At 41.4% G+C, this 72,089-nt stretch overlaps 1 non-coding gene across 1 annotated transcript; it reads right to left on the reverse strand.

The window, feature by feature from the left end:
- Nucleotides 1-50,526: 50,526 nt before the first annotated feature.
- Nucleotides 50,527-50,610, reverse strand: LOC147727622 (small nucleolar RNA snR60/Z15/Z230/Z193/J17). The gene has a single exon (XR_015309625.1). It is a non-coding gene; the product is annotated as a small nucleolar RNA snR60/Z15/Z230/Z193/J17 (small nucleolar RNA).
- Between the last annotated feature and the right edge of the window lie 21,479 nt (nucleotides 50,611-72,089).

A 72,089-nucleotide genomic window follows, 5' to 3' on the forward strand; every position in this document is an offset into this window, starting at 1 on the left:
AAAGGCCCAACAGCAAACGGGCACAGGCAGAATAGAACCCAATGGTCCTAGGATTCCGTTCAGGGGGCAAGCTTGTGATCAAGCCCTTGGAGATAGTTTCAGGCACAAGTCTTCAAAGTCCTTTCTGGTCTTTTCCTCTCCGTCCTCAGTAAGGCACCACTGCAGGTTTCCTTTCCTCAGCTTCTCTCGGTCCTTCTAGTCAGGCAGAGGTTCGTTGTGGTCAAAACTGGATCTAATTTCTTAGGAGCACGGCTCTTACCTTTATACTCGGTTTCCTTTGTCTTGGCAGGCACATGACACACACACATTCACTCATTCACCCATACAATCACTCGTACATACAGTCACTCATTATTACAACACTATCATATGCACTCATACACCTATGCAGACACTCACACATTACCACTCATCCACGGAGATACTCACACACCTAGTCAGTCCTGTAAAGAATCACTCACACTTTGATTTCTTCATCTATACAGTTAAACACATAACAGCTTACATTTTCACACATATACTAACACATACTTACTCACTTATACAATCAAATCCTTCATCCATACTCTTATACATCCACTAATTTCTTCAATATGTAAAACAAATTTAAACTTTAAAAAAGCACACAGACACTGGATGATGTCATCAGTGATGTCATTTGAGATGTTATCAGTGATGTCATCAGCATTGGTTTGCGGATGCGCGAAATATATAGTTAGTGCAACTAACTATATATGGAATTTCATTGGTTTTATATCAATAAAATATCCAGCTAACTATATATGGTCTCTAACCTATGGTTTTTTCAGTGAATATATATATATATATATATATATATATATATATATATATATATATATATATATATATATATATATATATATATATATATATTCAAACAAACTCCTGGTGGTTACAGAGCTAATAAATCAGCATGACACCAGAGCCGGGGCCCAAATGTTCGTTCTAAGTGCAAATATTTATTGGCACACGGAAAACCCAACGCGTTTCAAAGCTTTTGCCTCTTGCTCACGGGTAATGTGAAGTAGTGGCCATTCATTTTTTAAAGTGAAACATACATGATTAACGTGCACGTGATCAAACATAAACATAGAAAAGATACTTTGTATCAAACAATGTGTCAGTATCCTGTTATCGGGTTCCAAAGCAAAATACATATTTTGGTTTTATAGAGCTATTGGTGAAAATACACCAAGCTCTATATGTTTCACTTTAAAAAATGAATGGCCACTACTTCACATTACCCGTGAGCAAGAGGCGAAAGCTTTGAAACGCGTTGGGTTTTCCGTGTGCCAATAAATATTTGCACTTAGAACGAACATTTGGGCCCCGGCTCTGGTGTCATGCTGATTTATTAGCTCTGTAACCACCAGGAGTTTGTTTGAACTATTTCGGGAAGTGGCGATCCCGCCGGGAGCCTGCTGTGGAGAGAGGCGGGAGTCAAACGCTAAAACGAGTGTGTTGGATTTTCATTGAAAATGCTCCTGCCCGCCGAAGGAACTGAAGCTTTGTAAGTTTGTGCAACTGCGAGGATTCTATCTTGCTGGTGTTGACGAGTGCAGCGGACGGCTGTCTGCCAGCTCGGTTAGCGCTTGGAAGTTAGTTCTTCAAACGTGTGTTAAAGACGTTTTACAGCGCGGTTCCGGGCACACAGCTTCAAGTTCAGTGCTAGCAGCTACACGCCGAGTGCGCGCTGTGATATATTTTACAATGGCTGATACACGGAACAGTAAGAGGAAAGAGGCGGCTTTAAAGTTGTTTACAGCTAAAGGCACTGATGCTGGCGATGAAACGCTACCACCCAGCTCAAAGGTGGATGATGTTAAAAAGCTGTGGGAGGCATTATGGAAAGTGCTCAAACGTGAGCAATCTAAGTGGTGGGAGGCGGCTGCCCTCACGAAATATGTGGAATGCGGACGCATTCCACGAGGTCTTCGGATTTTTATAATCCCTACTTTCCAAAAGCCAAATCCCGAATTAATCAACGAGTGGATGACTAATAACCATTCCTGTTCCATGAATATGCTCCACATTCTAGTGAAATATGCTGAGAAAGAATGTGGTGAGCTCAACGTTGAAAGTGAAATGCTGATATCAAAACTGAAAGAAAAACTTACCGAAAGTGAGTTCACTGCTGAAATGAGCAAGATGGAAAAGAGACTGGAAAAAGTGGAGGAGGAAATAAAAACTAAAAAGCAAAGCAAATTTATAAGAGATGAGATCGACTACAAAAAGGGACAAATCCTCACCTTTGCCAAAAAATATGAAGCACTTCAGGTGTCGACAAAAACACCTAAAAAGACTAAACTACCTGTAGATGACCAGGCAGCTCAAAATGAGACATCAATTGAAGGCATTACCACACTTGTTGAATCAGATGGAGAAAGTGTGGAAAGTGATGTCTCTTTAAACATGGAACCACAAAATGTAAAAGACCGTATTTTAAACGAGGTGGTACTTCTCTCCAGGGAACGCCAAACTCCGCCAAGAGGTCGTGGCAGAGGCGCAAGAGGAGGCAAAGGAGCAAGAGGAGGATTATCCAATGCAATGCAATCAGCAAGCCCCATGGGAGTACAAACAAGGGGCAAGAAAGCGAAAAAATGAAGAGCCAGGACAACAAGACAGTGGTAAACCTTTCATCTCATGTTTTAACGTCTGAACAGTTGTATGTCTTGTCACGAGGATTGTCTTTTTGCCCGACAGCAAAATTTAATTTTACCGAAACTCGCATTGACCTGTTTAAGTTTACCAGAAAGGTAAAGCTTAAAAAATGGTTTGCTTCCAGACCACGTCTTAGACAAGAAAAGAAAGACAGCGCAAGTACCCTTTGCATTGATGATGCAGAAACATTACAAGTGGTACAAGAATTGGCAGGCTGTGAGGACATACTAGACAATCCAGTCCTTAATTTGTTGGACAGTGACATTGACATTGGGGCGAGTAGTGGGAGTAATTTCAAACCAAAATCCTTGTTCGTTCCACAAATTAATAACAACTGCATTGAATGTTTTGAAACAGGAATGATTAATGAGATGAGAAAGATTGAGAAACAAGGTTCCCATTCTAATTTTAACTTGAAGAAAAAGCAGTACTTGGCATTGAAAGAAATGCAGAATTGGTCGGATGTGGTAATCAAAAACTCCGACAAAGGAGGCAATGTAGTCATCTGGCCCCTTGACTTATATTTGAAGGAGGGTTTAATGCAGTTAAACAACACTGATAATTACAGAATGTCTACCATGAATGAGTTTAACGCTTCAAAAGAAATGTACTTCTCTAAACTGAGTGACTGGAGAGATAGAAGTCTGTTGGAGGATGATGAATATAATTTTTTATTGTGTAAATATCCTCGTATTCCTGCACTATATCTACTCCCAAAGTTACATAAGAACTTAGAAATGCCCCCAGGAAGGCCCATTGTCTCTTCTAATGGTAGTCTGCTGGAAAATACTTCGAGGTATATCGATTATTTCCTACAGCCTCTTGTACAGTCCCTTCCGTCTTTTATCAGGGATACCTCTGATTTTTTGAAAGTCATCAGTGGCCTGGTTTGGCAAAAAGAATACTGGCTTATCAGCTTTGACGTTGCAAGTTTATATACTTGTATACCCCATGATCAGGGAGTTGATGCTTGTAAACATTTTTTGGGAAAAAGATCTGTTTCCCATCTCTTCCACACGCACATGTTACTTGACATGATCGAGATTTGTTTAAAGAACAATTTTTTCATTTTTGACAAACAGATGTACCAGCAAACCCGGGGGACTTCGATGGGCAGTTGCTTCGCCCCCAGCTTTGCGGGGTTATATCTGGGCTGGTGGGAGGAGCAAGTGGTGAATAACATCTCCAACTTCACTGACCACGTAGTTCTCTGGGCACGCTACATCGATGACATTTTTTGCGTGTGGAAGGGAACCCTAGAGCAAGCGAATGAGTTTGAAAACATCCTCAATGACAACTCATTGAACCTTCAATTCACTAGCCACATGAGTACCAACAAATTGGAATTTCTAGATGTTAGTCTAGAAATTGTCAATGGGTCATTAATCAGTTCCCTTTTTCGGAAACCAACAGCTGGGAACAGTTTGCTCCACGCCAAGAGTTGCCATCCACCATCATTAATACGCAGCATTCCATTAGGAGAGCTTATCAGAGCCAAACGGAACTGTAGTACTGTAGCAAATTTTGAGGCAGAAAAAAGCACCATGTGCAATAGATTCAGGGAAAGGGGGTACAGCAGCAAAGTCATCACACAGGCTGTTTCCAAGGTTGACACTATGCAAAGGTCCGAACTATTAGTTCCCAAAGAAAGAAAGGAATCTGAACAGATCAGGTTTATAACCCGCTATGATAGCCAAACGTGGCAGCTTAGGAAGAGCCTGGACAAACACTGGAGTATCCTAAAACTAGATCATGACCTGAATGAGGTACTTAGTGAAAATCCAGCACTCACCTTTAGGAAGGCAAGGTCCTTAAAAGACTCTTTAAGCAAGGCCACACTACAGCACCCCGTCAAATCCCCCCAAGTGAGTGGATTTTTCCCATGCACCAAATGCAAGGCATGTAAGAACAGCCATAAATGTAAGAGCCTTAAAATTTGCAAAGATTTGACTGAGCATAAAATCACAAAAATGCTAGGCTGTAACACCGAGTATGCAGTATATGCACTCAAATGCCCATGCGAAAAGTTTTATATTGGTATGACTACCAAGAAAGCAAAACTGCGGGCATTAGAGCATCTTCGTGCCATTAAAAATGCAAATCCACAGTACCCAGTGGCTAGGCACTTTGCGACCGAGCACCAGCAAAATCCCAATCTTGTACAATTCTATGTGATTGACTGTGTCAACAGAAACGAGAGAGGTGGCAACAGGTTACTTGAACTACGCAAACTGGAATCCAAATACATCATCCGGTACAACACCACGCAACCCTTTGGGCACAACATAGGGGAAGAATTATCAGAGCACTTACAATCTTAAACTAAAAAAATCCAATGTCTACTTTCCTGTATATGTATTCCATTCTGACTGTTTTTAATATGCACATTTTTTCACGTGACCTGAGACTCATAGCAAAACACTGATACTTTGTTTCTCTAAATTTGATTCTGTAGGTATGATGCACATATACAAGAGATTTGGAAACACCTAGCCCACTGGGGCATGATACCGTCTAACTTGATTTTGGACTTTATGACATGACCATAAGGATTGGTGAATTATATACACTGTGCCCACTGGGGCGAGACATCTTTGTTTATTTTCATTCATGAACTGAACTATAATATATTAGTTTCACGCAAAACCGGCATGAATTTAATTGTTACAAGAAATCTATTATTTTGTTTAAAACGGCACACGTTATAGACATTGTTTCTTTAGCAACTGTGAATAGTATTCGTGTATTTTCACCAATAGCTCTATAAAACCAAAATATGTATTTTGCTTTGGAACCCGATAACAGGATACTGACACATTGTTTGATACAAAGTATCTTTTCTATGTTTATGTTTGATCACGTGCACGTTAATCATGTATGTTTCACTTTAAAAAATGAATGGCCACTACTTCACATTACCCGTGAGCAAGAGGCGAAAGCTTTGAAACGCGTTGGGTTTTCCGTGTGCCAATAAATATTTGCACTTAGAACGAACATTTGGGCCCCGGCTCTGGTGTCATGCTGATTTATTAGCTCTGTAACCACCAGGAGTTTGTTTGAACTATTTCGGGAAGTGGCGATCCCGCCGGGAGCCTGCTGTGGAGAGAGGCGGGAGTCAAACGCTAAAACGAGTGTGTTGGATATATATATATATATATATATATATATATATATATATATATATATATATATATATATATATATATATACACACATATAGGTAGTTATAGTTAGGACCTAGTTTCCATAGGAAATCCACAACTCCCTATTTGGAATAACTCTGGCGGCAGTCGATGAATCTTTGTGAAATTCTCCAAGAAGAAGGGGCGCTTCCCTCCGTTCCTATCCTGAAAGTTTCGGGGTGATTCATCAAACGGGGGCCGAGAAAAAAGGCGAGTCCCAAAACGTGTCGTCATGAGTGATGTCACTGACCATGTCATGAGTGATGTAATATATGACGTCATCAGCAGTGCATTGCGGGCGCGCAAGTTAAAGTTAGCTGAACTAATTATAACTGGGAAATTTCAATTGTTTTGTATGAGTGAAATGTCCAGCTAACTATAACGTGTGAAACCTATGGTTTTTTCAGTGAATTTCTAAGGTTTTTTAAATGCTAATTTCTAACTATAATGTGGCTGAAACCTATGGTTTTTTCAGTGAATTTCTAAGGTTTTTTAAATGCTAATTCCTAACTATAATGTGGCTGAATTCTATGGCTTTTTCAGTGAATTTCAAAGGCTTTGTAAATGATAATTTTTAAATGTATTAATTGTTTTATTTTTTTTATACTGATTTACTACATTGTTTTAAACTATTTATTTTTAGACATTTTATTTTTTGAATTACATTATAATCACATTATACATTACATTGCAAAATATACTTTCTCAGAATTAATTACTTTAGTTTAAATGATGTGCAATTAGGCAATAGATTTTCAAGTACAGCAGTTACAGTTGTTGCAATGGGCAACAGAATGCAACATTGAGATCAATGGGAATTAAAATGGGGATTACCTATTTTTAATATAATATAAATTGAAAAAAAATGTTTTAAAAAAAATTGGAATTGTAATATATATATATATATTTTAGATTTTTTTTATTTTTATATATTTTATATAGCAGGCAATGATAATCTATGGAAGGAAATTCAAGTTACTGGTAAGTACGGGTAAGATTACTTTTCAGGATCAGTATTGGGCTGAAAGATGCAGCACTGAGATCTCTCCTGATAACAGGTGAGTAAATCAGAATTCGTAGTTCGGCTGATTTTAGAGGAATATTTTAAAGTTCCAAAACTCCATCCAAGGGAAACCAGTCAATGTTAGCCTATGGAATAATAATAATAATAATAATAATAATAATAATAATAATAATAATCCACATTTTGTAAAGCGCACAATCACCCGTAACGGTCTCTAGGCGCTGGGGGTCGTCGGGAAGATTAAGCAAGCTATTGCCCAGAGTCACATGGTGCTGGGCTAATCTGCCGCCGGTGCCAGGGATCGAACCGTGATTCCCAGATTCCAGAATCAGTCACCCTAGCCTTCTGTGGGGATATCATGAATCATGTTTGAGAGAAAACTATTTTCCTATGCTTTTCCTACAGAGGTTTGGAAGGTGATCTATAAGCTAAACTGAGAGCATATTTTCTGTAAATTCACATTGTCTTTCTCAGTCATGTGAGAATGAAGTCTGACATTCTCAGTAAAACATGTACATCCAACAAGGGCAGAGACTGTCATTTAATTTCTTTGTGTTTTACTGCAGCTTCCCAGAGTGTTCTAAAGAACAACTAAAGTGCTAACAGCCTTACTTATGACAAAGTATAGAACGCCAGAAGCCATCTTGATTGGAAAAAAGTGGTAACTTTTAAAACATTTAATTTAAAAAGGAACAAAATGAGGGGGTTCATTTGGCCATAGAAAGTATGATTAGTGCTGCAGAAAGAAAAATTAGGGCACATTTTGACTGACTTCTCAAATCCTCTTCTATTTCATTAACAAAAATCTTGACATGCAGACTGAAACAAGCACTTTCAATACCAGCAACAGACTTCCCTTATGAGCAGTAGCTTTACTAAAGTGATCTAATGAGCAACTAGAGTGCTAACATTCTGAATTTATGGCAAATGTGTGACACATCTGAATGCCTTCTTAATGAAATCAAAGTAAAAAACTGAAAGTATTTCCTACTGAGGAGACTGTAGTAAATGAGGAAATCAGGAAACTTCATAACAAATAAGTCTCCCAAGATGGCCACCAGAGACAAAAGAGCCCAAATGTAGCAAAATAACACCCAGATGTAGCCCAAGTATAGCCCAATGACAGAATGTCCCAGAATGTTCTAAAGAACAACTAGAGTGCTTACTGTCTTACTTATGACAAAAGTATGGCACACCTCGAGCCATCTTGATTGGAATAAAGTGGTAACACTTAAACAACAGTTGATGGACAGAATGCGGAACGACACCATACATTCACCCCAGTACAGAGATCTGGGCCTAAATCCATAGTTTTTTTGCTCACCATGCCATTCCAGTTTGAACCCATCCATATGCATTGTGTGCATATTAACACTTGTTTTCTTTTCTTTATTGTATCAATTCCTGAATTTTCACATTGTGACCAGGACAATATGGCCGCCAGCTTTTTGGATTAAAGTAATATGTAGACCTTTGTTAATGTTGGCAACCGGAGGCATTTGTACATTTAAATAAGGATGCTACAATGACGTCTTGTATCGTTATCAAGGTTCGGATGAGCCGATACTCGTGGATCACGTCCTTTGCAGATTAAATACTTCCAAAATACAACCTGAGTGCTGATTCCTTCCTTGTAAGAGTGAGAGGAGATTAAATACATATATATAAAATTCACTGAGAAAAACACAAGTTTCAGGGACATTATAGTTAGAAATTAGCATTTTAAAACCTTCAGATATTCACTGAAAAAACCTGAGGTTTCATGGACGTCATAGTTAGTTGGACATTTCACTCGTACAAATCAAGAGAAATTCGGCCGTTATAGTTAGTTGTGCTAACTATAACTCACGCCCCCGCATTACAGTGCTGGCGACTTCACATATTACATCACTAATGACTTGGTCAGTGACATCACTGATAAGATATCAAATGACATCGCTGATGACATTGTCCACGTGATCATCTGATGCACCTCCTCACACCCTAAAATACATACTACCATTCTCGAAACCATGGAGGCACCAATACTAGTACAGCTACAATATTCTGTGCACTATGCATGCAGACCTCTAATCAGCTATATAGCAATAATACAGTCTTTTAAATACTCAGTTAGTACCTATGCAGTCTAGGAATCCTTCTGTCTGTACCATGCACTTGTCCATTCATCCATCCAGCACTATGTACATATCCTATCAATCTGCCAATACCTAAGCACTTATAAATTTAGCATGTACTCTCTTTGCAGCACTGAAATTACTCCAGTTATTAGTCATATATTTAAGGAATCGCCTAGCCACTAACCCCAGTACAGGTACAATGTTTTGTACACTATGCATGCAGATGTCTAATAAGCTACATACTATTATTACGCTCTTCTAAATACCCAGTTAATACCCATGCAGTGTTGGAATCCTTCTGTCTGTGCCATTTATTTCTCCAATCACCCATTCAGCACTATCTACGTATCCTATCACTCCGCCAATACTTAAGCACTTATAAATTCAACATGTACTCTTTTTGCAGCACTGAAATTATTCTAGTTACTAGTCATGTACTTAAGGAATGGCCTAGCCTGAAAGACTAGTACAGCTACAATATTCTGTGCACTATGCTTGCAGACCTCTAATCAGCTATATAGCATTGATGCAGTCTGTAAAAAATACACAGTTAGTCCCTATACAGTCTAGGAATCCTTCTGTCTGTCCCATGCAGTTGTCCATTCATCCATCCAGCACTATCTACATATCCTATCACTTCACCAATACCTACGTACTTGAAAATTCAGCATGCACTTTCTTTGCAACACTGAAATTACTCCAGTTATTAGTCGTATACTTAAGGAATGGCATAGTCACTAACACAAGTGCAGGTACAATATTTTGTACACTATGCATGCACACCTCTAACCAGCTACAAACTATTGATACGCTCTTCTAAATACCCAGTTAGTAGCTATGCAGTGTAGAAAACCTCCTGTCTGTCCCAGGCATTTCTCCAATCACCCACCCAGCACTATCTACTTATCCTATTACTCCACCAATTCCTGAGCACTTATAAATTCACTATACACTCTGTTTGTAATACTGTAATTCTAGTTACTAGTCATGAACTTATGGAATGGCCTAGCTACTAACACAAGTACAGCTATAATATTTTGTGCACTATCCAAGCAGACCTCTAATTAGCTACATACTATTGATACACTCTTCTAAATACCCAGTTAGTACTCATGCAGTGTAGGAATCGTCCAGTGTGTCCCATGCACTTCTTTAATCACTTATATAACACTATCTACTTATCCCATCACTCCACCAATACATAAGCACTTTTAAATTAAGTGTTCACTCTGTTTGCAGCACTGTCATCATTCCAGTTACTAGTGGTATTCTTATAAAATGACCTAGGCACCAACACAAGTACACATAAAATATTATGTGCATAATCCCTACAAATCTCTAAGCAGATACATACTATGTGTGCACTTCATTAAATACTGAAGTAGTAGCCATACAGCGTAGGATACCTCCTGTCAGTCTCATGCAATTCTTCAATCACCCATCCAGCACTATGTTCTTATTGTATCAGTTTGCCAATACCTAAGCACTTATGGGGCAGATTTACAAGCACCCTGCGCCACCAGTATGTCACTTTTTGTAATGTAGTGATGGTGCCAGGTACTCCTTCATATTTACAAGGAGAGGAAAAGCCACCCTGCTTGGTTTTTCCTCTCCTTGTAAATACAACCCCTTCATACACAGAACTTTGCGTTGAAGGGGTGTTCTATAGGTGTTGCTGTGAGTGTTCTTTCCCAACACCCATAGAACAAGACACATCTCCAGATTTATGAGGAATCGTAAATCTGGAGATGTGTGTGAATGCTGCATAATCCTAGAGTTTGTGTAGCAAGGCGCAAAGTGGAGAATTGTTTTAATTTTTCTTAATTTTTTCCTCTTTCAATGCCTGCTGCATTCCACAGCATACATTGGAAGAGCAAAATGCCTTTACTGATGATTTTTGTGCAGGAAGGTGTCACTTCCTGCACAAAAACAATCTCCGCACAACACAGAAATCCTTGCACCATGGTGCAAGGGTGCCTGTGTCACCGCATGGCTGCAATTTGTGCAGCAGTGCAGAGGGAAGCATAGAGTTGAAACATTTTCATGTACATATGTCACATCCCTGTGCTTTGGAAGTGCCACAGTGGAGTGCAGCTAAAGAGCTTGCAGTGTCACTTCAGTACTTCCACATAAATCTACACCTATAAATCCGCCTTACACTACTAATGCATTCTTTCAGTCAATCATGCTGTATACATATATTCAACAAAACGTTCACACATTACCTTGCAATTATAGTTCTTTCTTTAACCAGATAAGGTAGTTCTGATAAGAAGTTTTTTTTCTTTTTTTTTGTATTTTTTTTCTTTTTTTGAACAATTTTGTATTTTTTTGTTTTTTCAAAAAATGAACAAAAAATAACGAATAAAACAGGAAACTTTTGGAATGACTTATCATTCAAAATACAAAAAAACTAAAATCAACAACGATTGTTGCGTTGCGCAGTACAAACTGCATCCACCGACTGCTCACCGAAGCATATAAGTTTCTTACACTTCCATCAGTGTTGCTCAAGAAAGGCAAACTCTGGCCTAATGTCCATTGCGGGTGTTCCTGAGGATGCTCCAGAAGTACTTGCCACAGCAGGAGAGGGGTTCAAAGCAGCTCGCCTCATTTCCTCCCGAGCTAGATTGAGGGGATGTGTTGTCCGGAGATGCTTGCTCATAGAAGCAGTGCCACAAGAGTATTTTTTTCACTTCCTGTTGCTAGGACTCGGTCATAAATTTCAGAATGTTAGCAGTACATCATTCTCAAATGCGGAAGTTAGTCTGAAGATTGAATTATGCAAAAAGTACAGCACTAATGTTAAATGAGTTGAACAGTGCTATTTTGCTTGGGTCAGTATTAGTTGTCAAAAAGGTTTGTGATGAAATTGAGTTTCATTACTTTGGTCCTGAACAAGAGAGTGCAGAAACTGACACATTAATAGAAGAAGATGTTGAAGAGAATGTGGAACATACTACTAAAAAAAAGTTAAAGAACAATTTACAAAGTTTATTTATTCATTTATTTATTTATTTTTCACATTTTTAAAGCGCACTGTTACCCGGAGGTGTCCTGGCGCTGGGTGATCACTAGTGAGTGTGTGGAGCTGAGTTAGTGAGTGAAGAGCCATGTCTTGAGGGCTCTCCTAAATGCCAACAGGTCATGAAACTGTCTGAGGCTCTGTGGCAGTGCGTTCCAGGCTTTAGCTGCACCCACCGAAAAGCTCCTGCCCCCCCAACGCGCGTTCCTGACTCTTGGGACTGTCACCAGCCCCTGGTCGGCTGACCTTAGGGATCTAGCATGCTTGTACCAATGGAAGAACTGCTTCATACATTGGGAGCCTAGGCCATGCAGTGCCTTAAAGATCACGCAGAGTGCTTTGAAAACTATTCTTTTACAAACTGGTAGACAGTGTAGCTTCACTAGATCCTGTGCTACCGAGGCAGACTTAGGGGTGCCTGTGATCAGGTGAGCTGCTGCATTCTGCAGGATCTGGAGTTTGTTTAGAAGTCCCTGTTGCGCATTCAGCAGAAGGCTGTTGCAGTAATCTAATCGGGATAACACCAATCCTGTTACCACTGTTTTCCTGTGTTCATCCGCCAGAAACAGCAGGACTTTACGAATGGTTTTTAACACATAGTGAGTTGATGAGGATAGAGCATTAATTTGTGGTTTGAAGGACAACGACTCTTCCATAAGTATGCCCAGGTTTTTAACCTTCGCCACCAGTGAAGGGGGGACCCCATTACCTCTGGCCACCAATGTGGGGATCAGAAGTTGTCCTTAGACCCAAAAAGGAGCACTTCCGTCTTTGCTGAATTGAGCTTGAGACAGTTTTGTGCCATCCAGTTGCTGACCTCTCGCATACAGCCTCTGAACCTATCTACTGTGCTATCAGTTTCACCCGGGAGCAGCAACACCACAATCTGCATGTCGTCTGCGTATGATGTAAGATTAAAACCAAAGGATCGAATCACTGGCGCTAGGGTGGAGACATATACATTAAAAAGAGTCAGACTCAGGGAAGACCCTGGGGAACTCCACATGGATGCACAAATGGGCGTGATTCAAAGTCCCCCAAGGCCACCGTCTGAGACCTATTGGAAAGGAAAGCCTGCAAGATCTTAAGTGCCTTTCCTTGAATTCCGCAGGCCACCAACCAGTCCACCAATAACTTATGGTGGACCGTGTCGAAGGCCGCGGACAAGTCCAGCAGGATCAGAGCGGATCTGCCTCCTGCAGCCATCACTCTTCTTATGTCTTCCGCAGACTTGATCAATGCCGATTCCGTGCTGTGCCCCGCCCGGAATCCATGCTGAGATGGATCTAGATGCTCTCCTGTCCTCAGGAAGGTGCTCAGCTGTGTGTTTAGTATACCCTCCATGATTTTGGCTGGGAGGGGTAATCTGGCAATGGGCCGATAGTTGCTCAACTCGGTTATCTCCAGGTTAGATTTTTTTAAGCAGGGGCAGGATGGATGCTTGCTTCTATCGTGAAGGGAATTCCCCGCTATCCAGCATGATATTGAACAGGGCGGTAAGTCCCGCTGCAATGGTAGAAGGTGTTAGTTTTGCAATTGTGGCTGGGAAGGGTCATGAGGGGAGCCTGACTTTATCCTTTGTAGTCGGTTCGCTACCTCCTCCTCGCTAATTTGGGTGAATTTAAGGAGTTTTTCCATTTTGCTATCTGTCTCTGAATCTGCTTTAGAGGCAAGAATCCTGACTTGGTTGTCTAGTGAGAAGAGGATCTTTTCTACTTTTCCCAAGAAAAAATTGGCAAGATTTTCACATAGTTGAAGACTGGGGGGTATCTCCATAGTCTTGCGGGCTGTTAGAGATGACACCGTCAGAAATAGTTCCTTCGGGGACTTGCTGGCCTCGTTGATCCGTTTCGTGAAGAATGCCCGTTTGGCCAGTCGAATCATCTCTTTATAAACTCTCAGCTCGGCATTGAGTAGTCTTTTGTCCGCCTCTCTGTAATTTATCCGCCAGGATCTTTCCAGTTTTTTACATAGAATTTTGTGGTCCCTGATCTGATCTGAAAACCAGGGAGCGTAAGGCTTTGAGCGCGTTGAATGAAAAATTTTAGGGGGAGCCAGTTGCAGACATGCTGACTCGAGCCAATTGGTATAGGCTGTGGCCGCCTCCTGCACATTTCCTGAGTGGGGCGCCATAGATGTTCTCAAAATACCCTCAAGCGCCTCACCATGTATGTTATTCCATTTCCTAACCTTTCTTGGTGGGATTTTAGCTTTGCAGGGTCTCACAGGGGGAGCTAGAGTAATATTAAAGTGAATTGCAGAATGGTCAGACCAGGAGGCCGGCTGCACTGTTGTGACTTCTAGGTTGGGATGGTTGGAAAAATACCATCTAGGGTGTGTCCTGCCTTATGTGTCGGGCCACAGACCTATTGCTTCAAATCCACCCCCTGTAGCAGTTCAATCAGATCGTGAGTATCTGGGTCTGAGCCGCACTCGGGATGAAAATTGAAATCCCCATGTAATGTGAAGGACTGGGCACATACTGCTTCTTCGAGCAGGCTACTCAGGGCCGTAACAAATGGGGCTTTGGTCCCCGGGGACCTGTAGACTAGACAACCTCTAAGGGTTTGATGATCAGATAAGGTAAAATTAAAAAGAAGTGACTTGTCTAGATCAGTGGCTCCAGGCTGGAAGGACCCTCTGACTGATTTATGGTAATTAATGGCCAGGCCTCTATCTTTCCTCTTTTCTCTGTTTTGAGTGTAACAAACATACTCCGCTCGGGTGGCTTTGACAATGTCTGGGCCCGAGGCTGCGTCTGTTCAGGACTCTGTAATGAATGCTAACATCACTCCAGAAACCTGAATTAGATCAGCCAGTTCTAAACTGTGTTTGACCAGAGATCTGGCGTTGAGCAGCAGACACTTCACTGAGGCGTTTTCTTTCCTCACCAATGTTTTATTTAAAACCCTGGGGGATGCAATAGATGGCCAACGCAGACTGGGCAGAGCCTATAGACAGTTTGCGCACTGATGAGAATTGATCGACGCGTCTTCCCCCATTTCCATGGTGACGCAACCTGTCGTTCTGATATTGCCCCTTAGTGCCCACAAGGTATTACGGTTATAGGCATGCCGCGTGGTTGGATTAGAATGCATCCGGCCAGGGGCCCTGGCGCTGGGCGCGGGTCCGGCGCGGACGGGCGCAGACAGGCACAGACGGGCTTGCCTTTGGCGCGCCGCCGGCGAGCCCGCTGAGCTCGTCCGCTGCGCTACCTGGGCCAGGGAGTCATTTTATGCAGGGAGGGGTGGGAGGGGCGGAGCACTAAACTGCTCGCCCCGCTCCAGCTCCTCACACAAGATGGCGGGACCAAATGGGGCAATTTCGCTCGGCTTCAAACTGTGCAAAGTACGCAATTTTAAATCCAGCAATAAAAAAATTCATGCTATTAAAACAAAGTATCAGCAGAATTCGTAGGTTTCTAGGTCCCGGCTTCCGCCTCAGGACCGAACAGAGCACCACACACACTCGCAATCAGTGGTGCAGTGTATTCGTGGGGTTTTTTATGCAAGGAGGGGCGGGAGGGGCAGAGCACTAGACTGCTCGCCCCGCTCCTGCTCCTCACACAAGATGACAGGACCAAATGGGGCAATTACGCTCGGCTTCAAACTGTGCAAAGTACGCAGTTTAAAATCCTTCAATACATAAATTCATGCTATTAAAACAAGGTATCAGCAGAATTTGTAGTTTTCTAGGTCCCGGCTTCCGCCTCAGGAACGGACAGAGCACCACACACACTCGCAATCAGCGGTGCGGTGTATTCGTGGGTTTTTTTATATAGGGAGTGGTGGGAGGGGTGGAGCACTAGACTGCTCGCCCCGCTCCAGCTCCTCACACAAGATGGCGGGACCAAATGGGGCAATTTCGCTCGGCTTCAAAATGTGCAAAGTACGCAATTTAAAATCCAGCAATAAATAAATTCATGCTATTAAAACAAAGTATCAGCAGAATTCGTAGGTTTCTAGGTCCCTGCTTCCGCCTCAGGACCGAACAGAGCACCACACACACTCGCAATGGTTTAAGGTGAATTCAGGTAAAAGGCCAAATCATTCTTGTAATTGTTGCTGACGATCTTGCTATAAAGATCAGACTAGGACTGTTGATCTATATTTGAAAAGTGAAAGAGAAAATAATGAAAAGTGGAAGGAATTTGCAGCCTATTTGTTGATAGAGAATTGCTGTGATTTGGGTTCTGATCAGCGTATTTGTAAATATTGTTATCACGAAGTAGACTAGAATAAAATGCCTGCTAGAGCTGTCCATAATAATCTAGAGTTGGTAACTTTTCCTCCAGAACTGATAGATATAAATACATATGAGTCAATTCTAATTTAATGTGTGCGCCCATTTCAAGCTATTTTTTGGTATGGAGCCTAAAACAGGTAAATTGCCTCCCTGAAGATTTACAGAGAGGCTTAAAAGGAAGAGTTGTAAATTTACCTCTAGATTTAAAAAACAAATATTGAAACTATTGGTGTTGAAAATGTAGAAAGTGAACTACTAGTTATTCTAGTTAATGGTGTTCCTACTAAGAGTAAGAAAGTCTGGCATGAATTAGTGGATTTTTGGATAGTGAAAAATGTAACATTATACCTTATAAAAACAATGATTACTACAAAAAAATGTGTATGTGGAAGAAGAAGAAATACGTTTAGGAGATGATAGTGAAATGTCAAGTGGTCAAATTGAAAAAGTGGACATGTCCAAAAGTGAACATTATAGCGTACATCCACTTCTTTCGAAAGAAATGATGGGGAATACTATTGAATTATTAAAAAGGAAGGAAGCAAAGGAGACTCCCATGAGTGTATGGGAAAAAAGTTTGGAAGCTCGTTGTTTTACGCAGCTGTTCCCAACTGGAAAAGGTGGACAATATGACAAACGATCACTGCAGATTCCTGCATCTGAATGTCAAACAACAAGATTGAATGCAGAAGATCCTAGATTTTGACAGTGTATCCCATATATATTTAATCTTTTGTTTGAGACTGACTTGTCTCGACTTTCATATGCAGACAACCATACATTAAAAACAGGAGTACATTTTCAAAATGTTTCTGCAAAGGAATTTATGGATAAAGTACATTAGAGAGAGGAACATTTATAATCTCAGCTGATTAATTTGATGGCATGTCAGCGTGGTACTAATGAGTATTGGTACCGTTGTCATGGAGAACTTAAATGTATGCTAACGAACTTAAGAACTCCTACATGGTTTGTTACCGTAAGCTGTGCTGAATACGCTTGGGATGATTTACTTGAATATCTTCGAGAAGCAAATTCGAATATAAAAAATATTGAATACAGGACACCTGGAGAATTGTGCTCTTTGGATCCTGTTAATGTAGGCAGATATTTCAATCATAGGTTTGTAGCTATGATGTCTTTTATCTGCAATAAAAAAAATCCTCCTCTTGGAGAAGTTATGGATTTCTTTTGGAAAAAGGAGTATCAAGCTAGAGGTGCTCCTCATATACATATGCTGATAGGGATCAAGGATGCACCCAAATTCGGAACTGATTTCAGTGACACTGTTTTGTCTTTTATTGAAGAATATTTCAAATGTGCTATACCAAAAAAAACAGAAGAAAACACCTCTTACGATTCCAAAGTCATCAATGTGGCAAATACTGTCGACGTAAGTACAAGCCTAAGGAAACGTTTTATACCAAATGTCGTTTTGGATTTCCACTTCCTGTAATATCCAAAGAAAGAGTAAACAGTTTCATGTCATCTGTGAGGCATACCACTGGAAAATCTCCTAAAAAGACATACAATTTGAGAAGTGAAGAATCAAAGCATATTAATGAGTATAATCATGTTATTCTCTCAATGTGGAATGCTAACATGGATATCCAGTATGTTGCGGATAATTCCATTGCTGTTGCCCGGTATGTGACATCTTATATTACTAAATCAGAGAAGACGGAGTTGAAAGAAATGTGGGAAGAAATTTCTCACGAGAAGAGTCTTAGTAAGAAATTGTACAGTTTCAGTTTGAAGATTTTATCCCATCCAGAAATTCGAGCATATGAATGCTCAGATTAGTTATCATCTGCATGTTTATACTCAAAATGTAGAAGAATCATTTGGGTGTGTCTAGGTCCTGCTGCAACGCGAAATTGAGTACTTAAATCTGTACAAGAACTTGAATGTTTAGCAGAAAAAACCCAAGAAAGTACAGATACTGTCAAAACAAACATGTTGGACACATATTATCCAAATAGAAGTCATCATCATGAGAACATATGTCTCTATGAAGTGCTTCAATATTACACTTTTAAAAGGAATACTAAAGAAAACATGAATGAAGGGAAATATGCAGCGATTGGTTCCGAAGGATGTTTGGTGGCACAAAGGAAAGGAAATTTGATTTATCACAGAAAACTGAGTTGTGACACTCGAGATAAAAGGGAATTTTACTATTTAGCACTTTTGCAACTCTTCAAACCATGGCGTACAGAATTGGAATTACTTGGAGATTTTCAGAGCTATGAAGATTTCTTCAATGCTTGTAAACATACCATAGAATGTACAGTTTTTCAAATTATCTGAAAATGTTGAATGATGAAATTGATCAAGAAGCTACTATTGCAGCTTAGATTGCTGGAGACAGTTCTCAAGAGAGTCAAAGTTCTGCTCCACTGAGTCAAGATCCACTAGGACAACCAGTTCTTCAAAATGAAGCGGCAATCGCAATGAATGAATTGGAAACAGCAATGCATCAAGCTCAAGAAGAAATGATGGACTTAGGAAACTTCGAAGAACAACTAAATGTTGAAGAGACACAAATATATCAGCAAGTGAGACAACAGACTGATCATGGATTTCTTCATGAAAAGAACGAATGTGGTCAAACTGGAACGGGAAAACATTTCTTAATTAAAGTATTGACCAGTTATCTACAAAAAACAACTTACTCACATTTGTCTTGTGTTGTAACTGCTCCAACTGGGTTGGTAGCCCACAACATTAAAGATATTACAATACATTGTTTACTTAAGCTACCTGTAGAGCATGAAAATAAATTGGAATATAATAAACTATCTGGCGAAGCTTGCTATGAAGTTTCAAGAGTGCTAAGGACAATTAAACTTCTGATTATTGATGAGGCAAGTATGATTTCAAACTTAATGCTTGCTTTTGTGCAGTTAAGAATGCAGCAACGTCTTGAAACATAGTACGATGTCTCATTAGGAGGAAAACAACTCATAGTTTTTGGGGTTCTACTGCAACTTACTCCTGTAAAAGGACAACCAGTATTTAAAAAACTTGTACATGAAACACCATAAAGTCTTTGGGAAGTGTTGGAAACGTTAACATTTAGTCATATTTTGAATACAAAGAACTCATTAAAAATATGCGACAGGCAAATGATGTTGATAATGGAATTATTCTTCAAAGATATAAGAATTGGAGTACTGACAGAACATGGCAAAAAAGCTTTGCAAAATTGATTACTTACAAACTTGTTTCCAAATGAAAATACAGTTCCTGAAAAAATATATTAAACAATTACAAAAATAAATCTATAATCTGCTTAATGCCAACACAGCGCGAGTGTTCTATATTCAATGAAGAACTTTCGAAGCTAGAAAATGAACAGATAATCAAAATTGAAGCCATTGATAAAATAGAGCATGAAGGAATCACTATTATTTTGACTGAAGAATTGAAAATAAAATTGGATTCTTTAGAAAAATCTATATCTAAAACTGCAGGTTTAGAAAAGAATTTATATGTATGTGTAAACTGTCAGGGTAATTTAACAGCATAATTTGGATGTGGAAAAATGTTTAGTAAATGGAGCAAAGGGTAAAGTTGTTGATTTTGTTACTAATCAAAATAGAGATGGAATTGAATTTTTGAAAATCAAATGTGATCAGATTGAAGAAGTAAAACAAAATTGGTCATTGGTCCGTTCGTTTGTTGCTCGTTAAAGATTTATATGTTCATAGAAAACAGTTTCCTCTTTCTCTGGTGTATGCAGTGACTATTCATAAATCTCAAGGTTTAAGTGTAGATAATGCTTTGGTCAACATTGGAAATACCGTTTTTAAAGAGGGTATGGCATATGTTGCTTTGTCCCGAGTCAGAACTTTATCTTGCTTGTACTTGATTCATTTTGATGAGGGAAAGATTAGTGCAGATGAAAACTGTGTAAAAGAGTATAATCGGCTAAGAAGAATGTATGTTTCAAATTTAGGTGAATATCCTGTACATGAAAAGCGTGTACTAGGTCGAAAAAGAAGATATGAGAATATCTGTAGTGAAGCTATAGAGAAGGAAAAAAATCTAAATAATGTTGAGATTGCAAAGAAAAAGGAAACTATTGAAGAGATTGTCGGGTATCACTTAAATCAGGTATCAACTGCTATGCTAATGTAGTGGTCAATGCTGTTTTTTTTAGAAGGTGAAAAAAGGTTTTTTTCCTTGTTGCATTGTATTTATGAAAAATTGAGAAGTGATAAAAGGAAAATACAAAGTGTTTCTGACATTCGTAATGTTTTGGATATGAATTCTGGTTCTACACAATTTAAACAGAATATTCAACAAGATGCTCAGGAATGTTTAATGTATATGCTTGCAGTATTGGAAAATGAAGAAATAGAAATTGAAAATCTTTTTGGCCTTCAATATAAATGGGAACATGAATGTAAAAATTGTATGTTTACATCTAGCACTAACATAGACACTGACAGATTTATATATTTGACATTACCAGACTGTAAAACAGTGTCTTTCAACAAACTAGATAAAGCAGCAAATCAAACCATGGAGTGTAGCCAATGCAAATCAGAAATGTTATCAACCTTATTTATAGAATGATTTGGACAATATATAATGTTAATGATACAACATTGTACAGCAGATGGAAGAAAATTGGAAACTTTAATTAAACATTTTGTAGCAAGTCAACTATCAATATAATGAAGAACCTTTGTAGCAGTAGCAATTATTTCCCACAATGGTCCTTCTACAACATCTGGACATTACACTGTCTATTTAAAATGAAATATTGTAATGATGCACATTTGGTTTTTAAACATCATTTGCCTTACGAATTCCCATATTCCTACCTAATGTTTTTAAAGCCAAAGTTTTAAGACAATAATTCGGTCTATTCGGAAAATGTTAAAATGTAATAATACGATTACTATTGGACAATTGCAGTATAAAGGATTTCAGGAATACCATTTAGCCATGAGGAACAGTATTAATTTCAATTTAGGACGTTTTCTCGGACATTCTCACAGCATATATTTTTAAAAAACATCATTCAGAGTAAATGAAAATTATAAAAAATTGTTAATTGAATGATTATTTCAGTTCTTTCATATTGAAGTAAGAAAATTCTCTTAGAAAGAAGCATTTTATATATGTGTGATTTGTATTATATGGTATCTTATTGATGATGTTGTTTTTATGGACTGTTGGAAGATTGTTGACTATATTGAAAATATTTTTGACACAGATATGAGTTTTTTGAAACAATCTTTTTGATGTTTTTTTTTGCCCCTGTTATGTGATGAGTAACATTGAATTTACTGTCTGTAATGAAATTCAATACATTCTCAGAACAGCAAAAAAGGCAAATGAAGTAATTCATATAATGTTAAAATGATGTTGTGTTGTAAAAAATATAATATTGTGTATTATAGCTGTATTTATTTCTTCTCTTTCACAGATCCTAATTAGAAAGTACGATATTTTAAGAAATATCATTTGTAAAAAGAATTAAAAAATTGTTAAGCATTTTTTGTTATGTCCTACTGTCAAGGTAAGATTAAGTAATGCAAATACTATCAATGCTCTACTACATTCAGCTCTGCACTATGTATATAAACCTCTAACCAACTACTAAGTAAAATAGTTTGTATGTAATCTAGGAATCCTCCTGTCTATCCAATGCATTTCGTCAATTACCCATCCAGCTCTATCTATGTAACCTATCAGTCTGCCAAAACCTAAGCACTTATAAATTCAGCATGTATTCTCTTTACAACAGTGAAATTATTCTATTAACTAGCCAAGTACCTAAGAAATGACCTAATCAGAAAAAGTAGTACAGCTGCAATATTCTCTGCTTTAAGTATACAACTTCTAATCAGCTACATAGTATTGACACAGTCTTTTAAATACTCAGTTAGTACCTATGCAGTCTAGGGAACCTCCTGTCTGTCCCATGCACTTGTCCATTCACCAATCCAGCACTATGTGTGCATCCTATCACTTTGCCAAAAACCTAAGCATTTATATATTTAGCTTGCACTCTCTTTGCAGTACTGAAGTTATTCTTGTTACTAGTCATATACTTAAGGATTGGCCTACTCACTAACCCAAGTAGAGATGCATTTCTTTATATACTACGCATGCAGACCTGCAACAAGCTACATACTATTAAAACACTCTTCCAAATATCCAGTTAATACCTATGCAATGTTGAAATACCTCTGTGCCATGTTTTTTCGCAATCCCCCATCCAGCACTATCTATGTATCATATCACTTTACCAATACCTAAGCACTTATAAATTCGACATATACTGTCTTTGCAGCCCTGAAATTATTCTAGTTACTAGTCAAGTATCTATGGAATAGCCTAATCATAATAACTAGTACAGCTTTAATATTCTGTGCACTATGTATGCAGACCTGTAATCAGCTACATAGCATTGATATAGTCTTTTAAATATTCAGTTAGTACCTATACAGTCTAGAAATCCTTCTCTTTATTCCACTGTGACTAACCTGGCCTTGCTCCAGTGTTATGCTAAAAGTCCATTAGAATACATAGAAAACACCTAAATTCACTAGGGAACACTATGCATTGGGGTACACCTGTGATTAGCATGACCTCTTCTGTAAGTCCTTAGTACATAATGGAGCAGGGGGATTAAAACTATCTCTTAAAATGTGCCATGGGATGCGTTTGCACACTGGTGAAAGGAGGGGGGGGGCCTGAGGTGACATCTGTGCAAACACGCTCTGTGGACGTTTTAAGATGGGGGATAAAGTCCCTTAAATCCTGAAGGTCCCTGGGGGCCAACTAACCCACCAGGTATGTAAGTAAGTGCCACAGAGTTGCACTGCAGAGAGGTGTAAAATGGGGCCTGGCCTCAGACCACCTCTCTGCAACGCAGCTCTATGGTGTTTACTAGAGGTACATGGTGGGCTTGTTGGACCCAGGGACTTTCAGGATTATAGGGGACTTAATTCCCCAACTTAAAACACGCCACACGACGTGTTTGCACATGTCACATCAGGCCCCTTCCCCTCCTTTCACCAGTGTGTAAACAAGCCCTATGGCCTGAGGGTCCCTAGAGTCCAACTAGCCCAATAGGTATGTCCAGTAAGTGCCATAGAGCTGCGTTGTAGAGAGATGTAAAAAGGGGCACGGCCTAGACCACCTCTCTGCATCGCAGCACAGTGGCTCTTACTGGAAGCATGTATTCTCTTTACAACAGTGAAATTATTCTATTAACTAGTCAACTACCAAAGGAATGGCCTAATCAGAAAAACTAGTACAGCTACAATATTCTGTGCAGTATGTATGCAGACTTCTAATCAGCTACATAGTATTGATACACTCTTTTAAATACTCAGTTGGTAAAAATTCAGTCTAAGAAACCTTCTGTCTGTCCTATGCATTTGTCCATTCACCCATCCAGTACTATGTATGTATCCTATCACTTTCTCAATACCTAAGCATTTATAAAATTATCTTGCACTCTCTTTGCAGTACTGAAATTATTATAGTTATCAGTCATATACTTATGGATTGACCTAGTCACAAACCCAAGTGCAGGTGCATTTCTTTATATACTACACATGCAGATCTGCCACAAGCTACATACTATTAAAACACTCTTCTAAATATCCAGTTAATACCTATGCAATGTTCGAATCCCTCTGTGCCATGTTTTTTCGCAATCCCCCATCCAGCACTATCTATGTATCATATCATTTTACCAATACCATTGCTGGAGTTGCGTGATGCTTTCAACACAACTCCAGCAATGCGTCAGTTTTGCGACAATAGATGTGTCAGTAATACTGTAATATCTGTCATTTCTTGCAACATGATGCGTCATAAAGTAAATATGATGCATCCATCGTGTTGAAAGGAGGGCACACTGAGAAGTGGCGCACCACTATTTTCACGGAGCAGTGCGTCACTTGTCATAAATAAGACCTTAAGTTTTCCATGTCGGATATGCTTCAATCTTCTGTTAAAAAGTGGCGGAAATATGCATATCGAGATATGTTTATTTTGGAAGTGAACAGTGTTTAACGACAATCCCACTGCATAATTTCAAAGACTTTGTACAAACAATTAAGGGACACATTTACAAGGAAAGTGACTCAGTGCGTGCCGCAAGCCATTTGGCTGCACGGCACTGAGTCACTTTCAAAACACAGGGAGGCAACATATTTACAGCAATATGTTGCATCTCAGTGCTTCCCCCTGCACTGGCGCACAAACTGCTGCCATGCACTGCCACTGGCACCCTTGCAGCATGGTGGTAGGATGCCTGCGTCATGGGGAGATTGTTTATGTGTACAAAGGGTTCTGTTCCTGCACATAAACAATCAGAAATTGGGTTTTGATCGTCTATGTGTGCTGCAAAGTCATTGTTTTACTGATTGTTTACGTGCAGGAAGGGACAACTTTCTGTACATAAACAATCACCATAGGTGATTTCCTCTTTCTATGTGTGCTGCAGAATGCAGCATGCATAGAGCTGCAGTATGCAGCATGCATAGAGCTGCAGAATGCAGCATGCATAGAAAGAGGAAAAAAACTAGGAGAAAGGAATACATTTCTCCCTGTTACGCCTCTCTATGCCTCCCCTGGGGAGGCATAGCATTCAGACGCATTTCTAGATTTTCTTTCTCTCATACATCTGGAAATGTGCCTGGTTCCAAGGGAGTTGCATGGGAACACCCACAGCAACACCCATGGAATGCCCTTTACACACAATGTGATGCGTGCAAAGGGGCCATATATACAAGAACAGGAAAAGTCACACAGGGTGGCTTTTCCTGTCCTTGTAAATATGGGGCACTAAAATGAGCTGCCGGTGCGTCACAAATCGCGACGCACTGGAGGCACAAGGGGCTTTTAAATCTGCCCCATCCTGTTTTGAAAAAGGCCAATTACCGGTTGTGCTTTTGAAACTCGAGGATGTGCCTTCAGCCTGGCTGGTAGCACATGCTGTTTAAATACTTTGTTTTAAAAAGTTAAAATAAAATCTTGTTTTCTCAAGATTAACTCTTCTGCAACTATATACTAATCACTGTATATTTCCAAGAGACTCAAGTAGTGTGGATTTTGTCATATCCACTGGTGAATCCTGTTACCTGATTTTTCAATGGCCAACTTCGGTACAAAATATTCCTTCAAGTTATAAAGGCTTGCTTGTTCAGAATCTGCAGGGAGGTGGATTCATTATTTTTCTTTTGCAATCATTGTGAGTACTTCAATTTCATTTGTCATTTACGAACTCATATTGAAAATTTATCATTGACTTTACTTAACGAAGGTTCAGGAAAGCGGTATCCAGGTGAATCAGTTAATGAACCTTTAAGTGCTATGAAAAATTTGCTGTTGTTTGGATTTTCAATTACACAGGAAAAATTCATGCACTGAGGTAAGTGCCTTCGTCTAAAGAGATCACTTTCCTAATCAAGAATGCTCTCCCTAGAGTGAATACTTGTTTAATGATAGAAGTTTTGAGAAATATGAACAATTGTGTTATGGATTTCATCTCTCCGCTTTTCCTGAAAGATATATAAGAATCTGAATTGTTGGAAGCCCTCTTCATTTATTGGAATGGAAATCTATTGAAGGTATCAATAATATTACACATATACATATATATATTTTTAGATGATTATAAAATAACACATATATTTAATACACTAACATCTCATACATTTGTCATGTATGCCTCCTTCCGTGCTGTCCCTCCCCTACTCCTTCCCCTCACCTGGCAACTCATGGGTCCTGTGAATTATTCATTTAGGAACCCAGTGGTGCCTGGAGGTGGTTCCATTCTTAGCTTTGTGTCATTTCTGAAAAGTGTTGGATTCTTTCAAGACAAACCTGTTGAACCTGACACCTGATTTGCAAAAGGGGTAGCTGTGTTAACATGGGTTTGGCCCAGCCACCATCTAGATAATCCTTCCAAACACACATATTTCTGAAAAGTAAACATCCCAGGGAGTCAAGAGTGGTGTGCTTTGCACTGATCCTGTGAGGTTTTCTTAGCCACAATGCCCTACAAACCTCAAACATTGCCTACATTCACACCTTTTTCTTGCTTTCTGTAATGGTAACTTCTGGAATCAGGAGGAATTCCCAAAATTCCTACCACCCAGCATTACCTCACTTGTGCTGATAAAAATCCTGTGCCACTTGTGTGGCTGGGACTAGTGCCCATGACAAAAATTGATCAAACCAAGGTCAATGGAAGTCTTCTTACAATGTCTCCCATTGGGCTTGATTTTATCTGTTCCTATTGAGGTCAACAGGCCAAGACACATAAGTGGTGCACCGTTTTCCCCACACAAGTGGGGTAAAGCTGGAGGGAAACATCAATTCCAGCGCATCTATTACAATGCATGCCATAAGATAGCATGCAAATACGACGCAAGTGCTATTACACCACACTGCTATCACAAAGTATGCCATTACAACTCATATGTCTTTACCATGCATGCCTTTACAGCGAATTTCTTTGTAAAGGCATGAATGGTAAAGGTATATGTGTTTTATATGGAAGTATAAGGTAAGTATATATTGGGTAATTTTAGGGTTCAGGGTGGCTATGTGTTTTGGTATGGCAAGGGTAATTTTAGGGTTCAAGGTGGGTATGTGGTTTGGGGTGGCAAGGGACATTTTATGGTTTAGTGTGGGTCTGGGTTTTTTGGTTGCGAAGAATACTTTTAGGGTTCAGGGTGTGTATGGGTTTTGGGTTGTCAAGGCTAATTTTAGGGTTCAGGATGGGCATGGGTTTTGGGTTGTCAAGGGTAATTTTAGGGTTCAAGGTGTGTATGGGTTTTGGGGTGACAAGTGTAATTTTAGGGTTCTGGGTGGGTATGGGTTTAGGGGTGCCAAGGGTAATATTAGGTTTCAGGGTGTGTATGAGTTTTGGGGTGCCAAGGTTAAATTTGGGGTTCATGGTGGCTTTGGGTGTTGGGGTAACAAGGATAAGTTTAGGGTTTTTGGTGGGTATGTATTTTGGGGAGCCAATGGTAGTTTTAGGGTGGGTATTGGTTTAGGGGTGTCCAGGGTAATATTAAGGTTCAGGGTGGGTATGAGTTTTGGGGGGCCGAGGGTAATTTTAAGGTTCAGAGTGGGTTTGGATTTTGGGGTGGTAAGGGTAATTTTAGGGTTTAGGGGTATGGGAATTGGTGTGGTAAGAGTAATTTTAGGGTTTAGGGGGTATGGGTATTGGAGTAGTAAGGGTTATTTTAGGGTTTCAGGGGGTATTAAAAAAATAATCATATATATTTATTATTTACCTACCTTAACCACTTTTACCAAGTGTATGCCTTTACCATGCATTCCTTAACGTAGTAATGCAAAAACAGCAGTCGATGGACAGAATGCAGAACAATGTCATACATTCACCCCATTACAGAGATCTGGCCTAACTCCATCGTTTTTGTGCTCACCATGCCATTCCAGTTTGAACCCAGCCATATGCCCAGACGTGGGTCCCTTGCTCACTTTGCCACTGGATTCAATCTAGCCTGGCTGATGATGGCTGATTAGCCAGAAACCGGTCCCAGGATGGTTGTTTCCGGTCCAGGAAAGACATGGTTTGGCAGTTCAGGCTGGACTGTTCCCATGAGGCTCAGGGTCAGTCTGATTTGCATACGACCATGTCTGAACTGGGGTGGTGGAGTGAGCTGAAGAATGATGATGGATTAAACCCAGATCAGTTTACTGGGGGTGAGTGTTTGACTTTCTCCAATGCTTCGTCCCTCATCCCATTTGGTATCGCTTTGTTCGCCCTAAGTTGACAGGGTATGCCCAGCAATGGGTCCCTTGCACACTTTGCCACTGGATTCAAACTAGCCTGGCTGATGGCGGATGATTAGCCAGAAACCGTTCCCAGGATTCTTGTTTCCCAGTCCAGGAAAGACATGGCTTGGCAGTTCGGGCTGGACTGTTCACATGAGGCATAGGACCAGACTGAATTGCATATGGCCCCTTTGTTATCGCTTTTGCTAAAATTTTGGCGACCTGTCTCGCTCCAATGAAACCTAGTGTGGTCTCTCCCATGAACATGGGTTTATTTTAAGGAGAGATAGTATGGATCATGTAAATATGGCTGTGACAGCATTTAATGTTGCAAAGACAAAGTCAACCCCACTCGGTATGATTTTATTAGATGCTGAAAAAGCTTTCGACCGAGTGGGGTGGGACTTTCTCTGGGCTATATTATCAGCATTTGGTATTAAAGGCCAGTTTCCGCAATGGGTACAAGCTCTATATGACCATCCTAGTGCTAAAATAACATGCTGGATGGATTACAATCTCCCATCTTCTCAATCTCTTGTGGGACTCGTCAAGGGTGCCCTCTGTCACCCTTATTGTTCGCTCTGTCCATAGAGCTATTTATTTCGGCCTTGCAAAAAAAGCCTAGAATAAAGCCTGGTACAAATTCTCTTAAAGTCACTGCATATGCAGACGACATAGCTGTATACTCAACAGATGTCGAAGAGGCACTGAAGGGGACAGTAGAGTAGGCAGAGAGGTTTGGGGCAGTCTCTGAATACAGATTAAATACTAATAAAACACAAGTTTTGTTGAATTATAAATCTTCAGCACCAATACATGGAGTCTGTAGCGTTGCAACTTATCTAGGGGTCAGAGTGTCTGCCAAAATAGACAAGATAGTCACTTTAAACTGTAAGGCACTATTGAAAGAGACAGTTAAATCCTTTAAAAAGTGGCACAAAGTGCCTTTGGGTATCAGCGGGTGAATAAATATAATAAAAATGAAGATCTTGCCCAAATTCCTTTACCTGTTTCGGTCCATCCCCTTACGAGTGAATAATTCTTTTTTTTAAAGTCTAGATGGGATTTTTAGCAGTTTTATTTGGGGATATAAGAAAGGGCGCCGAGCAATCGACTTACTAAAGCTCCCATTTAATCAGGGGGGGCTTGACTTTCCTGACCTCAAACTAGTTTTTTGGGTAGCTTTCCTGGGCCGTCTTCGTAGTTTGATAAATCCCATGGGTAGGTTTTTCATTCATAAATTTATGTTAGGGGAAGATCATCATGTTTCTTTTCAGAACTAATGACCCACATTACTACAAAAGGGTCACATTTAAGACTGCACGGGATACTGTAATTATCTGGCGTGCTATTCTGTCTAAATGCAATACACAGTTCTACAATGCTAAACTTCCCCTATGGGGTAACCAAGGCCTTCCAGAAATTTTCCACGATATCGTGGGAAAGCGATGGTCTAGTTTTGGTATCAAATATCTTGGGAATTTGTATGATCATAGCGGCTTTATTGCATTTGAAAGCTTGAAAATATTGTATAAACTTCTGGCAAGCATGCAGTGCAAATATTATCAGATTATAGATTACCTAATACGTAGCTTGAATCTCACAATCATGTTAGATTCTGATATCTGGAACTGCTTATATGCTGCAGGTGATCAATCATCGATTAGTATGGGTTACAAAATCCTTAGCACATATAAGGTAGATGATTGTGTCAGACTAGCTGATCGCTGGAGCCAAAGAATGGGGATATCAATCTCAGCTAATACTATCTTGCTTGCTTTCAGCAGTATCAGTGGGTCTGTACACTCATCCAATCTGAGGTTGCAGCAGCACAGAACAATATGTTCACTATATTATACACCTGAAAGAATAACAAAATGGTCATCTAATAATCTTGCTAGTGACCAGACAAAATGCCCAAAATGTCATCTATTGGCAGCTGATTTAAAACATATGTGTTTCTTATGCCCAGAGTTAGCAGAATTTTCGAAGGTCTCTCAAATATCGTCTCAGAAACTTGGGAGATCAATATTTTCAATACTAGACGGAATGATGAGTGGGCAGAACATGAATATCGGCCAGAAAGACCTAATTACTATTTTATTAGTATGTGCTAGGCTGACAATAGTTTGGGTCTGGATTTCAAGCTCTGTCTGCTATGGAATGGTGGGGACTGGTTCAAGATACGTACGATATGGAATACGCACTGGCTAAAATTAGGGGGACTCGCTCATTATGTAAACTCAAGAAAGTCTGGGGTCTGCTGTTCTAACATGTAAGGAGTATCTATGTATTAGTAAGATGATCTTCCGCTTCAATTTTATCTCTTTATGTAACCAAAACTTTTTTTGTTTCTTTTATTCTTTGTTAACAAATTGACTGCTCTGAAAAGTGTTATACTTTGCTATTTACATTGTTATCCATCTCTTTTCTTGTGGTATCTTTTTTTTCCTCATGTTGATAAATAATTTTAAAAAAAATGAATGATGATGGATTAAACCCAGATCAGTTGACTAGGGGTGAGTGTTTGATTTGCTCCAACGCGCCGTCCATCATCCCCTTTGGTATCGCTTTGCGTTGTAATGGCATGCGTGGTAAAGGCATATCCATGGTAAAGGTTGTATTAGTAGGCATTGTAATTCACATATTGAATGCTTGGTGGTAGCGTTTTTGTGGATTCCTGCAGATTCCGAAAGTTTCTTTCACAGAAATATGAGAAAAAATGCATGATTTGAAGCAAAGTTTGAGCTTTGCAGTGCATTGTGGGTAAGAAAACCTAACGGGAGCCATGCACAGCACACCACCCTGGAATATCCTGGTTGTCTTGTTTTCAAAATGTCTGTGGTTTGTAGGTTTGTGTGGGTGGCACCACAGCACAGCCCTAACTACAGTGGCTAGCCGTATTGCTCATCTATCAATGTAGCACTTTAACCCCATTTCTGTCATGGTCTCGTGACCCACCCATACAAGTAGGGTACAGTTATTTTCTGGGGACATGTTGCAACTCAGGATGATAGGAAATGTACGGCTCCCCACAGAATCTAGAATATTCGATAACAGAAATGTGAGAACATTTTTATTTTTTAATCAAAGTTTGAGTTTTGCAAGGGATTCTGTATTTTTAAAAAAACTGGATTTCCGCAGGAGTCTAGTCTGCAAAATATGCAAGTTTGCTAGTCTTTCCTAGGTGACCCTTGAGCAAGGGCCCAAAATTTGCAGCTACCCACTGAGCCAAAAATAAGTCAGTGGAAAAAATTGATATATCCAAGTACGTTTTGGGATGTTTCCTGTTGCAGGCACTAAGCCTACCCCCACAAGTGAGGCACCTTTTTAATTGAGAGACTTGGGGATAGTCTGGGTGAAAAGAATGTTGTGGATCCATGTAGAAACCAGAAACATTGCAAACGTGTGAGGAAATGTGTTTTTTTAGTCAAAGTTTAAGGTTTGCAAGGGATTCTGGGTAAGCAAACATCGTGGGAGCCATGCAAGTCACCTCACCCTGGATTTCCACAGGTGTCTAGTTTTTAAAAATGATGATCAATCAAAAGGGATTGAATCACATGTCTTGGAATACCAAGGTCTGTAAAAATTGTACAAAGGCCCTCATAAACTCTAACCCATTGATAGCAGTATATCTTGATTCTCTGATTGAAGAAGTTAGGTGATTGGTTTTACCATTGGGTCTTTTTCTGTCTGACTTTTCTAATAAACAATGAGACATCATTTCAAGATCAAATTATCATTGACATTTGATAAGCCAAAGATACACCCTTCGCGGGAACTTACAACCACTCCATGTATATATGAATCACCGGTATACTGCGAAATGTATGTAATAATGTGAAACAAACAATGATTTGTTCAATGATCGTAGAACCTAATAGGGTAATACAATATCTAATCTATGTTTACCAAACATTTGCCTATTTCCTTTTCCCCCTTTCTTAACTTTAAGCTATAGTAAGAACCATAACCTATAACCACATCAAAAAATGAGTCAACTTACCTACTGTAGAGCGGTCTAACTTTACATTGCTCCCCTCTAGTTCCTGGTAAAAGTCTGCTGATCCATAGAGACACTCAAGGACCGAAACATGTCAACCACTGGTATCATGACTATCTAGGTGCAGTGGACCCCTTACATATCCACTGGAGCACCTGACACTGTTTTTAATCTTACCCCTCCTTGATTAGGAAAATAAATCTCTAAAGAAAGCAGGTATTTTTAACCTCACAATTTTTTCATTAATGCTTATGAAATCACGACCTTCATAGAATCAAATGATCTCTCTCCAGGTGGAGGAAGGTTGACTGCCTAGAGAACGGGAAACTCAGGCGGAAAAAAACCCAATGCTAAAACCAATCACCTAACTTCTTCAATCAGAGAATCAAAATATACCGCTGTCTACTGGTTAGAGTGTATGAGGGCCATTGTACAACACTTACAGACACTGGTATTCCAAGACATGTGATTAATTCCCTTTTGTTTGATAACTATTAAGCATCGAAGCTGAATGAATCACTGCTTCTTCCTCCCCACTTTGATTTTTGCAGTAGTTTTTAAAAATGTGCCCATTTGCTAGGTTTCTGCAGATGTTGACTGAGCTAGGGCCCTAAATCCACAGCTAATCACTTTTCAAACAAGCATTGGCATAGCTAATTGGTCTTGCTTTTTGGACCTTGTAAGTGTTTAGCCATAAAATATTTTGCTTCTCAGATGAGCGAAAGTACGAATGGCATATTTATCAACATAAAAAGGTAAGAAAGTGCTAGATAAAGTTGATGGTGGACAGATTTTTTGATTAAATACCCATGCCATGGAATTCTCATAGTGCTCTCCAAGAGCGCTTTACTCTGATGTCAAAAGTTGTGCTCAGCTTTGCGATTGCGATTGCTAGAGGTATTTCCACTGCTGCTCTTTTTCGTGTAAATCGCAGGACAGACCACTATTAAAAGTATGTAGCACCCCTCCTAGCGGGGCCATTAAATCTATCAAGTAGAGTGCAGCAGAATTATTTACTGACATGTAAAGATACTCTAGCGCTTGTTTGGGCGCTTGTAGGGAGTCGTATGCTCTCAAAAATTGTACTGAACTGCTCAGATAAACAAACGTGGAAAGATGGGGGAAATGGGGTCCCCAACATGGAGAAATGCTGGGCGGGAGGGGATTCAAAAAGCAGCACCCTGGAGAAGGGGAGAGGGTGTGGCATAACGGCCAGAGCAGCCACCTTTGGATCTGAGGAACTGCTTTCGAGTCTCAGTGTCAACTCAACACGCTGTGACTCTGGGCAAATCATATTATCGTGCCTAAAAATCCAAAAATGAATGGCTTGTGTAATGTAATTGAATAGTGTAACTGGTGCTCATGTAAAGCGAACTAATACCTTTGCGCCGAGTACCGGCCGAGTACCGTCCCAGTGCTTAATAAGCTTGGGGTTTACTGTACAGATCAAAGTATTCAAAATTAATTTACGGTACTTTGTAGTTGTGGAATAAAATGCAGGCTTGTTTGAAATGTTTGATGGGCCGTTTAATACGTGGTGCTAACTGTAGTGAGAAAGTAGAAATGAAACAGTGAAGACGAACCTGTAGCTGCCTCTCTTTTACATTCATTGGCGCCAGGTGCTAACATGGAATGTTTTCAAGCGGCCTTGTATGTCTTGCGCTCACACGCATTCTTACAGACACAGCCTCACAAGGACATCATGGTTGGGGTGCTAATTGGTAGTGGTGGTGGCAGAAGTGGTGATGTTGGGAACAGTGGTAGTAATGAAGCTGCAGTGAAGTGCGGAGTAGAGCTCTGAAGGACAGAAGGGCAGGGCAGAATCGAGGACTGCTGAATACCAGATGAGCTGCCCTGCACGCAGGTCAAAGGAGCCACTGGGAAATTGTCATTGAAAAGAAAGGAGCTGCATCAACGAGGGCAGAGCAGAAGCTGGGGCTGCTCTTTACCACCATGGAAAAAAAAAAGTAGGGGGATCAAGCTGAAGGCCTAAAAAAACATCAGCACGCACCTTGCGCTGAAAGTAAAAAGTAGCAGGGGGAGGGGATAGAGGAGGGAGCCTGGGTCTGTTTCCCTTGCGGGAGCAAGCAAATTAATTACAAACATATGGTTTGAATGCTGGCTCCTGCAAAGAAATCGCCAAACGTGCAGGCGTTGCCATTCAAAGCAATGCAACGCGTGCACGTTTTTGCTCTCAAAGCTCTGCCGATTACTAAAGGTCTTTTTCCTAAGCAGCGCATGCGTGCTACGTAGGTGAGACCTAAAAAGGGTCCCTTTTGAATTGAAAAATTTCATGTTATGTTTTGGCCCGTTTACTGTCACAGGCACTAAGCCTACCCACACAAGTAAGGTATCATTTTTATCGGGAGACTAGGAGAATGCTGGGTGAAAGGAAGTTTGTGGCTCCCACAGACTACATAATTTTCCCTCAGAAAAATGTGAGGAGATGTGTTTTTTTAATCGAGTTTGAGGTTTGCAAGGGATTCTGGGTACAAAACCTGGTGAGAACCATCCAAGTCCCTACACCATGGATACCCCTAGGTATCTAGTTAAAAAAAAATTATAGGTTTGCTAGGTTTCCCTAGGTGCCGATTGAGCTAGGGTCTAAAATCTACAGCTACCCACATTGGAAAAAAGGGTCAGTTTTGAGATAAAAATGGGATGTATCCATATTGTGTTTTGGCCATTTTCCTGTCTCAGGCACTAGTCTCACCCACAAAAGTGAGGTACCATTTTTATTGGAAGACATGTGGAAGCATATAATAATAGACCTGTGGGAGCATATAATAGTAGAACATTTGTTATTATCAATTACATTTCGCTGCACTTGTACCTTTCAAATGTAAGCCAGTGTGTAAGAAAAAAAGACATTTTGAAAAATACCCTCTAAATCATCTGCTGGTATGGGTACCCACAAATTCAGAGATATACAAATAACCACTGTTCTTGAATTCCATATCTTGTGTCCATTTCAGAAATAAATGGGTTTTCTAGATACCCATTTTTCACTCCACATAGTTCACCATATGAAGTGGTCTATATCAGAATACAATGAAAACCATTGTACGGTACAGTTCAGTTGTTGGCTCTGGGAAACTTAGGGTTTTAGAGAACCTACAAAATGCTATGTGTACCTGCAACCAGGAGGGTCTAGCTGAAATAATGGTATATTGCTTTTCAAATTGGCCATTGGGACAAAAAGTTGCAACTAAAAACATTGTCACAAATGGCAGTTTTCTCCTATTTTATTCGAATATCTCTATATCTCAACAGTTTGTTTCTTTGTGAAACCCTTGTGGGATCTACCCATATGACCCCTAGCTAAATTCAGAATTGTGTACACCTTTTATGAATCTATAGCTTTCTGCAAGCACCCTGGGTTTTCATACTAGTTTCCACCACACTAGAAGTAAGCTGAGAGCACAAAAATGGGAACAATTAGTTATCTCTTTGATAAATGCCAGAACTGTGGTAAACATTTTTTTTATTTAGCTGTGCATGTTCTTGAAAGCAGAGAATATGGTGACTTTAGCGCAGTAAACCGTTTGTTGATGCCATTTTAGGAGATAAAACAGACGATTTTATCCAGAGCACTTTTTACATATTTTCCTGCAAAAACTAAAAATGTAGCGCTATTTTGCAGGTTTTCTTGGTCCCCTTCAGGGGAATGCAGAAACCCTGAGTACCTTTAGAATTTCTCCAGGATATTAATGAAACAGTCACAAATTTGGCATGCATACCTTATACATCTTCTCGCAGAGAAGAGTAAATAGGTCCTTTATAAGGAGCACCCCAAATACATCCACTAGATCACCAGTCCACGCTCACCTGCCATGAGTGGAATCTCCACACAGATAATCCCCAGCCTGGAATGTTTGCCAACATTCTGTCAAAGTCACATTCTCAAGCCCATCTAACACAGACATCACACACTTCCATACTTAATAAACAAATAGAAAATGCAAATACCATATTATAAGCAAACTAAACATTGCAGCAATAAATGCAGCAGTTCCTGTAGGAGCAAACAAATGTTAAAATGCATGAATAGCAATCACAATGGATAAAAAGTTATGCAAAATTCAAAGCAGAAGCAAAAGTTACAATGCAGAATTACGAACCTTAACACCTAAATTCTATGACTGTATTGAGGTTACTAATTCTACCCTTATTCAACTTAACAGCATTGCATAACACGTTCACAATTCCTTGCAGAATGGAGAATTTAGAACCACTTCCTGATCAATTAGGATTCTTTACCAACACCAAGTCTCCCACACCAAAATTATGTTGTGTGACAGCTTTCCACCAGTCATAATTCATCTTACGTTTGGCAACAGACTCCAGTTTCTTGGTCAGGATATCACTCGCATCCCATTAAACCCTATTGTCTTTACTTCACCTTACCCAACCTGATGACATTTCCATGCTTGCTTTTTCCCCTGAATACTTTGAAGGGAATTTATCCTGCAGTTGTATGAGGAGAGAATCTGTTAGCATACAAAAATGTTTTCAATCCCTCCTTCCAATTCCCACCAGCACTCAGCTCCAATTGTACACGCTCCTTTATTGTTTTATTGAACCTTCCCACAGTTCCATTTCCTATGCCTGATCCCCTTATGAACCAGTTCAGAACTTCAGCCATCACGTATTCCCACATCACCTTCTGGTGCACAGCATCATTCACAACATCTTCCTACCATTCCTCCTATAGAATCACTCCCTCAGTCACACTACAGACCTTAACTCGCTGGCACTCCTTATCTACACCCTTTCCTTCTACAACCTGACTGAGGGGCTTATTAGGATTGTGGATTTTCCACATCCTCTGGGCCGGCGGAAGCCACCGCCAGCCCGGAGGATGCGGAAAATCCGCAGCGGACCCACTAAAGACCCACCGCCACATTAGGATGGCTGATGGGTCCTGGTTTCCGCCTGCAGCTTTTCCGCTGCGGCTGGCTTACAACCGCGGCGGAAAAGCACTAATATGGTGACGGTGTCTTTCAGACACCATCAGCCAGATTAGGATGGGCTCAGATACATGCTTTTCCACGGCGGCTTTTCCGCCGTGGAAAAGCATGTGTAACTTCACTGCGGGGGCTCGTTGCGGGCCCCCTAGGTGAAGGAGGGGTGCGGGGTGCACATGGGGGGTACCTATGGTACCCCCCTGCATTTGCATGCAGAAAGCGGCAGGCACCACGCGGTGCCTGCCACTTTCCACATACAAATGCAATGCGTGCATTTTTAACATTGCTGCGGGTGCAGCTTGAAGCCGCACCCGCCGCAATATTAATTGCACAGGAGGGAACTCCGCATGCCATGCGGAGGTTCCCTCCTACTCTGGGCGTCCGTCCGCGATCCTAATGGGCTCCTGAGTCTGGAAAGGCAATCTGCTACCCTGTTGCTTGCTTCTGGCACACAGCAAACTTCAAAACAATATTCTTGCAGTCCAACAATCCATTGCCTGATGCATATGGACACAGAATTTAACCTTTTTTGCTGAAAAAACCTCCACCAAAGATTTATGGTCAGTCATTATGGTAAAAGTCCTTCCCCACAGAAAGTTCCTCAATGTCTTATTGGCACAGAAAATACCTAAGGATTCTCTCTCAATAGTGGAGTAGTTGGCCTCTGCTCCGTGCATTACATGAGATATGTGGGTTACAATCCCGAAATCCCCTCCATATTCATTTTGCAGCAAAACAGCACCCAACCCAACTGTTCTGGTATTTGTCATCACAATGCAATGCTTAGAGAGATCAAAAAATGGTAAGTCATTCGCATCTTCAAGATTTCTTTCACTCCTACAAATTCTCGCCGGCACTCCTTGTTTCACATACATTCTTTATCTTTTTTTGAGTAAGTGCATCATATTAACCATCATAGAAGCCAAGTTAGAAAGGAATTTGGCATGAAATTCAACCATTCCATGGAGTGACATGAATCCCTCCTTGTTAGGACTGTGCAGACCCAATATGCTGGAATCCAAACCTTTTTTATGACAGATACTACCTTGATTAATACAATATCCCAAATACTCAACTGCATCACTTTCAAATTAGCACTTGCTTAGCTAAGTCAGTCCATGCTTCCTAAGCAATTCTAAAACATTCCTCACTCTAACATCATGCACTTGCAAAATCTTTCCAAACACTAGAATGTCATCCTAGAAGGATATCACTCCCTTCATGCTGTCAAATAAATCATACATCACTCCCTGGAACACAGCTGCCACTGATAACAGACCAAATGGCATGCGCACAAAGTGATATGTGCCAAAAGGAGTAATGAAAGTAGTAAAGTCTTGTAAGTCAAGATGCAGGCTAATTTGATGGTATGCTGCAGTTAGATCAAGAGTGGAGTAAAATTTAGTAGCACAAATTAGAGAAACCATCTGTATAATGTTTGGTAAAGGAAAATCATTAATTAACGCACTCTTGTTCAATGCCCTCAAATCTATACACAATCTAATGTCTCCAGTCTGCTGGTGCAAGGGGAGGGCGGCACCTCAAGACAAGCTCATGATGAAAGAAGCGAGCCTGATGGCTTACGGCGAAAGAAGAATACAAATCACAGATTAAATACAGGTAAAAAATGCCACAATTTGAAAATGTTCTTACAGCACTGATCTTCTTGAAAAGTGAAGTCTCACCAAGCTCTTCAACTTCCCACTACAGTTTCAGAGACTAAGGCCCAGATGCATCAAGCTAAAATCCGCTTGCAAAGGGGCAGATTCTCAAAATCTGCCCCTTTGCGACCGGTATTTTTGCATCTGGGATGCATCATCCCAAATGCAAAAATCGCAATTTAAGAAATCGCAAAATGGCGAATACTTAAATTGCTCTTGCATTCAAGAAATCTCAAATTGAGATTCCTTAAATGCAATGCATTAAAGTTAGAAAAAATTGTGATTTCACTAATACAGGGCGCAAATTACCATGAAGTTGAACTGCATGGTAATTTGCAAAAACTTTGATAAATGCACTAAAGTGCATTTTTCAAAGTTCCATTTTACACACAGACATGCCCTTAGGGCATGTGTGTGCAAAATGTACCCATATGCAGATTTCAGGAGTTGCAACAGGGTGTCCTTTTGACACCCTGGCAACCTTGAAATTGCAATCTCAATTTGCGATTCTCTAATTGAGAATCGCAAATTGAGATTGTCTTCCCATTCATTTCTATGGGCCTCTAGGCCCATAAGAATGAATGGGGAGGTGTTCCTTAATTGCGACTCGCAATTTGCGAGTCACAGTTAAGGAATTTTAAGAAATCACAATTTTTAAGCGAGTTCTTCATGCACGGCATTTTGCTAATCCTTATTAGCGAATCCTCATTTTTCGCTAATAAGGAATCGTAAAATGGATGCTTGATGCATCTGGGAGTAAGTGGAGAAGTGTGGCTCACTGGTTAGAGGAGGCAGACCTGGAAGCAGAGGTCAGCCCGGGACCAGGGTTCAATTCCCGGCTCGGCGGGGTCTTGCGTCCTAAAAATGTCCAAGGACTCGACAATTCTCGCTCCGGTGCCTACTCAATTCACGGGTTCAAAATCTGTGACTCTGGGCAATAGCTTGCTTAATCTCCACAACGGCCCCTCGCGGCGGGATGCCTGGCTTTCACCTTGCGGATACCCTGCCGGGGTTATCTCACAGGGGAATACCAGGACGGGTTCCCTAAGCAAGCGCTTAGAAACCGCTCAGTGATTTGCGCTATATAAATTCCTGTACATTTACATTTACAAGTGAGAAACAATCTGGGAAATAAGATGCAGCTGAGGCTTGACACCAAGCTGTCAGAAGGTCATTAGCTGGGAGGTGGTCACCAAGTAATCAGTAGAGCGGGATCCAAGGCCCCCATTCCCAGTGCAGTCTCTAACTGTCTAGGACTGGGCAGCATTCTGCCCAACGCGGAACTCTGGGGAATTTCATTGAGTTTTTAGATAACTACGTGGATTTCCACATAGTAGAACTCCTTTAGTTCCACCCAACCTGAATATACCTTCCAGAGAATATTGTTTGTCTTGAATTTGATTTCATCCTTAAATAAACTCCTCAATGCAATGGTTTGACACCCATATCTACAAGGAATGACATCAGGATCTTGCATACTTGTCTAATCTCCCATTTCTTTGTCAAAAACTTCATTTGATATCAAGGTTAGCCATGCCCCCGAATCTACAAGATCATCTACTGTAAAACTATCAACAAAAATGAAATCCCTAGGATGTATTTTCTTCTCTTCAGCAGTAGTTACATACAAAATACTATCTTCCATGGTTCTGATGGGTTCTGTCATTATTTCATTAATCTTATCTGTGTTTTTCAGAGGAACGACAGCACTTAGCAAAGTGTCCCTTTTTGCTGCAAATTTTGCACAACAGATAGAGCACAGGATATTTCTTAAAAGAAGCAACAAAATATCTCACTCAACACTCCTTTATTGCTTTATAGATGGTTCAATTTCTCTAAGAGCGAACTACCCCAAATAGGTAAAAAATGTTTCAGCACTGAGAGGGAGGAGAAAAGCTCAGAATACAAGAGGTTAAAGAAATGCACCATTATGTGTCTACCATAAAGGCGGTATACTTACCAGCGAAAGATGGTGAGCTCCTCGAAGGAAGATGATATGTTAATAAATATATTTACAGCTGTTGTGTTGCAGCCTCCCACTCAACATACCCAAGGCGTATTTGTTCATTCAGTAGTTTACTTGAGGAGTAAGAGGGGGCATTATGGCTGGTGACAGTTTTGCACAGTCACAGATGCTTCGGGCTTCAATAATGATTCAACAGGTTGTGGTTGTTTTAAATTTCAGTCAGTATTAGTTGTGATGGTACAGACACGGACCGTGTTTGCACTATGTAATTGTCGTTCTAAATTGTATTTTTTATTGTGCTTACTACACCTGACGGGGCACCAAAGCTCTCTGCTGCGAGTAGCACGCTAATCCGGGACACAAAATTTGAGTTTGATAGTAAGTAGATTAATAATGTGTAATTTGTTTCCTACTGCATTTGTTGTGCTTGGTATGCACTCTTGATTTTTTGTGTGTTTGGTAGGGTTTAGAGTAGGGATAGAATGATGGAAATGGTGTGTGTGTGTATGTGTGTGTGGGTGCATGTGTGTGTGTATGTATTACATAAGTGTTCATACATTCACGCTACATCAACATATTATTCATTAAAATGCTAACTAATAATATATACTTACATTCTAATTGACTGTAACTGTGTGTAGATTTATGTGTGTGTGTGTATGCGAATATGAGAGGGGCGTGGGTGAGTTGCTTGATAGGTTCTTGTAGGCATATGTGTTAGAATGGGTAGGTAAGTGTGACTTAGTTTATAATGCGTAGGTGAGCTACTGTGGGTAGTTGTGTTTGTGTATTGTAAGTGCTTATTAGAAGCAAAGGTAGATGTTGCATGTATGTTGTACGTTCGTCTGTGTGTACAATTGAATGTGATTGGTTGCACGGTGTATTTAGCGTATGAGTCAGCTTTCATTTTTTCTGCCTAATATTCATGCAATCTCTAATTTTAAAAAATACATCAAGAAATGGGTGATGATTATGAGTACATGTGAATTCAAAAGGGTGGCTTATGTAGCTTCTTGTAAAAAGCCTTTTGTATGTAGCTGAGGGTAACAGTAACTTGAGTTGCAGTGCACAGACCTCACTTCTGATTCCTGCCAATGGAAATCCTCCCCCACCCAGCGCTTAGCTGCCCAAACATATTGAAAAGTCTGGTTGGGAGCCTGGGCAGTGTGGTGTTGAAGGACCTCATGAGAGGTTATGTTGTGGCCGTTACCATGTCAAAGGGGTCCTGGGTTGATCCCACCCTGTACATGTTGGCCGTGTTTCAGTCCAAAGTTCCTATGTAAGGTAGTGAACAGAAAGGGCCAGACCATGTAGGCGGGGTTATGGCACCAACATACAGCAAACAGTGTAGTGTGTTTTTATTGCCTTGGGCTAAGTCGCCCACGACTCTACAGGCAGTGTGTGTTAAAATACGGGTCAGTCGGTGCTGGAAGTGTAGAGATGAAATAATGATGTGCCCACACTCCCTCCTCCTGCTGCTTATCTGCCTGAGACTTGTGAAAAACCGGTGGAGAGTGAGGACTTGAGGTGTATCCGTGGGTGGGCTCCAAGTCGGCCTCCTGGAGCACCGCAGCTCTGCACCCCCCCTCCCATCATAGTGACATATTCAGAGAGTTGCTGAAATGCCAAAGCAATTCTCATTTTTTATTTATTTTTTGCAGTTTTATATTGCGCAAACTCAACAGAAGGTATTTGGAGTGTTTTACAGAATCATAGAATGCTAAATTGATGGCGAAAATCGAACCTGGTTCCCAAGCTCCAAAGTTGGCAGCTCTGGCTGTTATGCCACGTTCTATCTCTTGAATCCCTGTCCTTTAAAAAGGAATGACTGATGGCACAACCCTTCTCTGGAAGCACATCCAGAATCTGGAATTTACTACCTCCAAATCTAAACACAACTACCTCACTGACAACTTTCAAAACTGACCTGAAACTCCTTCTCTTCCAAAGATACTGTAAAATGAGGGATCTGGACAAAGCAGATAAGTATAAGATGATTTATTCAGTGCAACGGTGCACCCACAACCAGGATTGTCCGGCATCCATTAGCTACAACTGGACCTGACTTAACTTTGCAAAGGACACAGACTCCGTTGTACTCCAGACCTTGAAACAATGGTCAAACTATAACAAATCACAGCATTCATCCCGCTAGAAAACACTCAAGGATGTAACTCATTAAAAAGCCCTTGTGAGGATTTACATTACTTAATTCAACATTTCCCTGTTTTTAATCAAATATTCTTATTTTCAAACAAGAAAAAGGATGAGGAAACCTAAATAAAACATCAAGAGCAGAGCACCTTAGGAAAATGCAAACACAACATTCTGAATATTGCAAATAACCAAATTAAAATAATACTTACAACATGATATATAGAGTCATTAATGTTGAGTAGCAGTCTCTTCTGTCAACACCCCACCTCTCTTACAGCTGGGTTGTGAATTGGACCACCCATATCATCTTGCACAACTGCATCTGCAACACGTAAATCATTAGCCACACTCTGAACCCCAATACACTCAGATTGTTTATTATCACCCACCAAAGATGATGCCTGAGATGACAAAGGCTCCTGCTAGGTTTAAAAATCCCATTCTCGTTACACACTTGTTTTGTGCCTTAGTAGGTTAGCAATGTGCGGCTAAATTAGACACCATTCATATTCAAGTTATGCAACCCACAGCGTTATCTCTGTAATGTGCGAGCTTCAGTTAGCGAGTGTGACTCCATTTTGTGTTTCGCAACCCCATTAGGCTGTGTCTGAACTAGGCCCCATTATTTGTCTTGCTAGCCTCAGCCGAACACTGTATATAATTATTTTCTTTTCTTTTCAAGGTTGCCTTCTGACTTACTAATGAAAAGGCCATTCTATCTTCACATACCCATCCATGTGTGCAGCTCCGCTCCCACATTAGGAGAGGCTGAGACCCAGCACGGCAACGTTGAGACTGTGATAGTGTGTACTCATCTAGCAGGTGAAAGCCCATCCTTCTGTGTCTCCTTTGCTCATGTTCAGCCTAAGCTGGTAACTTTCCACTGTGGGCATGGTTGGAGGTTCTTGGGAGGACTGGTTATGCATTGCAGACGGTTGGGGGGCCAGTCCTTCGGCAAACATCTTTGGGTGCAGGTCAGATTGGACTCCTCTGCAGAGTATTGCTAATAAACAAGTGTTTGTATTCTCTACTGTCTGACAGACTCTTCATTTGGTAGAAGGCGAGTAGGAGATTCTAGATAACCCGGGGGGGGCTGGAGGGCCACTTCCTTCACTCCCCATCAGTTTTTTGCAAACAATTAGCCCAGTCACACTGCTCCATATCTTTTTTGCCCAGCCTGTTCAATGCAGCTTCTTGAACCTCTGTCCAGCAACCAAGACTTCTCTTATTCCACAAGTCCTTGTTGTCTAGCAAGGTGGAACCTTTGCTCACCTTGATGACCAGCACTGGGTGGGTAAACTTTGAAAGTCCTTTGAGGACTCTCCTGGGACTTTTGATTAACACCCAGTTCCCCACACTGGGAGCAACCTCTTTGAAACACTTTCTTGCATCAAACACTTTTTTCATAGCACGCTGCTTCTATAGCACAGGAGCATGCACAGATATATCATTAGTGTCACCCTCCCCACCTACCTTCTGAAACCTCAAGCACTCAGGAAAAAACCTGGTGTGAACTGTCCTTCCTCTCAACAATGTAAAGGGAGGCACCTTAGCAGTGCTGTTTGGTGCAATGTTATAATTCCAGATTTTTGCCCTAACAAACTCTTTCACATCATGTGCAGATGCAATAGCAGTCTGAATTCCCTTCTTCACAATCATATTCGCTCTTTCTTCTAGGCTATTTAAAGAAGGAGAGTACAATGCTCCATTAAGATGTTGAACATAATGCCGACAAAGAAAAATACGCATGTCATGAGACAAGAAGTAAGCCCCATTGTCTGTAACAATTGTTTTTGGAGCACAATCAGCAGCAAACACTTGACTTGAAATATTTATGGCATTACTTGTGGTAGGAGCATCATTGAACATGTGATACATCCACTTTGAGTGGTAGTCTATTAGTAAAATTAAATACTTTATGCTGTTGGGTAAAACTTCATGTGGCCCATCAAAGTCCATTCCAGCCTTGTCCCATGGTCTCTGTGTAGTTGGAACGAAATGTAGAGGAATGTCCATCACTTTGCAATTCTTGTCAGAGAACAAACACTCAGCACAAGTGTCAACCAATGACTTCACCTGCAAATCCAGTAAAGGCCATCAATAGCACAATTTAAGGAGTTTACAGATCTTGGTGACCTTTAAATGCCCACTGTGTGCAGCCATGATTATCTCTCTTCTCAAAATTTCCGGTGGAACAAAGCAATCAGGACACATAATCATATTATTGACCACCAACAGTTCAAAAGCCACATAAAACGAATTCTTAAAAATCTCCACAAAGTTTCCTACCTTCAGGCCAACCTTGTGCTATACCATTTCTAACTTGACTAAGCGTAGAGTTCTTAACACAAGCTTCCTGCCTAGCTTGTTCAGTAATCAGGTTGCAACCTTCCACAGCAGCCACCACACTCCACATCCGCTGAGTCATCCAGCTCAAAATCGTCATCCACTACCATGCGGGACAGATAGTCAGCCCTGAAGTTCTTCCCTCCAAGTAGATCTTTAATGTTGAAATTAAGTTTGGATAATAACTGCAAATCCCTTGCAAAGCCCTTTCCTGCACCGCTTTCTACTAACAAACAGGGGCTTACAATTGGTAAAGAGTTAAATTTCCTTCCCCCAAATGTAAGTTTTGAATTTGTTGACACCCCACACACAGGTTTGAGCCTCTCTCTCAATAGTGCTTTAGTGCGTTTCTGGAAGCTTGAATGTCCTGGATGCAAAGGCTATTATGTGCTCTCTACTCCAGAACTGATCCTAACCCCGTAAGGCTGGTATCAACACTGTTAAAACACTTAACATTATCCTGAAATTGATGGAATGCTGGGCCCCACTTTCAGAATTATATCCTTCTCAAAAGTTTTGTGACTGTTTATCAGTCCGTAAAAAGTTTGCTCTTTTTTTTAGCAGTGCACATTGGGCCTGCACAGTCTGCATGTAATATTGCACATTCTGGGCATAGCACTTTACCAAGCGTAAAACTGATCTGAAGGCATCTCTATCCGTTGGTGGAACCCCTTCATGGATGGCCTTGGTAAGAGAAAAGTTGGGTTTGATGCCCTCAGGTGTAATCAAGTGACCCAGATACTCCTGACTTCATGTGCCAAAATTGCATTTGTCCTTTCTTAAGGTCATGCCCACATTGTTTAAAGCAGAAAGCAAATTAACAAGAGTTGAGTTATGAATCTCCCAACTGGGACCAAAAACAAGAATATCATGTTGATAGGCCTGAACCCCCGGGATGTCTTCCAAAAGAGTACCCATAAGCTTCTGGAAGATACTAGTCGCAGAGGCCAGGCTAGGAGGTAACTTGAGGTATTTGTATACGATTAAAGGCGCGACAAAAGTAGTGAGCTCTTGCGACTCAGCTGTGAGTGGTATCTGATGATACACTGAGCACATGTCTATGATGGAAACATATTTGGTTATTCCCAACCGAGCAAGTAACTCCTGGATTTTGGGGAGGTGGTGGCAATCAATCAGAATATTTCTGTTAAAAAAACACAAGTCAACACAGAGCCTGACCTCTCTATATGTTTTCCTTGCCACCACGATGGGAGAAACACACACCAAGGAGTCAGATGGCAAAATGACACCATCAGCACATAACTTTTTTCAAATGAATTTGAGCTCCTTTCACTCTCAAGGAATCAGTCTGACTTTGTGAACAATTGGTTGAGCATTAGCCTTAAGGCAAATATGTTGTTTGAACGATCTGACTGTTCCCACTTTGTCCACAAAAAACCTTGGAAATAGCTGGATGATGTTCTTTATATCTGGTGTGCACTTGTGTTCATCAATTAATGCTATAAGAGTTCATTCTTGTGAATAACCTGTAGGAACTTCGACTTGCCGACTGGAGTCATCTGATCCAGGTACAAGGAATATAGCCATCCTGGCTAAGTCCAGTCACCCAATGATATTTCAGCCCCTGATAACTACATATACTATGGTATGGGTAGACCTGCCTAAACAATTCAAGTTACTTCTGAAAAAAACAACATTTCAATGTCAGACTTCCTAAAGGCTTCTGGGTTCACATCAGACCTTCCTAAGACAACATTATGACCCTAGTTCACCAAACACATGACATCCAAAAGAATCGTAATAGGAGATCCAGAGTTAGTCATCACTTAGATCTCAATACCATTAATCATAGCCGTGAACCAGGGCCCCTTCGCAGTGTTAGAACTTGAAATAAAATAAAAACTCCACAGTTAAAATTAATTTTCTATTTGTTTGTACATGTGTCCACTGTTTCTGCTAACCCAACACTATTGACATGTGTCAGTCTCTTGTTGGCTCTTACGACCACTTGAAAATGGCCTATTTTCTAACAAGATGAGCAACCTTTTCCAGCAGCCAGGCAATGAACATTATTGCCATGGTGAGATTCTGAGCCACATCTAAAGCAAAATGTGTAGGTTTCCTACAACTGAGTAGCCTCACTTGAAACTTGCTTAGGAAAACATGCAAAGACGAACTGATCTCTAATGTATATGTCACAGCTTGCTCCAAATTCTAAAAAGCTGCTAGAACTCTTAATGCCGAAAATGTACTCCACTACAGTTTCATCAACAGATTGCCTTCTTTTAAAGAAGTTATGTCTTTCAAGCTTTATGCTTGGCTCCTCTGTGTACTGTTTAATCATGTGTGCAAATGCTTCTATATCACAGTTCCACTTCTCACCATCACTTGAGTCCCCATGAGGAGCCGGAATGGGTGGAATGTTATCAAACACCTGCTGTGCAGCCAACCCAATGCAGTTGTACAAAATAACTACTTTACGTTCAGATGAAAATTTACCAGCATCAATAGCTATTAAATAGCTTTCAAATATTTTAAGCCACTGACACTATTTAATAGTAGGCTTGCCTGGCATTTGCAGAAATTGAGATGGCTGTGCAAAAAGCTGTGCTGTGGCCATGGTGAAGAGTGACAAATAACTTAAATGTGCCAGTCACAGCAGAATTACACAAACTACCTTTGTAAAATACTGAAAGTCAGTTGTGCCAGTCCCTGAAGACAAGTTGGCACGCAAAAATGGTTGCAATATGCAAAACAGGGGTGGCAGTCACTGAAAGTGAAGAAATGAGAAATGACAAGCTTTGAGAGAAGTACACGTGGCGCAATAACTCACTGCCCACAACTTCTTTATTAGAAAAAAAGGCCACTTTATTAAGACAGGTGCTAAGTATATATTTTCTCCAAAAACATCTTGCAATTTATCTGATAAAGCAAATCCCCAAACTTAACTTGGCATGCCTACAAAACATAACCCCCAAAATGTTGATCCAAACAAACCCTGAAGGAAGTGACTCCTGCTGAGATCCCCCTCATTTTTCTTTCACTGTGTACCCCACCTCCCCCCTTTGAGGATGGACAAACCCACTCCAGGCTGCCCACCCCCCAGAAAATTCTGCCTACCAATTCTAAAATCTTAAGCTAAACCTATCTTATAGTGGCAAACATTTTAAGACAGCTCTGGCAGTAACCAATGCAGACAAAAGCTAATACCTGAAAAAAGTCCAGTAACAGAGTGAACAAGCATTTACAATGCAATGGTCTCGGCAATATTATAGGTAGAGCTATTGGTATTGCTCATTATTTTTTTATCTTTTTTGTATCCCTAAATAAATGGCATTGTCATTTCAATTGGTATTAGCTTGTTTTGCATATGTGATACCTATTGCATTAGCAGAGAGAGAGTGAGGTAGTGAGAGAGAGTGAGGTATTGAAATAGAGAGAGAGTGAGGCAGTGAGAGAGGGTGAGGTAGATAGAGAGTGAGGTAGTGAGATAGAGATTGAGGTAGTGAAAGAGTGAGGTAGTGAGGGAGAGGCATGTTGTGAGTTAGTGAGATATAAGCATAGAGTGATGTTGTGATGTAGTGAGATAGAGAGAGGTTGTGAAAGAGAGTGAAAGTGAGTTAGTGAGATAGAAAGAGTGATGTAGTGAGATAGAGAGTGATTGAGGTAGTGAGTTAGAGAGAGAGAGAGAGTGAAGTTGTGAGCTAGAGAGTGAGGTAGTGAGATAGTGAGGTAGTGATGTTTTGAGAGGTGGAAGTTGTGAGATAGTGAGGTAGTGAGATAGATAGAGTGGAGTAGTGAGGTAGAGAGAGTTACGTAGTGAGAGAGAGGTAGATAGAGAGTGAGGTAGTGAGAGACAGAGAGTGAAGTAGTGAAAGAGTGAGGTAGTGAGGGAGAGGGATGTTCTGAGGTAGTGAGATAGAAATAGTGAGTGAGTTTGTGAGGTAGTGAGATAGAGAGAGAGTGAGGTAGTGAAAGAGCGAGTGAAAGTGACTTAGTGAGATAGAAAGAGAAAGAGTGAGGTAGTGAGATAGAGAGAGAGTGAGGTAGTGAGTTAGAGAGAGAGTGAAGTTGTGAGGTAGTGAGATAGAGAGTGAGTTAGTGAGAGAGTGATGTAGTGATTTTTTGAGGGAGTGAGTCGTGATATAGTGAGGTAGTGAGAGTGAGATAGTGAGATAGAAATAGATAGAGTGAGGTAGTGAGATAGAGAGAGAGTGAGCTAGTGAGATAGAGAGAGAGTAAAGTTGTGAGGTAGTGTGTTTGAGAGTTATGTGGAATGCATGCTAACAATAAGCAACAAACAAACATTCTACAAATACCTCCCACCCCAAGACCGGCACTTACCTCTCATGCCGCTGATCAGCACGCATAAGCTGTCAGGAGAAACAAGAACAATCTATCCCAGGCTCATTAGAGCTTGTTCCACTGGCCATGATGGACCTGGCATAAAAGGCAACAGTTTCCTGATACACCGAAAAACTCTCTAGGCACAAGAGAAACGAGAGCGGCGACCTCATCAGCGGGAGGAGCGGGAAAAAGACACGGACAGCGGGAAGGGAGCACCCCTGGGAGTTGGTGGGCCCGCTTTGGCCTGTCTCTATCGAGAGAGCCTGCTGTCACTTGGGAGCAGGCCTTGGGCTAGAGGGATCCCTCAGAGGCTGCAGCGCCTTTTGTAAAGTGATCTCCTCCAAACACATTCCCAAAACCCCAAACAGGAGGTGAGGAAGGACCAGGGCACCACAGCGAACAGTCAAGGACAAGCTAGTTAATGGGGCTTTAAGGGGAAACAGAGGCCCGGACTGGGATTTGAAGTGCTGAAATCCGGATCACAGTTCACCAAAACAACCACTCGACTCGACTTTTAACATGCTGTCAAAAGCAGAGAGGGGCGACACCCGATCCAAAAAACCAGAGAGCTTCAAAGAGCAAGCAAAAAATGGCATTCCAAAGACACCACAATTTTCTTCCATTTTATTATAAAATAAAAAGGTTATTTTCCTTTAGGGATATCCAGGGCCCAGATGGATGAGTTGGTGCGTTCTGAGCTTTTAACATCCTTTGAAGGTTATTCAATAATGAGTTACATATCTTCTCATTTAAAAAGCTTTTTTTTCTTTATGAAATACTCCAATACTTACTAAAGCATTTTTTTGTTAAACCTTTCAAGTGAAGCCTCTGTACTTCCCTTCTTCCATTTCTTGGAATTTAGTGAACGATGTCATAATATTAAATACCGCATCTTGCAATTTTCAGGTTAAGTTTAGTGTGCTATAAATTGTTTTGGGATAGTTTGAATGTTCAATATTAGGTTTCTTGCTTTTGCCACCTAAGCATTTGAGGAAAGAAGACAATAAGCGGGCATTTTGAACGGGTGACCCCAAACTACAAAAAAAGTATTGCATACATCAGATAGGAGCGAAAGACAAGAGCTCTTATTCACCACTGTTCATCTGCTGAACTATGTGATCATCATGATATCGATCTCGGCGCAGACCCATCGCGTGCTACTATAATGCAGTACACACTAACAGTACTACATGCAGGCTACCCTCTAAGAAACACAAAGGAATCCTGCCTGAGAAGTCGTTCAACTAGGGCAGAGGCTAGCACGCAGCACATACCCCTCGAGCGATTTATGAAGTTCATGCAAAGCTCTCTGGTGATAAACGCGTACTTCTGATAGTGTGACTTGGCTAAAAACGATTAAGTAAAATGACATGCCTTTCATCAACAAAATAACCACATCAATCTAGTGAGGAAAACAAAATGGCACGAGAATTTAAACACCTTCAACCAACACTTACCAGCTTCACCCGGGCACGTCCCGTTTCTCCAGCACCACGTCCATTGGCAGTCCACTGAAATGTAATCAACTTGTTCTCGGTCACCTCAGACCCAGTGCAATTTCCAGCAAATGTGGTCCTGCAATTATGAAAGCAGTATTTTGGTGAACACGTTATCCACGGGTACATTTCCACGCCAGTCAGCCCTGTGCACTTTCAGCTCCAAGTGTACCTTGTTACGACACATTCTCGAGTTGCAGCAGCACTCGGCGTTCAAGATACCATCTGCGACGCTGAGATCCTTTGCGGGCGGGACACGAACAGCGGGAGGGGGCGGGAAAAAAGACGGCGGGTACCGGGCGGGATACTGACAGTGGGAGGGGGGCGGGAAAAAAGACGGCGGGAACGAGGAAAGCGAGCAAGAGCAGCCTACCTCAACCTTACCAGCAGCAAAATGGCGGCATCAAGCTTCCGGAATTTTTCGGATTCGGAGGCGTGTTTTGCTGTTCTGAGTGACGGATGACGTCACTGTCTAAAGAACAGCAAAACTTACGCCCCCGAATCCGAAAAAGACGGGGCTAAATCGGAGTGACGGCTCTCTCCTCCAATGGCTGGCCTCCGTTTAGGAAGCCAGCCAATGGAGGAGAGACTGGGCAGGGAGGCGGGTTCTACAGCCCTACTAAGAAGCATTAATTCTCCTCCCGGAGACTGCGCAAGCGCAGCCTTCTCGGTCCTCGACCTAAAAAGAGGGAAGCGTTGATGGGACAAAATTGAAATCCTCTGCCTCTCCCTTTCCACGGACACACTGCCTTTCCCGCCCTGCCAGGCCCCTATAAATAAACTTTCAGCCCTGCACGCCCGCCGCCTCTCCAATCAGCCCTATCCCCCGCACCTGTGTGGCCCTCTCCTTTGCGCGAAACAACCCAGCGGGAGACCGGCTTTCGCCCAGCTCCCCCTGGGTACCCCCATGGGCTGTCACTGTAAAAGACATCAATTAATTTGCTGACATTCGTGAGAAACGCACTTGAAGAAAATGTCCGCTGGCAACATACAACGATCGTGCCTAAAAACACTTAAATAGTTGGTAACCAAACTTTAGTTGGCCGCTGGAGCATAAGGCTGCATGATGACAATGGCTCAACCAGGGCTACAGATGGCTGCCAGAGTGTAAGGCTGCATAGTGACCGTCCCACTAGGATGTGTTAGCAGTGAATGATGCGCAAATTGTTATGCGCACACACCTGGCCACGCGCCAAACAGCCAATCCAAACAACCACGCGCCGAACAGCCAATCCAAAACAAAATGTGAAGAGAGGCACAGGAGCACTCCCCCATAGGCACTTGGACAGGCGCACTTTGAAGAAGTGCTGGGCAGAGAATTATCCAGCAGAATACGAGTATGAAAAGCCAGATGCCAAAGGAAGTGATTCAAGAAAAATCAAGGTTGGTGGGTGCACAAGATATTACGCTTGTCACCAAATGTAAAATGAGGGATACAAAAGAAGCAAATAAGTTTAAGATGACTTTTTCAGTGCAAAGGTGCACCCACAACCAGGAGCGTCCAGCGTCCGCGATATACAACTGCAACTGACCAACGTTGCAAATAAGGAGACATATCCCGTTCTAATACAGACCGTGGAACACTGGTCGAAAAATAACAAGTCACAGCATCCATCATGTTAGAAAACACGCTAGGATGGCACTCATCACAAAGCCCTCGGGAGGAAGTAGATTACTTACTATAACAACAGGTACTTTAGCTAAAACATTGTGATCAACTCTTTTCACAGAGTTCTATAGTACTTGAACCTTTCCAAGGCTGTGTACTGCCTCAAAAAGGCACCTTTTGTACACTCTGGATTCCACCTTAACCTTTTTACAGCCTGTACATGCTGTTTTATGTAATGATCTACCTTGGTGTATTTCCACCTTTGTACTTACTTATAGCTAGCTGCATTATCTATCTTAAACCATCTGTAACTTCCATGCTTCAAATTATTTGTCGTATAAAGCACGCTAGCCCCTTTGGGTAATGTCTGCGCTATATTAATAGGTATAAATACATTAATGCTGAAGACATGCCCAATGGGATATAAACATTGTATCAATATAAATCCCCTTACATGAAGTCATATATGCGTGAGCAGATTGCCAAAGGTGCGTGCACTGACAGTTTAAGGCATGGGGATTCTTTTGGTTCCAACCTAGACAAATGGTAAATGGTTAGATTTGCAGATTTGGAAAAAATATGAGCTACACAGGAAAGAGTAATAACTGTAGTTAAAAATGTATATTCCTGGAGAAAACACAGACAAATGATCGAAGGAAGAAGGCGCCCAGCAGCGTTTGAACAGGCCGAATGTTATTTGGAAAGTTTCCATAATTCTCACATATTACTAGGGTCCGCAAACAAGCTGAAAATGTAAGAATTGTGTTTGAAAATGTAATAATCACTGAGAAAAGTCGGAAATACAGCATAGTGCTAATGAGGAAGACATAAAGGTAAAACTTAAAGAAAAAGCTTTGATCAAAACACTTAACTGATAAACATATTTCAGTAATTATCTTTGATGTAAAATGACATTTAGCCTAGCAAAAAAACATTCTCTTATATGCTTCAACCATTTCACCTACCATTAATAATTACAAAAAGTAGCACCTGGCAAAAATCCTGAACTTCTTGGAGTGAACTGAGTATCAGCTATAATGGTACATGTCCTGAAGTAAAAAAAAAAAACAATGGGCCAACTAGAAATTGTCACAGTGGCCTTTATCGTAGGTAGTTAAATTGCTCAGTGGAAGCCCGCAAAAAGGTTCCGTTTTCAAGTGAAAGCTTGCAAGTAATGTCTGATATATTTTAACTAGATATCTCTAAGCAATGCTTTCCTATTCAAACCACTTTGAGAGGTGCTTTTGAATTCGTATCTCCGATTATAATCCTTGAGCTATTACATAACTCGCACATTTTGGTTATACATTTGCAGCACCTGAAAAGAAGCCATTTAGTGAACTATACCCTCAAGCCTCAAATAAATTCAGCCCAGCTGCTGGCAAGCTTTTACTTAGACATTTTAATTAGCATATAAAGGACGGTTGTATTTTTCAGTTCCTGGAAATGACAGTCTCTCTGGGAAGTCTGCACATGCATTTAACACTGAGATAAATGTCCAGGTATGAATGTCGATTTACAAAAATGCTAAGGTCAACAGAATTGGCATAGCGCACCCTTTGACACTATGACATCACAGCACACTTGTCACACAAAAAAGGACCACGGGTCCATATTACTAGAAGGTCTTCAAACTGTCTGAATGTGCTTAGACAAGCACAGTGGGGGGTTCCCCTCACACACCAGAGGTGTCATGCTTCATCATGGGGGTGCCTCCTCACTTGTAAGACCTAGTCTTCAAGTGGGCTACAACCCCCTCTCTAAGAGGGAGGAGTTCAGGGATGTTTTATTGAGTCATAGGGTGTTGTGTGGAGTTTAGAGCTCGGTGTGAATTTTCCCGATTCATGCCCTTATATAGGTACAATTCACATTGCCCTTTTATAGGCATAGAAATCAATCCCTTATTTAGGCATAGCCCATGCTACCCAAATACAGGCATGGCTACTTCCACCCGTACCAAACGTCACAACGATTTCTTGGAAAACCGGCTTAAACAGTTAGGGAACTTCCCCTTGCTTGAATATTGATTTGTCCAAGAACTCATGTACTTTGCAAAGAACAACTATTCCCTAAGGGTTCTTTCCTGACGTTCATATGCCCGACTTTACGTCAAACTATGGCATTCCTAAACACCTTCAAGGTTTAAATATACCTTCACTTGCTATAGCAAACTACAGTGGTTGGGAGCAGGTCCACTATCTACTTGCCCGACGCAGCTCACTACAGCAGTTGCAGAAGGAAGCCCACCCTCCAGCTGACGCACTGATCAGGAGGCTGCCCTTCTCTCGCCAAGAATCCAGATCCAGTGTTTCCATGCTCCCCTTGAGGGGTGTTGGGAAATCGAGTCCTGAGACAGAGATACCAGACCTCCTTCATTTTAACCAAGGTATGGAGCTGCTTAGAACCTAGAGAAACCTTTGATAGATTCTTGCCAAAAACAACTAAACCTATGCTACACAACACTCACTTCTTCCCGCGTCCTAGACTTAGGTTAGGTACTTTGGGGTAGGCGTATTTAGAAGCACCAGTTGAGTATTTTAGTCAATGTTATTTATGTATGTATTTTTAAATGGCTTAGAAACCATACAATGCTCTTACAGTATTATTTTATAATACTGTTCTCACTGTAAAGCATTATACTTTGCAGTCTGAATAACGATTATAGCAGTTCACTTCTCTTGCATGAGAAAGAAGACTGTTCAATAAACCTTTTTATTGAAAATGCCCTTCTATCTATTTCTCTGCAACTCTGTTGAAACAAAGCATGCACGAATGACTGAGTGAAATACTTATCTATTCTTTCCGCGACTCTGAGAGATATATTCTTATTCTTGGGAAACAAAGTTGTCATGTTTATGCAGTTGTTAGAAACTAATACCTTCTTGTGAATTTGAGACAGTTTCTAGTGACCTCTGAGCTAGTTGACACTCACTATTAAGTTGAGTATATTCGATAGAGACCGAGTTGACCTCAGTCCTACGTCAAATCTATAGGATATATTATTCCAATGCACAGATATGCATTATATAGGAACTACACTACAGGGGGGTGTACTAAGCCCCTATGTGAGACTGGCTTGTGTGCAAAAAGGAGAGAGTGCAGTGCTGTGATGTGAAGGTTAAAACTGGCTACAGGGTTAGCTATATAGTGACTTTATTCAGCTGCCCGGTGTCAGGATTAAAAACAATGAGTGGCTGATAACATAAGTGTCAACATTAGAGACAAATGTGTATATCGCTAGACCAACATGTTGCAGCCAAAGAGACCTATACTAGTGTTGCGGCCTTCTTCAGGGTCAGTTATTCAGCTGCTACAATAGTTATGTGCAACTAAACGTGAAAAAACAAATAGAAAACAGCACACTTGCCTCAACCTCAGCCACTCAAAAATCTCCTAGTTATGGTGATGGTGCTGAGAAAGGGCAGGGATTGGAAACCACAGAAAGCAAACAGGGATATCTGTGCCATGCTTGCTTTCTGTTTCTGCCAGTGTTTGTATTACCTTTGACACCACATTTAGCATGGGCAGTGCGTAGGGTACTAAATGACAAGCCAAAGGTACGCAGCTGCTTTCCCCTGGTTATCAACCTCTAGTGAAGTATTCTATTGAGCTAGGCCACTGATTTGTGCGTTAGTGAATCAGTTGTAATATGAAAATGGCTAGGGATGGAGGCTTACATTAGAGATGTCCCCTTTCCCTGAGAAATGGTGGTATGAGTGCTACTTGGACAATGAAGTACAGGGGACTTTTCAATCTACCTATCCGCTAATCAGCATTTCTCTGTTTCAGGCCTCTGCTGCATGAAGAATTCCTCTGTTGAATCCCTTAACCTTCAGTTATTTTCTGGTCACATCCTCACTTGTTAAGATATTGCCTTTGTCCTCTTTTTCTGCGTAGACCTTCTTGTATGTAGTCATATTACAAATCCAGCTGGATTGACTCTAAAAAGTGGAGATTTCCACAGTCAACATAATGGTGATTCATTACCTGTGCCAACACTGGCATAGATTTAAAACAAGAGTATAGCTGTATCTCACATGCTGTGAAAAAAAGAAAAAAGTATCTCCATATCTTTGTAAAGAAATGTCAGCATAAACACTGACAAATTTCCTATCAAATTTCTTGCAAGCCCCCTCCATGAAATCTGCAGTATGGAGCAACAAATGATTCAAAATTAAACAAAAATGCTATTGTTATTGGTGGAGATCCCTATCAATGTGGATGGGAAGCACATAAGATCAATGAGAACACGTGATAGACAATTTACTACAAGCGCTACTCCTGGCAGAGAGGTGAGTATCAATTTGGTCACAACTATTTGACCATCTATGTGGTTTTCAATGAATGGTGATATAATTCCAAATATCCCGGGCTGACAGCCACAACAAAGGAGCCAACTGTATTCATAGAAATTTCCCATTCCATGCAATGAATTGCACTTTGATATCTTGTTGGTTCAAAATGCACCTATCAAATACATTCATACATTTGAAGACACTATTTGTATACAAAAATGTATTCATAGTACATTTATGCATCTTTACCATGCTGATAAGTGTCCAGTGTCTAGTTTTAATTGTATTCAAAACAATTTAAATTGGTTCATTTATATGTAATGGCAAAATAATTTCAAGAACATATGTCGACTTTTTTCTAGGGTTTAACATCTAAAGTCCTAATAGTCAAGAAAACCCGCAATCAATTCCAACATAACTCCAAAGGTGAAGCATGCTGATTAGATAATGTACATTTTTGGTATGGAATTGTTTAAGTTTATGATGAGGTTTGGTGAGAAACATATTTAAGGGTGTTGTTTTGGACTACTACTGAAATTTATTTGCAATTGAGCAGATGAAGAAAGAGACAGTGGAGTGTGAGATGGCTGGATCAGATATATTGTAGGGCATTTAATAGCACAGAATATACAGTTTCAAAGGCCTTGTCTAAGAATCTATATTTAACTGTCAACACATATTTGCTGTCAAAACATCCCTCTTTAAAGCCCAACTAGATTTGTCTAAGAACCAACCCAAGCAATTATACATTGTTGCCTGGGAGTCCAGTAATCCCACGCACACATGTTCTATATTCTGACCTTTCCATAAAAGAAATGAAATTTAGTGAGTTCTTTGTGTAAAGAGTCAGAAAAACACAATCCAATCCACAGCCCTCTGTCCCCCCTTCCCAACCCACTGGACCTGCTGTCATCATGAGGAAATCATTGTGCAGTTAGATGGTCTTTGATTTGGTTTTTCAGACTGATATTGCAAAGACTTCTTCTATATATTACAATAACCTAATCCTGGCCAACATCACTCCAATTGCATGCCACAGCACTGCTTCTCTCAAAGTTGTCTTAACACTACAGTCAACTCTGAGCTGAGCACTTTTGATTAGCAAAGTGTCTCCAGGGCAGGTCATACCACAACCTGTGCCAGGCATCAGCCCCTCCCTGACTCTAGATGCCCCCATTCCATCAGTGTCTCCAGCTGCATCCCCTGCCACTAGTCCCCCTCCAAGTGGCTGCCAGGAAGACCCTAGCATAGGTTCTGACCCGAAACACCACACTCCTCATGTCCAACCCAAACCCCTCCCTGTGTTGTGACTCTTGTAGCTGCATCCCTGGAAGTGATGAGGCATGTGAGGGACAGCCAGACTTGTCCTCTCAGGTCATGGTGCAGCTCTGTTATGAGCTGTGTATGTTGGGAGAGGAACATACAAGATCCATGGCCATCCTCACTGCCAGTATCACTTCCTTGAGTGCAACCATGTTGTCTGCCCTTCCCCTATGTCCCTTCCAAACCACCCTCAATGATTTACCTTGTAGGTTGCCTCTCAATGTTTCCCCCATACTCACTAATGTGTTCTAACCCACTGTGGTGTCTGGTTTTTCACCGGCCAGCCAGGAGCCTGGGTTCGACTCAGATGATCTGAATATTGTGGAAATTGAGGTGGATCATCAGAAGGCCAGTTGACTTGTTTGACTATGACATTCTTTTGGACATTTACTGTGCCCCTTGCATATAGACTAGTTCCCCAGACACTTCCTGAGGTGTTTTTTTATGTGGCCAACCCCCTCCAAGTCGCCCTTGTCCCCTTGTTTCTTTTCTCCCTTCCAAAGGGACAGAATTGTGCAGAAAAATGCCCTTCATTTTATTTACATAAACTTAAATTTTGGCTCAAACTTTCTCTATCTTCTTCAAAGTATGGATATTTACCATGGGAGTAGTTATTTGCTCTGCACACGATAGCATTCATCATCACATCTCTAGGCCACCACAATGGTAAACAATTGACTATCAGTACACAATACGCAACTTAGTTTTGACTTGTGAGAACATTTATCTTTTATTTATAAATATTGTGGATAATATTTTACCTGTGATCAAGGTTGATCGTGCTTTCAACTTTGCAAATTTGGTGGTGATGATTGCTGTAAGTGCATTTGTCTTGTTGGCAAGGTGCAGGTGGTGTGGTGCATCTACCTGTACTGGGGGGAGTTCCTGGACAGGGGCTGATGGTGTCTGTATAGTTGGGAGGAGTGCCTAGACAGGGGCTGAAGGTGTACAGGTGGGGAAGTGCCTGGACAGGGGGTGTTAGACCTGGCATCCTTGGCATGAGTCTCTCCTCCTTTTTTTGTCTGTTTGCCTCCTCTGTTTACAATGTTTTGCTGGAATATTGCTTTGGGCACTGTGCCACTGCTGATCAGAGCCACAGTGCAAGTGTTCCCTATGTTAAATTGGTAAATTCATTGGATTCCATGTTTGGCTTATTTGGTTTACTGTCAGTCCCTAGTATAGTGCACCAGGAGTGCCAGGGCTTGTAAATACCAATGCTGCTGGTGCACTTACAGCACTAGTTGTGCCACCCACAGAAGCGGTTAGTAAAATATGTCTAAGGTCTGCCATTGCATAACTTGCGTGCAGTCTGGTACTGCCATGCTGACTGCGCAAGTACACCTACTTGCCAGTCCCTAAAACATTCCATTAACTTCCTGTTAGTCACCCCTATGCTAGGCCCAAGGGCAGGGTGCATTGTAAGCATAAGGTAGGACAAGCCCTGATGCATGTGGCATGTCCTAATAGTGAATTACAGCCATTTTCGTCTTTCACTATTGTAAGGCTACCTGCTCTCCTTAGGCCAGAATTGGCTGCTGGAATTATTACACTATATAATCCTCGCAGGCTCAGAGAGCATGGTAGAACGTCGAGTTTAGTATCCCTGAACTCAGAATTTAATAACGCATCCTTTAGGGTGGATGGTTTTTAAATTCTGTGTTTGGAACTAGCCCTTTTAGAAAGTGGCTATTTTCTTGTCTAACTATCTACCGGTCACTGCTGGTTTTGTGGGTGTGACAGGAGCTGGGTGGCTCCAGAGGTCTGAATGAGTCAGTGTGAGGTGAATGAGGCATTTGTGTTTAGAGTGGGGGAAGAGTAGTTCTTGATAGTCTGCCCTGCCTGACACAATACTGGCTCCACCTCCTGCCGGGCGACTGATGGCCCTGCCAGTGACAATGCTGGCTCTGTCTCCCGCTGGGCGGCTGAAGACCCTGCCCTGCACAGTGAATAGGCCAGGTGCCTCGGCCTGGCAACACCCACAACAAACCCAGGATGGGGGAAATCTCCCTGCATGGACAAAGGGATCAAAGCAGAAAAGGGGTATAGGAGAAGGACCCCTGAACCAAAGAATTTAGATCACTTCTGACAAGGAAACCTATACCAAGGACAAAAAGCCTGCTGATCCAAGGACTTGCCTGCCCCTTCTGCCAGTGTGCTGTTTGCTGGGGGGAATCCTGCAGTTGCTTCTTTATTTTTGCCAAGGAACAAGGAGAGAGGAACTAAGTGTGTACTCTCAAGCTTTGCCAAGAAAGTCTCTAAGGGCTGGAAGAGTGCCAGCCTCCTGTTGAAGTCACAGGGCTAAAGGACTTCACTATCTGCTAAAATTGCCTGCTGCTGAAACGTGGGAGTCCAGCCCACCTAAAGAAACCAGCAATCTCGACGTCGACGGATGCTGCCAAATCCAGCTCAACATCGTGAGTACGGCTCCAGAGTCCCGCACCTTCGACGCCAGCCCCCGGGCCTGATCGACGCCAGTAGCGACGCCGCTACCGATCGCCTCGACACCGCAGCCACTCCCAACGCCATGAGCGCTGCTCACTCTTGCAACGACGACATTGACAACGACGCCGTATCCTGCTTCGCCACCTTGAGCGCTGCTCCAGCCTGACATCTCTCGACGCCGCTGCGGATCGCCCCAACTCCGAGGCTCGATCGACGCTGACGCCTCGACGCTGACGCTTCTCGACGCCAGGGATCATCGTTTTCTTCATTCTAAAAGGTACTGTGTTGTTGGAGTCTATTTCGACTCCGGGCTCGACGTAGCGCTCCTCGCGGTCGACGCCGAACCTTTGGAATAGCTTTGGCTCGACGTTGTGTGACTCCTGTGGGGGTTACATTGTTGCCAAGAACTGTGCTTTAAAGAACAAGAGTTTCTTTTGTTGCTGCAGAACTATTTACTAAGAAGAAACTTTACCTGAAGTATTATTTTTCCTTCCAAAGAGTATTTATTGAGATTGTGGTATATTTTTGTCGTTATTTGGTCTTGTGCTAAGCCTTATATGAACATCCTTATTTTTATAATACCTTCTGTGTTGTGTCCATTTGTGGTGTATTCACTTTACTACTGTATGTGGTCATAAATGCTTAACACACTGCCTCTGAGATAAGCCTGTCTGCTCTGCCAAGCTACCAAGGGGGTGAGCAGGGGTTATCTGAGTGGGTGATCCCCTTGCCCTGACTAGGGGAGGTGGGTCCCTATTTGTCAGAAGTATATACCTCTGCCAACTAGAGACCAGGTGGCTGTGAACTCTTGCAGCTAGCCTGTGCAGCTTGTGTTACAGGTGGGTAGGTGTGATGTGCTGGAGGTAGATGAGATGGCTCCTCTCCCTGCTTCAACCTTGAAGGGAGACTTTGGATCAGTTTCAGCATGCCCTCCATCATCTTCAAGTCCAAGGCATGATGTCTTGCACTCTCTTCAATATGGATGGATGTGATGTCATTACTGTTCTTGGACATGTCTTGCCTAAATCCATTCATCCTGTCCAACACCAGGGTCAGTCTGTCCACCACGTGAGGGATTTGTGGCATGTCCTGCAGTGCCTCTGACATGTCTCTAGCCCCTAAGGCATGAATGTCCTGACTCACATCAGCCTGCTGTTGGAAGAACTCCTCCTCTCACTGGCCACCATGGCCATATGCTAGCCCCTTCCGCTTGGGACAGCTAGGGATAAGACCTTCAGGTTCACCAGCGGGGGTTGGCAGGTGGCGACAGGTGGTAGTCTGTGGATAAGAGATTGGTGCCCAGGTGATACCTACAGGGCACCAGGGGTGGTAGGTCCCTCAAATGGTGGAGAAAATGCCTGAGATTCAATGTACTGGGAGGAGTATGTGGGGGTACCGCCACGTCTGCCCTGGATGTGAGGGCTGAGAGGGAGTGATGTCTGTGTTGGGGTATGTGAGAACTGTGGCTGGTTAGTGCCATGCTGAGAACAATAAATTCTAGGCTTTGGATAATGAGGCACTTTTATGGGCGAAGGGGAGTGGCCCTACACATTCTAGCCAGTGGACTGAATTTGCTGGTCACGGCATCTGAGTCCTCATCCTCTCTATGAAGGGCCAGATAGTCTCCATCGTCCACCAATTCATCAGCATACTCTAGTACTTCATCCTCTTCGTCCTCTGTCAGATACCTGTTTCATCCACAGGAGCAGAAGGGACGAAATTTCCCAATGCCTGCATGCCAGTAAATCTTGTCTAAAGCTTTCGGCTGGGAGCCACCAACAAGGAGGAAAGGGGATTGGAAATAGAGAAGAGACAACTCGTGGCCAGATTTTTGATGATTGGTCTCCCACAGTGCACTTAATTCTTCTCCTACTGGATCAAACCCTTGGCTCTGGGGGTAGTTCCTAGTGCACAGATAGAAAGTTAAAAATGGGTTAACACATCCTAACAACATACTGATTAACTCATTCTTTATTCAATTTTATCCTGATGCCTACCAAAAGGCTGAGGGGTATTTGGAGCTTTGCTATATAATTTCTGTTTAGGGATTCACTTTTTTATAGAGTCTTGTTCCTGATATTTTATCCAGGGCTCATAGAATTTGAATATTTCCTAGACGAGGAGGAACGCAGCCTTCTAACTACTTTTTTCTAACTAAAATTGATCTTGTTCGATCTGCTGGTGAAGATACTTAGTTTTGCTTTGTATAAATACTGGTTGTTCTTTAACTTTCTTGGTATACCTTGTCTTTTCACTTGAAGCTGGGAAAGGGGAAATAAGTAAGGAAGGAAAAGGTAGGGAAAAACGTCGGAGAGGAAGCCTTATCTACAAGTGAAAAATGCTGATATTTGCTACAGTTTTCAGGCGTGTTTTCTGCCACTCTGTGACTGGAATTCCAAATATCCTTTGATGAGAGTCCGGAAGTCGAAGATTGAAAGTAGACTACAGCTGCTGAAACTGAACTGAGAGGCAGATTACTATTGTCTTTGCATTTTGAAGAGATGCCGCACTTCGGCGAAGGCTTCAGCAGGTAGCTGACCAAGATGTAGTAAAGAGACTCAGCTCTTTATTGAAGGAACTGATAGTTGGAACTGGTATGCAGGAGAGAGAGACACTGCTCTCTATCCATACTCTGGCTGACAGTCAATGAATGCATAGCGGAGATCTGCTTCTCTAACCACCAAGCTAACTTTCCAGTTAATGGATGCATCAAAGAGAGACACTGCTAACTATCAGGCAACCTTCTGCCAATGGGTGCGTCGAAGAGTGAGACACTGCTCTCTATCAGGACACTTACTGCCAATGGTTGTGTCTAAGAGAGACGTCGCTCTCTATCAGGAAATCTTCTTCCAATGATTGGAATGAAGAGAGACACTGTCCTCTATTTGGAAACCTTCTGTCAATGGTGCGTCAAAGAGAGACTCTACTCTCTATCAGGAAATCAGAGAGGCGTTATCAACTACAATTCACCAACAGAATCTGGAAAACAGGAGAGCGAAGACACTCTCTTAAATATCTGAAGATCCTAAATACCCTAAAATAACAAATAATTCTCTTCTTGATTTTACTCTAAGGAGAAAGAGAGTTTCTGACTACTTCCTCATAAAACCAAATTGAAGTGCGCAGAGCATAGCTCGTGCCACAGTCTTAACCCTTCAAAATCTCGCAAGACTTTAGAACCAAGGGTACTTCACAACACTATTAAAGCAGCGGTCATCTTCGAATACGGAAATACTCTGAAACTAAATGGTTGTTCAGTGGTTAAACACTGGACGTTTGGTTAAAACTCCGACCCTGTTCTGGTTCCTGACATCCTCTTGAGCACTACTAGTAGCTGAAATGGCTGCCTGCCAGAGTAGTGGGTTCTCTCGTTCAATTGACAGGTGTCCACCACTGGTAGTAGGTCAATTTTCCTCATAGTCCTCATCGTCCTCATCAACTGTAGGACAGGGGTTGCAACAAGTTAAGTAATTGACCTAGTATATGATGTGGAGCAACACAAATGTTGATTCTGCTGTACTTTGCATCAACAGATGATGCACATGTGACCTGGTTTGGGTACAGCTACACTTGACGGATCACACCATACCAGTAAGGTGCTGAATGGAGATGCACAATGCACAAGCAAATGACCCAGCTCCAGCCACAGCTCTCTGTTGCTTTGAGATACCCACTGATGTCAACTGCTCAACCTGGCTCCTCATAGGTGTATCTGAAGATGTGGTCCTCGATCCAGCAGCTTGAGAAGGATGTGACACCATACTTAATTATCAGGCACGCGTGACATGCACATAACTTAAATAGTAAGTGTATTCCTTTTTACACACCAACTACAGATGCTATGCAGAAAGGGATTCAGATCTTCGGAATGATTTTCAAATGTGTAATAGGGAAACACTTTATAGCACGCTTGCCTGATGGACAGATGCTAGTTTGCAGGAAGTGACCCGATTAGGGTCACCATGGTTCTATTACCACCTCTCGGGTGTCTGTACTAAATGAAGAGTTGATCAGTCAGTAGAGAATGCAAATCAATATTAGTTTATTTATGTGCACTCAGATTGGAGCTCCATCTGTCCATCCACTAGGAGTGATACAGAGGAAACTGAAATCAACAAGCATAAAGATACATTATGTATGTTTCATAGCCGGGCAAGAACACACCCACAATGGAATTTTCCAGGCAGCTGCAGTTAAACAGTGAACTACCAAAAAAAGGTATTGACTCTGGTGTCTTTGCACAAACTATCTACTACCCAAGGTAGATCTATCCGGCCCCACCACTAGACAAGTGGGAGAGGGCCTCTTTCTTGTGAGAAAGGTATGCGCTAATGGAACAATGTACTCGTTACAAGAACAAGTCTAAAGTCGCAAAAACTAAACTTACAGTGGGGCATTTCTCAGAATAAAACGAGATCATTTTTCAACAGCCTAAAATAGCACCTGAAGGAAAATAGCGCAGCAAATGCTACCTTTACATAGGGTAATGCGCAAACAGGAACATTTTCATTCTAACAGACCCTCCTTTTAGCATAAGCTAAAACATTTTCATACAGAGATAAAGTAACAGAAAATCATAAAAAGTAATACAAATGCACAACAATAAATTCTTATAAGCACTCCGTAGCATCAACATCAGGGAAGGAAGCTGTGAGGAGGTAAGAATTAATAAAAATGCCCTCAGCGATATTCATGATATCTTCAATTTCTCTCTGTAACATTGGTATCAAGAATTGAGATTTTCGTCTTGGGGTGAGAATAGTAGTGCAAGAAGGACAACAGAAGGGAAGGCACTGAATGAGGGCACAGCAAAGCACCAATATTACAATCAGGTAAATCACCTTTTCAAGAATCCAGCCCCAACTAACAAAAAGAGACCAACTCCAATTTCCACTTTCCATTCCCTTGAAATTCTTGAGGATGTCTAAGATGTGTTTGGTGATATTCTTTTCCATATTCTTGATCCCGACTACACACTGGTCTCCACTACCGCGCATACACCACCACTCTTGGCCAAAATAAAATCAATTGTGTATCTAGTTTGCTCTGAATATATCTGCATACTCTCTAACTGAGAGGTGATGTCGCGGAAAGCAGCCGCAGTATTATTGGATAAAATTTGCCACTTGCACCCAAAATATTCTCTACCTTTCTCACCCCTGGCCATAGAGATACCACCCAAAGTGAAAAAAAGAAAGGATGTATCCAAAAGTGATACCATTACTATAATTACTGACCTATATATCTGTCACTCCCTCACAAAATTCTTTAGTCAAAGTCCGCCTAACTCAGAGATCATTAGGCTTGACATATTTACAAGGCACACCTAAGGGCAACACCACCCTATGAGCTACATCGTCTGTACCATTATGGACGTTGGAGTACTTACCGTTAGACAAAAAGTAAAACCCTGGGTATGCATAGATTGGCCCTTCATAAACTACTGCAGCGTACCTAGTATTCATTCAAAAAGTGCTTGGTTCTTTGTGGTTCACTAAAGGAATCTTGTTCTTATATAGCAATATTCTAGAACAGTTAATGTACAAAGTAGTATCTGTGTTATTTAGAATAGGGCAACACGCAGGATAATAACCACCCTCTCAGATAACTATCAATTCCTTGTAATGCCAGTCCACTAAAGTAACATTCTGTTCTTCCATATAAAAATTGTTGCAATATGTATTATTATCACAACCTGGATAACCCATTACCAGTGGCTTTCTACTGTATAAACAAGGGCCTGGATAGCCAAAACAAAAAACTCCTGTCACTTCTGTGACTTGTGGTGGGTGAGTATATGTATAATTCACAAGCGACAATGGATACGTAGTCCATAAGTTAGTGACAGATTCAGTGGGGTAGCAAATTATCCCTTCTCCAAAGAACCTCTTGTGCATGTCTAGAAATACATTACTCGGGCTGTTCTTCTGTTCCTTTTCAGGGAAGCAACCTTACCCATGCTGCGTACAGGCATATTTTGATCACTTTCCAGAACACATATCACCCCCCACAATATTATGATCAGCATAATCAATAAAATAACACATGCTATTTTTCTTTTTCGGTCCACATGATATTATGCTGGGCAACAATGACCATTGGCTGCTCTTCGTCAGCAATCGTTCTACCAAAGGGATGCATAATAAATGTTAAAGGGGCCAAGATGCAAAAGATACACAGGTTTCAAGTGTCCGACAGAGCCCCACTGGTACAGGCTCCTATTGTCCATCAATACGTTGGCGCTCTTGAGCACCGGTAGTGGTGATTGCTCTGTCCTATGCTCTTTGGATGAATTCCACGTTGTTTAAGATGGTATACCCTCATGGTATGCTTCAGTCTTCCTTAAATAATGTTCGAAAAACTAATATAAAGTGAACAAGACAGTCTACACTAGTTTCAGCTAACTCTACTGGCACTACAACTCAGTACAACCTATTTTAGGTAGTCCATCCCTAATCTTTTATTTCTCCTTGGAATCCGTATTTCTCAGTAGATGGCGCAAATTGTACCTGGCAACCAAAGGCACCATATGGTCAGTGAAAAAAGGCTCTTGGATAGCTCGTATTTCCGGGGGAACAGTCTCATTTAGTGCCTCCTCATTCTATTTGTCTGACTGGGTCCACATTAGCTTTTCATCACTGAAAGGAACACACCTGGGACCTGCTCGCACTCAACGTTCCCTACTACATCCTTAACCTACTGGTCATAGGGCAGTGGCAAAGGAATCCTGAGGCAATGTGATGCGTGGACCCAATTCTTACCTCCAGCAACTTTCACAGCAGTATCTGTCACCAACAAAACCTGTTCAGGACCTTTCCAACACGGCTCCAAACCTTTCCTCCTCTAGAAATTCTCTATCAGAATGGTGTTGCAAGGATGTTGTGGTCAGGCTCCTCTGGTGTAGGAGGTAGGGTGTCCCGTACCGGTTGTTGAAAAGAAACACAAACTTTCTGTTACCTGACCAAGGTAATCAAGCAACACAGGGTACTCAATATTGGAGAACATACAAGGATGTAGGATGCCCCATACATTTGCCAGGCGGCCAAACATGACTTCATAAGGAGACAATCCTGTCCTAGGATGTGCTGTTGTTCTTATTGACAAAAGAGCTAACGATAAAGCATCTGGCCATTTTAATCCTGTCGTCTCCTGAATTTTCACCCGTTTTAGTTTGAGAATACCACTGTACTTCTCAACCAAACTGACTGACTGAGGATGATTCGCAGCATGACATTTTTGCTTTAAGTGGAGACCCTCACAAATCAATTGAATCATTAAAATGACTTCCTTTATCACTCCAGATAAGTTGGGGCAAGCCAAAACGAGGAAACAACTCCTTCAGGAGTACCTTTGCACTGGTAATGACTGTGTTATCCCTAGTGGGGTAAGCCTCCACCCATTTGCTAAGCACACATACTACCATCAAAACATATTTAGGATTATTGAATCTATCCAGCTCAATATAGTCCATTTGAAGGACTTAAAAAGGAAAAATGGGCGTTGCAAAATTACCAGGTGGTGTCGAGTACCGTTCCCTGGACTGTTCATCATGCCGATCAAGCAATACTTTACTATGTGCGCGCCGTCTTGGAGATAATATCATTTTGCCATACAGGAGCTAACAACTTACAAATTCCCTTTGCACTAATATGAGCTGGATCATGCGCCATAGTAACCACGGGAAGAACACATGCGTCTGGCAACATCCATCTCTGTTTCCCTGATTTATCAATCCAACATCCTTCCTCATTCATCTGGGCCATACTTTCCTGCCACTCGACTAACTCTTCTATTGTGGCTTCACTTTGTATCTCCTTTACACTTTCAAGGGTATCTTCAAATATAACAACCTCATGGACCCACCTAGCTGGGCCTGCTACAAACATTCTTTTCAACTTTGTTTGGGCTGTTTCCTTAGCTATGTGATCAGCAAAAGCATTTCCCCTACCCACATCATGAATGAACATCCTGTGGGCACTAAACTTAACTATAGCCAATTTCTTGGGGAGCATTAAAGCAGACAAAAGCCTCAATATGAGATACCCATGCTGAATCTTGGTGCCATGAGAAGTAAGGAACCCTCTCTCAGCCCAGAGTAGGCAAAAATGATGCGCAACCTTAAAGGCATACTGGCTGTCAGTATAAATAATGACAACCAACCTTTCGCTCAATTAGCATGCTCGAATAAGAGCAGCAAGCTCAGCAGCTTGAGCCAGATGATAGGGGACCCACGATGTCTCTACAACTGTACGGAACATAGTGATAGCATAAACTGCAGTGGTCGTGCCAATCGGTAATTTAAACAGGAGCCATCAACATATAGTTCTTCTTGTGGGTTGGATAAGGGATCATTAGTCGAGTCTACCTGTTCTTTTATCTCTTCTTCCATCCGGAAGATACAATCATGTTTGTCAACTGCTTCATTCTCGGAAGGGAGGGGTAGTAATGAGGCTGGGTTCAGACTGGCACATCTTTTGATCATAAAAAGTTTAGCAAACAATGTCAATTCTTAGCCAGTAAAACGTGCACTGTTGAGGTGCTGTGTCTTTGTCTTATTCAAAAGTTTATCCACAGCATGGGGTACCATAACTGTGAGGTCTGTATCAAGTAAGAGTCGGAAGGGCTCTTGCAACAGGGTCAAGCACAGCAGAAAAATAAGCACAAGGTCTCTGTTTCTCCCAAAATTGTTGTGTTAGGTCATAGAGTTCACAACCAGCCATCTCGTGTACATAAAGCACAAACGGCTTGTTGTAATCAGGGGTGCCAAGTACTGGAGTTAAATAAAGTGCAGTTTTCAATTGCTCAAAATACTGTTGACATTCGGGCGTCCAAGACGAAGGTTCATACACTTCTTTCATTGTTAATGCAAGCAAAGGTTTGATTAGTAATGAGTAAATAGGCATCCACTGGCAAAAGTAGGAAGTAATACCTATAAAAGCATGCATATCTTTTAGAGTTTGCGCAATGTGCATTTTACCAATGGTACTGATGCGCTCAGGGGTCATCCTCCTACCCTCCTTCGACAGTAGGTGACCTAAATATGTGACCTTCTGTTGACAATACCGAAATTTAGAAAGAGAAACTTTATCTCCATGATGGGCCAGATGCAACAACAAATTAACTGTACTGTCTCTGCAACCTTGTTCCATGTCAGTTGCAATAAGTAGGTCCTCGACATACTGCACTAATACATTACCAGGGGGAAGTGAGAGAGAATCCAACTGACCTTTTAATGCTTGGCTATAAATACTTCTATAAATACTTGGACTCTCTGTATAGCCCTGAGGAGCTTGACAGAATCTAAAACTTCTACCAGCTAGTGTGAACCCAAACAAACATCTACTGTTTGGATGAATAGGAATACTAAAAAAAACATTTATCAAATCAATAACAGAAAAGAATTTAGCAGGAGAAGGAATGATCGTCAAAAGTGTAGTAATATCAGGAACGACTGGAAACTGGGGAACTACAATTTTATTGACCTCGCGCAAATCAATCGCAAAACAGTAAACATCCTCATGATCATTAGAGGAGCCTGAGGGTGTCATTTTATTAATCAGCAGAATAGGACTATTACAAATATTAGCAGACATCCCTTCAACGACTCCCTTTTGTATCAAAACCTTAATAATCTGGAGAAGAGCCAGTTATTCCGCCTGAGGGATTTTGTACTAAGGAATGCAAAGCAAAATGGAATGATCTTTAACCTATATCGAAACTGGTGGTATATGCAACAGGTCTACATATGTGTCAATTGTCGCTGATAGAGTGGGTGCCACTTCGGACAATTCGACAGCAAGAGGTGCATCCTGGGGCAAATACTGTTTAGTACCTACATCTGGGCCCATCATAAGATAAACAACTCCCAGGGAGCAATAAATGATAGCATGCAATTTCTTCAACAACTCCAAACCCATCAAATTTCCACCACAATTAGATGTCGACAAAAATGGGGACTCCGCAGTAAAAGGACCAACGGTCAATGCAAGGGGACGAGTAATGGGGCTTACAACTGGTACACATGAAATACCTACCAAAACATTATGATGGTCGGACAGAGCCACCCCAGCGACCATATGTCGAGAAACAGAACTTTTGGTTGAACCTGTGTCCACCTAAAATTCCTTAGTCGAGCCTTGCAAATCAACTGTAACATAAGGACCACGCTAATCTACAGGTATCTGGACTGGTCCCTCACCGTGTCCTTGGCTGTCCTAACTATAAGACATCCCTGTCACCTCATCCGTATCATAATCATCATAATAATACTGTCCATCGGGAGGGTCATAAAAGTAATTGTTATCAGAACGATCCTGTGAGACCGCAGATTTCTGAACTCTGGCACTACCACAACCTCTTCCACGAGAACCTCGCCCTCTAGGAGCTGCAACCTTCTGTAAAAGCACAGGGCACTCCCTACACCATTGACATTCGTCCTTACAGTATGCACACTGATTTGACCCTAAAGGTGTCATTGATGGCTGCCTACTAGTTCCTGGAAGCTGCCTAGAAAGACCTGCTCTCCCCGATTGTTTCCCCTAAACGCTTGCTGCAATAACACCTTTGTCTCCAAATCTTTATGTTTTTTATCAGTCTTATCTTTCTCCTCCTGATCACAATGTTCATAGTACTGAGACATATTCAAAATAACAGAGGGGGATGATGTAGACCAAGTATTCTCAGACGCCTGCAAATGAGTCATTATTTCAGGAAGAAGATTAGTAACAAACCTGTCAACAAAGAACCGAACCCCTTCCTCAGTGAACATATCCTGCCCACTATAATCCAAAAACGTGTCTTCAAACTGAGTAAAGAAATCTGATACACTCTCATCCTTTTTCTGCCTACAAGCTGTCAACCTATCCCAACTTACCTTCTTAGGTGGAATAAAAGTGTGCATGTATGTGATAATACAACCAGACAAAGCAAGTATCTCGGCACAGGGCTTATCTCCTGGCTTCCTCTCCTGATCCCATCCTTTAATAGCATCCCATTTACCACCCCATTCTGGCAACATGATCTTGAGTATACACCTGTCACAAAATATCAACCGGAAAAAGAAGATTAAAAAACATTTCAATATCAGCAAAAGGCATTACAGTAGAGGAAACAGCCTCTGTTAATTTCCTTATAATAAGATGTGTTTTTTTTTCTAGGATCGGGCAACGTAGTCTTAATGGATAAAACTTCACTCCTTTTCCACTGAGTAAAAATCCATTATTCCTGGAAACGGGCAGGTGCAGCTGCTTTAATGACATTACCGCGCTGATCAGTCAACTCAGGTATTTCTGGATGATATATCGTGTTGACCTCACACATAGGGCACTGAGACTGAACAATTTTGGTGGGGCTTTTCTTAAATGATCGAAGATGATAACTGACAATAGTAGCAATATTTCCAAACACCTGCCCAGTAGCCAAATCACCTAAAAAACAGGGGGGCATATT

Source organism: Lissotriton vulgaris, chromosome 3_1, assembly GCF_964263255.1.
Source record: "Lissotriton vulgaris chromosome 3_1, aLisVul1.2, whole genome shotgun sequence".
Classification (NCBI taxonomy): domain Eukaryota; kingdom Metazoa; phylum Chordata; class Amphibia; order Caudata; family Salamandridae; genus Lissotriton; species Lissotriton vulgaris.